Genomic DNA, 72089 nt, shown 5'->3' with positions numbered 1-72089 from the left:
AGCATGAGAGACTATTTGGCCCTAAAGGAACAATATCATATCCCTGGTTTCACTCTAATGTAGTTCTGGGGAGTCCAGCCTATGCAAGGTGATAAATCTGCAGATGCCACTTCAGCCTATAAAACAGCATTCATGGCTGCAGAAATAGCTTTCCTACAGCTACTGCTATCTGAGGGCAGTATTTTGGTGCATGCTATGATCATGTGGTAGGTGAGCAGATATCCAGCTGCTGCAGATGGTCATGGGAGAGTTTGCTCCTCAAACTAGAGCTGAAACAAAATAATACTGATAATCACTTAGAGTGCTTTGCATTTTCACAACTAATCAACTCACTAATCAAACCTCAACTTCTCTGTGTCGTATTATGATTATCCCTATTTTACAGGGAGTTTTTACAGAAGGAGACTAAGGCCAGATCCTCGAATGTAGCTTCCAGTGCCTTGAAATCAATGGGAGTTAGGTGCCTAAATACCTTTGAGGATCTGGACCTAATTGGCTTGCCCAAGGCCATACAGCCAGTGAATGATAGATCAAAGATCAGAACTTAACAGCTCCTGGGTTTCACCCATGTGCTCAGTCCATTAGATCACTCTGGCTCTCATATTGTAAGGTAGTCTGCTCTCTGTTGCCAGTGATTATGCACATCTTTGGGTAGTGGCTGCATCTGTATGAAGCCTCTATAATCTCCCTATCTGACAGTATTGCTGGGATCCTTTGTTTTTTTCAACAGAAGTGTTACATATTTGGTCCCAACTAAAAAGGATGTACTCGTGTTTCCCTTTACAATCCAATCCCCACACCACCTGAGTTTACTTTACGAGCTGTGCTGGCCCTTTGTGTTGGCAGCAATGTTAAATACTGGTTACTTGTTTCCCCTCTGAGTGGGAATTTCCCCACTTCAGTTGGCTATTTTCCATTCTACATTGATAACATCCACATGTTGATTTTTTTCTACTTTATTTAATATTTTTTTTTACCCTGGGATCTCTTCCAAACTTAGCTGTATGTAATATGGCCCTTCTTATTCAATTATGTGGCCCACACACAATCTAAAAGCTCGGCTAAGAAACATTTTCCATAGCAATATTTGAAAAGGTATAGTTTGGACCAGTGAATGAAGAAAAGAAATCTCAGGCTCTCATAGGAAATCTACCATGAAAAAACAACATCAAAGTGAACACATACAAAGACACAAGACAAATCACCAGAATAGAAAAATCATACAGTTCAGCAACAGCAGATATAGAATAATCACACTCACCAGTTAATTTCTTTTGGGACTCTAGTTAGGTTACATTAACCTTTATTCACCCAATATTCCAGAAGTGTCCACTGGCTCCACTTGAGACTGGGTCCATGTTTTGCTAAATACTCTACAAATCAAGAGACAGTCCCTGTCCTGAAAAGCTTATCATTTAAAGAGATAAGACAAGCAAGTGGGGAGAGATAGCTCAGTGGTTTGAGCATTGACCTGCTAAACCCAAGGTTGTGAATTTAATTCTTGAAGGGGCCACTTAGGGATCTGGGGCAAAAATCAGTACTTGGTCCTGCTAGTGAAGGCAGGGGGCTGGACTTGATGACCTTTCAGGGTCTCTTCCAGTTGTATGAGATAGGTATATCTCCATTTTTTTTAAGTGGTGGTTGAAAGATATTATCCCCATTTTACAAAATGGGAAACTGAGGCATGAGGAGATTGCGTGATCGATCCAAGTTCACACAGGGAGTCTGTTTATAGCTGGGAACTGATTCAGATCTTCTGAGTCTCAATGCAAATGCTTTAACTACAAGACAATCCTTCTTGTCTATGTCAGATGTACTTTTTTTCTGCTACTCCTAAACATGTCTGCTTTAGTGATACATAGTGTGCTCTATGTTACAGGCCTCAGTAAAGAGGGGAAGGAAGAAAAAAATTCTGACGGATTTTTGTTAAAGACGTCATTGGCTTTATACATTAATATCTAAACGAGAAGAAACTCTGTTGACTAAAGGAGGCAAGATTCCTGTTAAAAGTTACATGAAACCATGTTGAGTAACCAAGTAGAAGTCACTTTAGGTTGTGAGTGAACAATGACGGTTCTCTCCAGGTACTTACCTGATTTCTTTAACAGAAGTTACAGAGCAATGGATTATAGACTCAATGCAATGCCTAAACAACACTATATGAGATAGTATAACCTCATAATCTCCTACACAATCCAGACTTCACATCCTTAATGAGAGAATCTCTTCCAGGGGAAATCAGAGAAGTGACCCTTAACATAGCAGTCCAGGGAGCTTGATCACCTCCTGCCTTCTCCATGAACCTGATCTAAAGCCTACTGAACTCAACAGGATCTTCTTTACATTCACTTCAATGGGCTTTGGAATCAGGGCCTATGCTTGGCTCCAGCCATGCTATTTATCATTCACTTTTATGAACAATAATTTCATTCTTCAGTACTGGGTACAATAACTGCTTGTTGTGACAGCCTCTTTCATTGCAGGGAAATAGAAAACAGGCACTATAACAACTGCAGAGACCCAAAACCATTTAACAACACTGTGTCCATGTGGTGGTTCTCGGGGCACCCAGGACTGTGAGTCCTCTCATTACCCTCCAGTGTGAGAGAGACTTGCTTGTGCTTAAATGAGTGTCAACTCCCTGACACTACCAGCTTGTTAGCCACCCAAGCTCTATCAGCCCTTACATTGCTTTGCAGGTGAACAACATGTGCATCCCAGTCCTCAGCCTCTTTGAAGACTTCCCTATAGTGTCCAGCCCCTTATTCATTGAACTCTCCCAGAAATATCAGGTTTGCTGTCTCCAAGGAAAGAGTGCACACACGAGCTTGGATGCTTCAACTCAGGATCAGCACTTTGCTTAACATCATAGTACTGAGATATATTTATAGTAAAAATAAGGATAAGTTTGTTACCAAAGATTTAAAAGATAGTGAGTAAGGGTAATAGAAACACAAAGTTACATATACCAAAAATCAAAACATGTTTTCTAGAGATTAAATATAACAGACTAAAGAAATTTACTTGGCCCCCAAAATACTCTTCAGAGTTTCAACCAAAGTTGATCGTGATCCCATTTTCATGATTATAAATACACTGCCCATTTCCTAGGTGCAGGATAAAGGGACGTCTTCTTTGCCTTCTTCTTATATCCCCAAAGTTCATTGTCTGTACTCAGAACAGGATAACCACCTGGCTTATTTTCCTGTGTACTAGCTTCCCTGTTGATTTCACATTTCTCTGATAACTCCCTAAGTAAATGAGAATCCATTGTATTAGCTTACAATGCTTAATTTACATTCTGTCAGAGAGACTGGGGAACAAGCATTTCCTCACTGACAGAAAGCCTGTTTCTCCCCCTCTGCTGTGGTACAGAATCTAAGAACATATTTTCAGTATACATATATGACTCCTTACATAGTGTCTGTGCATACATTTCACAATGATATCAATGACCGGTTTGACCCTTGGCTTTCATTTAAGACCTCCCATGACATTCTTTGATGAACCAGAATGAACATACCAGAATCAGGATATTCTTGTAACTCTCTTTCCAGTAGGCTTTAAGGGGCTATTGGATCACAGTCCACTACTGGTAGCCAATCTAGTTAACCATCAGGCCTGAGATGTTCTGCATTATGTCTCTCCTTTCTAGTTGTTATACCTACATCCTCACTGTCCCTGACAGCCCAGGCATAGAAAATAAAAGTCTTATGCCTGGCCTACGGCCCAAAATCATCCATTCCCCTCAAGTTAAAGTCCACCTGGGCTCAGTGCAGGTATTTAGGGAGATGTAGTCCAACCAGGGAGACTGGCTCATGGAGGAGCCTGGGGCATGAAGCATCTGAACTTCAATTCACACAAGGCACCATGACAGCTCACACCAATGAAGATTAATTTTGAACTGATCCAAAATTAAATATTTTGATTTATGATGATGAACTGAAATGTTTTCTTTCAGGTCAGTGCTATGAGAAACAAACTACTTTGTTTTGGTTTTCCTGAAAACTCCCCCCCCCCAAAAAAGAAAAAATTATGGGGGAAAGGGCAGGAATCAAATATTTCCTATGGGAAATTTTTATTTTGCAGAAACAGTGTTTTCTGTCCAAAAACATTTTATTGGAAATTTCCTGACCAGCTACAAGAGATTCACCACCTCTAATAATAATTAGGGCCAAATTCTAGTGTCATTTACATAGGTGTAAATTGGTCTATGGAGTTATCGTTGGTTTATATCAGAGTACCAATAGCAAAATTTGTCCCAAAGGGTCTATATTCATAGAAAAACCAATCTGTAAATAATATCAAAATATTGATATTGTATCAGATACTGTTAATTTTTCAAAAATGCTGTAATTTACTGCTAGAATTTTTAGTAGCAAAATAATTAGAAGGAAAACATGTCCAATGAAAGTGGATGTAATATAAAATAAACCAACATGCTCTTCTAATATTATTCTCTGTTAGACTATAGCAGGGGTCGGCAACCTTTCAGAAGTGGTGTGCCGAATCTTCATTTATTCACTCTAATTTAAGGTTTTGCGTGCCGGTAATACATTTTAATGTTTTTAGAAGGTCTCTTTCTATAAGTCTATAATATATAACTAAACTATTGTATGTAAAGTAAACAAGGTTTTCAAAATGTTTAAGAAGCGTCATTTAAAATTAAATTAAAATGCTGATCTTACACCACCAGCCTGCTCAGCTCGCTGCCAGCCTGGGGTTCTGTTCACCTAGGCCAGCAGCGGGCTGAGCAGGGCCTGCGGCCGGGACCCCAGACCTGGTGGGGGAGTGTTTCAGGGGTCAGGGCAGAGGGCTGAGGGAGGGGGTTCAGGGCAGAAGGCTGGGGTGTGTGTGTGGGGATGTTCAGGGATCAGGGCAGAAGGCTGGGGTGTGTAGGGGGTCCAGGGCAAAAGGCTGGGTGTGTGATGGGGTGTGTGTGGGGGTTCAGGGATCAGGGCAGAGGGCTGGGGTGTGTAGGGGTGCAGGGCAGAAGGCCGGGTGTTTGATGAGGTGTGGGGGGGGTTCAGGGATCAGGGCAGAGGGCTGGGGTGTGTAGGGGGTCAGGGCAGAAGGCTGGGTGTGTGGGGGGTTCAGGGCAGAGGGATGGGTGTGTATGGGGGTGCAGGGCAGAAGGCTGGGTGTGTGTTGGGGTGGTTCAGGGCAGAGGGCTGGGAGGTGTGGGGGGTGCAGGGCAGAGGGCTGAGTGTGTGTGTGGGGGGTCAGGGCAGAGGGCTGGGGTGCTCGGCTTGTGGGGGTGCTCCCAGCCCCCTGCCCTGAGCGGCTCATGGCAGGGGGCTGGAAGGGATATGCCCTGTTCCACCCCCTTCCTCCAGGCTCTGTCCCTACCTCTCTCTGCCTCCTCTACGGAGCTGTGTGCACGCTGCCGCTCTTCCCCCTTCCCCTCGCTAGGGCCATCAGCTGATTGGCGCAGGGAAGGAGAGGAGGAGGGGCAGGAAAGCACCACGCTGGGGGAAGAAGTGGGGTGGGGGGAAGCTTGGCTGCCGCAGAACCAAGCTTCTGCCTCCTGCCCCCACAGGGGAGAGCGGTGGGCAGGGGGGCTGAGTGGGGCTGGGATCGTGGCAGGGAGCTGCGTGCCACTCAAAATCGGCTTGCGTGCCGTGTTTGGCACGTGTGCCGTAGGTTGCCAACCTCTGGACTATAGCACTGGGAGTTGTAGTCTGGTCTATAGATTATGAATAAAAATTCCCAGTTATCACTTTGAGGGTTGACAGATTCTTGTCCCAAGATCAGGCTCAGTATTATTAAAATTATTCTATAGTTGGGAACCCCAATGTGCACAGGTGCAACGCTCACACTATAGGAACTCTTTTATATTTACAAATAAATAATTTATTAATACATTTAGCAAAGTCACACACTAACTCAGTAAGGTAGATAGAGATAATACAGAAAGTACATCTGTGGGGGAATAGGCCTGGCTGGCCTCCCTTGCACCAATCAGAACATCGGCGAAGACTCGTCATATAGGCCCGCCCTGCAGGCCACAAGCCTGAACTAGGCTAAGTGACACAGCCTCCTGCCAAACTCGGTCAAGGGTCATGACCAGAGGAGGGGGATGGAGCAAGGAGGGAAAGAATAAAAAGCCACAGCAGCAGCACTAATGAAATATGTTCATGGCTGATAAAATATAATAACCGCTTGTGTGAAGCAATAGGTAACTTTAGCTGAATGTAAACTGACTAAATGCAGCTTCTCCTTTGGGTGATCTGTGACCCCCGCCCCCCGTGATTCCAGCTAAATGCAAGGTATCCAATCATGGTTCTCTTCTGGGTGCTTTGTGACCTCCCCGAATTTCTAGCTAAATGCAAACTGACTAATCACGCTCCTTCTTTGGGCGTCCTGTCAACCCCTCCCCGATACACTGACCATAACGCCCCGGAAGGAACCATGCACTCTTCCAAGAACATACCCTAGCTGGTGCCACGTTTTAACCGCATCAGGCTTCTCGAGAAGCCCCCCCACCCAATATGCACCCAATTCTAGGAAAAATAATGAGGAAGGTACCGAGAAAGGGGACAGACCCCAACTCTTTTATTTTTGTAAATGACATACTATGTTTGCGGTTTGTAAGAATAAAGGCAGCCTATGAGCTGTGATTGGGTGTGGTAGTTTTCGTACTGCTACCCCAACGCGTTGGTATGTATTGCAATAAACTGGCCTCAGGCTTGAGTCTGTGAACTAAAATCAATGTGTGGGTGACTTTTTCCACAACACATCTGAACATCCATACTCACACCATCCCTTGCAGAACAACCTGAAATGTTAGCCATTATCTTCTTCATCGCCATCCTCATCCATACCAGTGGCCATCATTCTGGCCCCTCCCAAGGGCTACATCTCTCTCTCCTACTGCCCCCAGTTGGGATGCCACTTTTATAATATGTTACGCTGACATTACCATGGCTAATGCATATTCAATAAGGGGTTCTCCCCTCTTCCTTATTTGTATTTCCTCCCCTTATCAATGTTAAGGTTTCCTTCTTCCATAGGTTAGTGTATGTATGATTTCACCCCATTACCATATACATCAATTCGTTGCCATGGCATTCTTGCAGGCGGATGTTCCGTCCAGAAGCTGGTGTCTGTTTATATTCTGTGGTTGGTTGATGTCATTATGGACAAAATTCCCCCCCCCCCCCCTAATTTCCAGTTCCTCAAAACCTATGAATTACCTAAGTTTATCTATGCCAAAGTTCATAGGCCTCAAGCCTTATGCTAACTGCTGAAGCCAATGTCTTACAGGATATAAGCCTACAGGTTCCTTGCATTACTGCTGAATATAGAAAACAGAATACAATGCAAAGCAGTGAATATAATAGAGGTAAACTAGGCCACTGGGCTATAGAGTTTATGATCACATACTTTAATGTTTATTGCTTCCTGTATTTGATTTAAAATCTGCTGTTGAATTTGTGGGTTTTTTTAATGAAAGTTAAAATAATTAGATTTACCATGAAACAGCATAAGCTAATTGAAGCAGCCACAAAAATTGTCAATGCAACTCGAACCATCTGGATGAACAGATAAAAACTATGGAGAAATTCAGAAGACAGGTGGCATTCCAATGCTTTGCCATCATCACCTTACAATATGGATGTAAAACTGGAATGGGGCACAGAAACAAAAATAAAACTCTCATGGACCCCAAGATAAAATCTAATGTCAAAAGGATATTTCTGAAAGTACTAGCTATGATTAGACATCAGTACTGGGAACAGTTTTATTTATTAGTACACCAAATTTAATTACTAATTAAAATTAGTACACCAATACTTAAACCAATGGAACAGTAACCATGTACCATATCAAGAGGTGGTCCACAACAAAGCCAACCAGTGCGGTAAAACCACTATCATTTCAAAGGAACAGTGGCCTTTTCATTAAGGTACCAGACTGGAACTCAGAAAATCAGACTTTAATTTCCAGCCCTGCCACATACTTTCTATGTGAACTTGGGCAAATCACTTAGAATCTGATTGCTGCGCACCCACTGCTCAAATAGATATCACTGAGATTTGTGGGTGCTCAAACTTCTAAAAAATCAGGCTTCATCCCTCTCTGAACCTCAGTTTCGCACCTGTAAAATGGGAGCAATATTTATTTCCTTCCCCCACTTTGTCTGTCTTGTCATTTTAGACTGTAAGCTTTTTGAAGCAGGTACATTCACTTACTATATCTTTGAACTATGTATAGCTCAATGGGGTCCTGCTCTCAGTTGCAGCCACCAGCTGACAGTCTGCTGGAAATAATTAAGGACGTTCAAATTCTTAAAACACTTTTCCCATCTAAAAAGAGTCTTTTTATTCAAAAATGAAAAATGTTGTCCCCACACTGACTTTTTCAAAATGTTTCTTTTTTTATTACATTTGTAACTTGCTTTGAATCTAAAATGGTTTTGAAACTTTTAATTTACCAAAATGATTTTTTTCAGTGAATGAAGGAGTTCAATCATTTTTATAAAATTTCCAATAAAAATATTGTATGGATTTATTAAAATCTTCTTCAATGCCTTTGAAATGGGGAAAAAATATAATTTTGAAGGCTTGTTAAATAATTTTTTAAATAGAAGTTTCAACCATGTCTAGGAATAATAAATGACTATAGGAATGCATAACTGCAAAATATAGGCTGGGCAAATCTCTAAAAACAGATGACCAAATCTGACAGACTGATGGATGATATTTGAGCTCACCTGTAAGAAGCCCCTATGAAGTAAAGGTTGGTGTTTTTACAGCTGCTTTTTTTATCCAGAGATAAATAGTTCTTTTATTGTCACTTAAGTGTATTTGAATGGCTTTTCATGTCAAACACACATCTGGATTGTTTCATATATGCTACCCCAAAGTGGGTTTTCCCATGCACTGGTTCTTAATGGAACTTCCTCCTAGTTTGCCATGGAATCCAGACACTACAGTAACGAACTATGTATAGCAGAACTCCTTAATCCGATCTCACTGGGACCGGGGCCAGATCAGATAATCAAAAATTCGGATAATTCGGAAAATGGGAACGTGCCAGGCTACATCGCCATCTAGTGGCCACAGGAGCGATTGTCCACTTTGGACCTATGTGCGCTGGTTGTTCAGTTAATACAGAGAGCCCGATAATAGAGAATAGGATAAATGGAGTATTACTAAACCTAGACAGATGTAGCAGTTGGATTGGCAGGGAGGCGGTGTTTAACTGCTGTAGAAATGGCAGGGAAGTCAGTTCCTAAATCCACAAAAATCCCATAGGGAAGGAGCATCTGCACAGGTTTCCTGGCTCCCTCTCCGAGGTGGTATGTCTTACAGGAACCCATGGACAGCATGTGAGCCATGCGATCCCGCCCTTTCCGCCCAAGGCCCTGCCCCTACCGCCAATCTGCTGGAGTCCTGAGCGCTCCCTCTCGCCCCCTGGGCAGAGGAGTGCAGCCAAACTGCCCCAGGCCCCCAGCCGGCACCACCACTGGGATGCCCCCAGAACTGGCCTCTGGCAGAGCTGAGCTCCCACCAGCTTGGGCACTGGCTTGGGGGAGAGGGCAGAGCATGGGCGGGGCCGGGCTTGGTTTAGGGAAGGCTTAGTCTCCCCTGGCCTATTATACCCACTGCCCAGGCAGCAACCATATTGCCTGACTGCTCTCCGCTGGGGCCGTAGCAGCCCCTAGACCTCACAAAGAAATGGCAGCCACGTAAAGGGATTTTTATTGCAGATCTGCGCAGCACTAATCTGCCTCTTGTAAAAGCCACCCACATCTAAAGCTCAATGGCATGGTTACAGGGCTAGCTGCCCTTTGTCCCCTTCCTAACTTAACTTCATCTGGGCACGAGCCTCCCAACCCAAGTGTACTGGCTTGTGTGAGCAAGCTAAAATAACTGCAGAGATGTTGCTTTGAGCCTGAGGCTTGGGCTGGAGCTTGGGCTCTCAAGCCTGGGGGTGGGCAAATGCGAGACCCCCAAGCTGCAACCTCAAAGTAACATCTACACAGCTATTTTTAGCATGCTAGCACGAGTTCATAAGCGGGATAGCTTGCTCCCAGATGCAGTGCGGACATACCCTCTGAATGCACCCCCTCAAGCATCAGGTCTCATGCCATTACCTCCTGGGGTGAAATCACACAATTCTCCCACTCTTAGACTGGGCCCATGGCTACAGCATCCTCTGTATCAACCGTGCTTACTGAGCAGATTCGAGTGGATTTGGCATCTGTGGTTCTTCCCTTTGCAAGTCTGAACAGTGGTGAATATAGTGATCAGACAGTCTTCGGAGTGTTGTTTAATCTTAACAATAGGAAGAAATGATAATACAAGAGAAAAAGAATGTCAAGACAACAATCTATACACATGTCTGTCTTATCTAATGGCTTCCCATTGCCCTGATGGAAGCCTAGGAAGGACTAACTTTAGACTATCTTTGTATTCCAGAATAGAAGTTATGGGACAATAGGCAAAGCTCAGGTACAGAAGGTTACTACGAGCATAAGAGTGTCATACAATTATTCTGCTCACTGGACAGATTTACAAATCTCAGCTTCCTTCCCCAGAGCAGAAGAAAAGATCTGTGTAGCTCAAAAGCTTGCACATTCTACCAACAGAACTTGGTGCAATAAAATATATTATCTCACCTACTTGTCTCTTTCATGTCCTGGGATCAAACATGCTACAACTAGACTGCAAATCTTTTGGAAGTGAGAACTAAAAGCCAATAAACACAGAGCATTCAATTAATCCAGAGGCTATTTGATGGTAGTTCTGTGTATTTAGATGAATACATTTAGGGCTAATAGTGTAATTTCATTTATTGCAATGGTGCTACCCTGATTTACACCAGCTGAAGATCTTGGCCCTTTGTTTTGCTTTTTTCTCTTTTGCTTTATTTTTCTATATACAATGGATATTTATGGGGTTATTTGGAGAAACCAGATATTTTTCCTGATATTTTTAACAATGATACAATTAAATGTATTTCCTAATTTTAGGGTTCTATATCCCTCAAAACACAATTATATATAAGTAACACAACCAGTGTAAAAGCTGCATGACAATATTGCTGAGCTCTCGAACTGCAAGTGGCACAGCACTGATTTCCTATTGGACAACCAAAATACATACCCCATGTCTGTATTGCCACCGAGGAGCAAGAGTTTCTAATGGTGCATTGCTCAGACAAGGCTTTAATACATCACACCCAAGAAGTTATACAAAGAACACAATTTCCTTAGAAATCTTTTCAGAGATCTTTTCATTTGGGGCCAGATTGTGATCCTTTTACTCAAACAATTGAATTTAATAAAAAAAAAAATCTTAAGATTCAAATGTTTCTCTTTCCTGAACTGCTGAGAGGTTGAGTAAAAAAGGAACAACTAGGAATAGAAAAACTGTTTTGGATAAAAGAATAACAGCTTGGAAACTGCACCTATCCATTCAAAATAGACCTGAATCTATTTGAGGTTGAGTAAACGTAAGAAAAAATCAGTATAATACTTTTCTGTGGTTCCTAGCTGGTTCTATCCTTCGCTAGAGACCGAAGGAGCAAAACACTGCAAAAGAACCTGTTCTCACAAGATTTGCAGCCTTATTTTGAATCCAAATGATTTGACCAGTTCAGATAAAGGTAACTCAGAAGTCAAGATGTTTATTGGAACGTCATACCATTTGGATTTTTGCTCTCACCTCTAGCAATAGAATGTAGTAGCTGAAATCTTTTGAACCAGGAAAAAATAATGAAAAGGAAAGAAAAATGTTTCTAACAGTAGGAACAATTGAATGTTTTTAGGAAAGTCTTTGATTCATGGATCATAAGGTAAGAAGGGACCATTACCTAGTCTGACCTCCTGTCTAACACAGGCTGTAGGATTTCCCTGAATTAATTCCTGTTTAAATGAGAGCATGTCTTTTAATAAAAACATCCAATCTCGATTTAAAAATGCCAGTGATTGAGAATCCACCACAATTCTTGGTAAGCTGTTCCGATAGTTAATTTCTACCACTCTTAAAACTCTGCATATTATTTCTAGTCTGAAGAGCCATCCATTATAAAATTTCCGTTCCCCATTAGGTACTTGTAGTTTGTGATCAACCTTTACATTTTTCTTTGTTATGCTAAACAGATTGATGCACCATTATTGGAACTATTTGAAATTTATGGTAATTAGACTTACATTGTCATTTATAAAACATTGCAAAGGCACTATATACCATATCAAGTCACACAATGTGCCTGTAAACTAGGTAAGTATTATCCCTGTTTTAAACAGAGACATGGAGGCACAAGAAGGTTACATGATTTGTCCCAGGAACAGATTACCATTCTCATGCCTTAACCACAAGACAATGCCTTTAGGTAGTTGTGACACAGAAGCTCCTTAGCAAAGGAACAAAGAAAGGGGCCCTGTTCTTTGCAAACAACTCTCATCTCAGACCTGACAAACTCACTGTGCCAAACATACGTCTTACAGGATGTTTATCCATAAAGAGTAACGTGAGATATCTACTGAAACCTTGTAATTTGTCAAGATTCATAATCTTCACACATTGTGAAATGTATGTACAGATAATATTTAAGGAATAATATATTTATATTGAAAGTCTGCTTTATAGACTTAGAGTAGAATTTAGTCACCAGGGGATAACCTGTCTTGGTGATGGCTGATTTGGGCCAGGGGGAGTTGTCACCCTGACTTTAGCCACTGATGCAATGCAAGGCTCAGTTGTTTAGCCTTGCACAATACTAAAACTTTCAACTGAAAATCATGACAGGCAACTGCAAACAATCAAAATAATTTAAAGGTAAAAAAGTAACATTACAACAAGATGGGTAAAAACAAAAGACTGTTTCAATATAACACAGAGGTGGGAGAGCTCCTGAGAATCCATTCACTTGTGGAGCAGGGATATTTTCATGAAAGTTTGGATCCTGGTTCTTACGAAACCAGCCAGCTTTGCAACTGCCTGAACTTTAGGGGTGGGGGAATCTACTTTTTTAGATGGAAAAGGTAACTTTCATAAGTACAGGCCATAGCTTGCATTTTATGATTTTTGTTTTGTGTTCTAACCAGTTGTTTCCATCACTTTCTCTCATTTCTAGTTCATCTTTACCCTTTCTTAAATAAACCTACGTGTGTTTTATTTTAAGTGCTCACAAGTGCTGTGTGGTTTACAAGAGCAGTGGTTTAAGGTAAAACTAGCAAACTGGGGTACATGGCACCTTTGGGTGCAGAGGATCTGGAATTCCTGAGTAGCCAATGTTGGTGGCTGGCTATCACAGTGGAATGATTCAAAGGGACTTGGGGACTGGGATGCACCTATTGTTAAGTTGCAAAGACAGGGCTGGCACAGTGCAGAGGAGAGCACAGGGGTGTAACAAGGTGACTCACAGTCCTGGGTGCCCTGAGACCCATCACAGCAGTCAGAAACATTGATGGCTGTAGGGTGGCTCTGCAAGGGACATTTCCTACTAACTCTACTTATTGATCAGTTTGTCCCTGGGGGAGTAATGGGATGCAATACATACAATTGTCATGTGCTGTGTAACTTCAAATGTCCTTCCTATTCATTTAGGACCTGATCTGAAACCCAATAAAGACAATGAGAAGATCCCCATTGACTTCAATGACCATTGAATCTGGTGAATAGATGTCTACTCCTTTTTTTAATAAGGTATGTACCTTAACATAGCACTGTAGTTTCAGCGGTTAATCATTCATTCTGTTTTACTTTAAAGGTAAGTTTACGCTTCATTACATGCATTGAGAATGAAATGCTTAGCAGGAAATAACAGCTTCATTAGTTCATGCAAAAGCTGAAGCACTGAACAAAGTTTACGTTTTATACATTTTTCTCCAATAACAAAAACTGTAAAAAATTGCTGATGCTAATCATTTTGCTGGACTTTTTTTCTCCCAGATCTGTGTGCGGAACAATATGAAAGTTAAGAAAAGCACCAACCCCCTCCCTCCCCCGAATCAACAATTAAAATGGAGAAATGCAAGTTTCCTATTGAACATTTTCTCTTCCATAGCGTCCAAGAAATGTTTTGTCCCCTCTACATTTGAGTCTAAGCACTAGGTGGCAGTCTTGCACCTCACAAGTTATAGGTTCTGTCATTGGTTAAACTATGAGTGCTATAAAACAGTGTAGTCAAATGTCTCCTTTGAATGTGCTCTAATAAAGAAGGTGCCTTTGCCTGCTTATCTGGGTGGAGGAGGATTCTTCAGATGCAGGTGCACTTAATCTTTTCAAGATGTAATAAAGCCCAATAAAGCTGCACTCTGTTGTGTAAAATATAATAAGTCCATAGGTCTTTCATGTTTATTTACCTTTTTTGTGTCATGAAAAGAGAGGTAGGGTAAAAAATTTGAAGCTTGTATGTTTAAGCAATAATGAGATTGCTCCATTGTCTAGTGTAAACCCTGTTAGTGTGCAATTTCCTTTTTCCTGTTCTCCAAATTAGTTAGCAGGAGCAACTTCCCCCGAGTGAGAATAAGTTCTCCAGACTTCTTGGAAGGGACTGACCAAAAGAAAAACTTCCTCACACAATTTGACTTCCCTCTTAAATCAGTTGGGAAGACTTGCTAAAGGAGCCCATATTCTATTTAGGGCCTGATCCACAGCCCATTTAAGTCAGTGGGAATCCTTACAAAGACTTAGTGGGCTTTCGGTTTCAGTGGTAGCCGTGTTAGTCTGTATCAGCAAAAAAAAAAAAAAAAAAAAAAGAGTCTTAGTGGTACCTTAGAGACAAACACATTTATTTGGGCATAAGCTTTCGTGGGCTAGAACCCACTTCGTCAGATATATGAAGTAAAATATACAGGAGCAGGTATAAATACATGAAAGGATGGGGGTTGCTTTGCCAAGGGTTAGGTCGGTCTAACGAGATAAATCAATTAACAGCAGACTACCAAGGGAGGAAAAATAACTTTTGAAGTGGTAAGAGAGTGGCCCATTACAGACAGTTGACAAGAAGCTGAGAGTAACAGTAGGGAGAAATTAGTATTGGGGAAATTAAGTTTAGGTTTTGTAATGACCCAACCACTCCCAGTCTTTATTCAGGCCTAATCTCATGGTATCTAGTTTGCAAATTAATTCCAGTTCTGCAGCTTCACAGACCTTGGGAGACAGGCCTGGCCTCGCTTACAGACAGCCCCCCAACCTGAAGCAAATACTCACCAGCAACTACACACCAAAAACACCAACCCAGGAACCAAACCCTGCTACAAACCCTGGTGCCAACTCTGTGCACATATCTATTCAAGGGACACCATCATAGGACCTAACCATATCAGCCACACCATCTGGAGCTTGTTCACCTGCACATCTACCAATGTAATATATGCCATCATGTGCCAGCAATGCCCCTCTGCCATGTACATTGGCCAAACCGGACAGTCTCTATGCAAAAGAATAAATGGACACAAATCTAACATCAGGAATCATAACATTCAAAAACCAGTAGGAGAACACTTCAATCTCTCTGGTCACTCAATAACAGACCTCAAAGTGGCAATTCTTCAACAAAAAAAACCTTCAAAAACAGACTCCAACATGAAGCTGCAGAACTGGAATTAATTTGCAAACTAGATACCATGAGATTAGGCCTGAATAAAGACTGGGAGTGGTTGGGTCATTACAAAACCCAATACTCCCTCCTGTTACTCACACCTTCTTGTCAACTGTCTGTAATGGGCCACTCTCTTACCACTTCAAAAGTTATTTTCCCTCCCTTGGTAGCCTGCTGTTAATTGATTTCTCTCATTAGGCTGACCTAACTCTTGGTAAAGCAACTTCCATCTTTTCATGTATTTATACCTGCTCCTGTATTTTTTACTTCATACATCTGATGAAGTGGGCTGTAGCCCACAAAAGCTTATGCCCAAATAAATTTGTTAGTCTCTAAGGTGCCACAAGGAGGACTCCTTTTTTTTAAGTGAGCTTTGAATCAGATCCTTTGCCCTCAGACCTACCTAGCAGACCACGTTCATAGTTTTCTTTCTCATAGGCTTTCTTGATTCAAATTTTAAAAGTAATAGTAATACGTTGATGTACATGCAGCACACAAAATGCTTTGCCAACATTAATTAGTTAAACTGGTCAGCAGTTCAATAAGGGAAGTATCTAAATGTTGTAAAGTGGGGCAGGAGGGTTAAATCAAAGATAGTTTTCTCAAGATCATATACAGCAACGCAATGCATTGTCAGAAACAGAACTCCACATCCATCCCACTGTCTGATTTATCCTCTTGGAGGCTAATATCTTCTTCACTAAAAATGCTAGGTATTCTCCTTGACAGCACTAGTCATGTATGGCATGGTAGAGATCAGAGTCATTAACATGCATGTGGAGTCATCAACATTAATGTGTGAGACACATGTAGCTCTTCTGTGAGGTCTCCAGTGTGCCATGGTACCAAACCTTGACCTGACAGTCCCTTGTTAGTGTGCTACTTTTAACACAGCTGAGACAAGTACTGTAGGCATTTCAGCTGCTAATACCTGTAACTTCTGGTTGATTCCAATATCATTTCCCAAGTGCCTTCAAATACTTTGTTCCTCCCAGGGCCCCAAACATCCTGCTTCTGTCACCTTCTCTTCCCAACTGCCCTGGAATCTTCCCTTCCTGACCCTACAGCCCCTTGAGCAGCTGAAGCATCACCATTAGCAGATGCATCACAGTACCCTATGCTAATCCATTGCACTAGCTAAGTAAGCTGTACTACTAGATAATAAACTTTAACACCACTCAGCAATGCTACAGCAAGTCAATAGCCAATAAGGACTCTCAGTTGTCACTATACTGGCCGTCATAGCCCTTTGGACCTACACAGCAGCAGTGGAATACAACTAAGAGCCTCCTGCTCCGAAATCATAGTCCTCTACCACTTAAGCTAAAGAAGAATCTTCAGTAGCTATTAGCATTGTACAGCTCCTGACACACAGTTAAACAGTTCCAGTTCATTACAATACCATTGTACCATACCTCCATTATATATCACTAAAATGCACATCAGCCAGACATTTCCCCCTGTAGCTATCTATAGTAAAGAACGTCAAGCTTTGCCACTGGTAAATGGGAGGTATGTTTTGTCCTACATTTTATTTAAGAAAGTGAGATTCTTCATTCTAAGACATATTTGAATATTTCTTGTTTTGCAACAACTAGCTCTCACTCAAACTGCGAGTGTCTTATCAAGGAATCAGCGTCTGAACATTTCTATGCCAAATCATAATGCATATTACATCTCCACTTCATCGCTGTTGGGTGTTCATTTTGCATGTGCAAAGTTAGTGGAGTTTTCTGCAGATCTGACACATTCAAAAATCTAGAATTACCTAGTGTCTCCCTCTTAAGAGCTTTAGACCTCATTGTAGAATACCCACATGCATTGAACTGTCACCACTGCTGCTCCAACTAGAGAATTGCTGGAAAACACATTCAGATACAGATAAAATCCAACAGAAAGAATTCCTAACATCCAATGTCACGGATGAGCATAAGTGTGAGGCTTTCCAGGAGTACCCAGGGCTGTGAGGCACCTCGCTACCATACGTGCCCTTAGTGTGAGAAAGCCTTGTCAGTGCCTGCTGGGGGTCAGCTCTCTGACTCCACCAGCCACAGGCAACAAGTTCTCCCCTCTAGGTCTACACAGGTCCTACTGTTACTCTACAGGTTGGCGACAGACAACTTCCAACCCCTCCCAGTGTCTTCCTGGAGTGTTCAGCCCCTGGTCCACTGGACACTCACAGTATTTACAGATTCACTGCTTTCAAAGAAACAGTACGTCCCAGTTTACCAGTTCCACCTGCGGTCACTGCTCTGCTTGACACACAGCACTTCGATATGTTTCTAGTGAAATCAAGCCTAAGTTTATTTAGCAAAGCATAGAGATTCAAGTAGTAGCAAGTAGAAGTATTGGAAAAAAATTGTTACATAGAAAACAAAACCATAACAACACATTCTAGAGCCCGTACTTAATTAACAAGACACTCTCAAGTCTTACAGAGTATTGCTCACCCCAAATCCTGGCAGCACTTTACAGCCAACCTTCGCGGTGACCCTCCTTTCAGGAAACAAACATGTTGTCCGCTTGCCTCTTTGGCGAAGGACCTCGTGTGTTTCCTTGTACCCCCAGATATACCAGCACAATCCTTTGTCTTTATTCATAGAAAGGACCCCCTGCCATTTGTTCATTTTGTAGATTTCCTTTCATGTAGTTTTTGCAATGTCTTCTTTTGTCTGTGGCTCAGCCTGCAAACAGGCATACATTGTGAGGCATACAATACACAGATGACCAGACAGGGAGATAAATGTCTGTTATCTACTGCCTGAAAGGAACATTACAGAGGTATGTCACCTCCAAGTGACGGGCCACAACTCCAAGACCTTAAGAATATATTTTTTTGTAGCCACACAAATCCCTAAAAAATATCTGTTCCCACATTTTACAATGATTATGATGACAAGTGTTACAGGCTCTCAGTGGTGATCTCACATGTCATCCTTGGGTGACCTACTATGCATTTATCTGACCCAAAGGATCCTTGTAAAACCCTATACACACCCCATAATATTGGCCAATTGGTGTCAGTAATTCTGCCCTGCAGAATTTCCAGAATTTAAACTACTTTGTCAATCGTAATTGCAATCCACCCTATAAATCAACTCAGCTCTATATGAGGTATTGGTAATATACTTCTTTAAAAAGGTAGAAAAACATCTGAGACATCTCCAGACAGCAGCAACCCTACACCAAGCCTTAGGCAAAATACATACCTGATCACTTCACAGAATTTGGCACATTCACAGAGCAAGATGTTCTAGATGAAGCAAAGGAAATGTAAGTCACCACCAGTATTTCAGGCCCCTGCCTATCATGGCCAGTGAAAGATGCCCATGTTTTTTATTGATAGAGATGGTCAATGTCGAATTTGAAGAGGAAAACCTACCATCCCATGTCACCGACTGACAATAGAGCAGTATGTGATTAGTGTAGTGGGGAGGGGAGGAATAACTTTATGTAGATTTGGGAATCTCTGAGATCTCACCACCATCAGTGACCTTTAAGACATTCCTATGTGACAATCCAGTTGAACACCTGCCTCTCCCACTCTGTGGTTTTCAGCTCTTTACCTACTATAATTAGCTTTGTGTATTATGTTCTCCATAGAAACACACAACTCCCTTATGTCAAAACCAAGCAATATGGATAAACCACATCTCCCCTATATTTCATCAAAGATATTTCATATGTACATAGAATACATGTAGTACACCTCTACCCTGATATAACGCTACCCTATATAACATGAATTCTGATATAATGCGATAAAGCAGTGCTCCGGGGGGGGGGGGGGGGGGCAGGGCTGTGCAGTCCGGCGAATCAAAGCAAGTTCGATATAACGCTGTTTCACCTATAACGCGGTAAGATTTTTTGGCTCCCAAGGACAGCATTATATCGAGGTAGAGGTGTATATACAGACTTGATCTTGAGCATACAACACAAGTAATCCCTGGTATGGAACTAGCTATATTTTAGAGTAAATATATTAACGATTATAGTGCTATTTTATTTATATATTTAAAATTCATTTAGTTTCATGTCAGATGGCCTGTGAGATGAAACTAGGTTAGGTATCATATTTTGTATACAGTTTGCGTAATATGTGCAGAGAAATATATGGGGAAAGATATAACAAGGTAGGAAGGATGGTCTGGTGGATATGGCAGTGGATGAGGCTTTGGGAAACCTGGGTTCAACTCGTGGCTCAGACAGAGATACTCTGTGTGGCATTGGCCAAAATCACTTAATTTACCCTTAGAAATGCTGTGCATTCACAACTGAGGTCAATGGGAACTCAGCTGTGGGCAGATAATGAGCTATACAATACTAAGTACTCTCAAAAATTGGGCTTAGCTATCTCGAATTGGACATCCAAAATTAATGGCAATGTCTGATCGTAATCTCTCTGTACTTCTGTAACCCACTGATGAGCATGTTTTGCAGGTGCCCTTCTGTGCCAATCTACAGAGTATACAAGTTGTTACGTGCCCCATCTACTGACCCTCTCTTGTTAGCTCAAGCTGTAGCAGTTCATGCTTCTGTTTCTGAAGATCCCTGGTGTGCTGACCAAGTTGGCAGCTGCCACACTTCAGTTCCCCAGCTGTAAAATAGAATTAATACTTCTGTGTCACATGAGAGAAGAGAGGAAGAAATCCATTAATAATAGCAAGGTACTCAGATTCCATGATATATAAATTACTAGATAGAGTCATATGGTCACTGAAAGCTTGCAAAAAGTAACAGAGGGTCCTGTGGCACCTTTAAAACTAACAGAAGTATTGGGAGCATAGAAGAAAACCCACGAAAGCTTATGCTCCCAATACTTCTGTTAGTCTTAAAGGTGCCACAGGACCCTCTGTTACTTTTTACAGATTCAGACTAACACGCCTACCCCTCTGATACTTGAAAGCTTGCAGTGAATGTTTATTTGCTTTCATTCATAATACTTCAAACTGTGATGTCTTCTGACCCCATACTAACCATGGTCAAGCTAGGTTATGTTCACATGAGAGATTTCTAAGGAAAACCAAAGTGGTGTTTCTGTGCATGCACCTTTTCCCTATGAATTATTACAGCCCTTCATGATGTTAAAGAGCACCACTCTGCAAATGGCCCTTTGAGGTGTGGGTTGGGATGTTCAAAAGAATCCTGCTGAATGAGAGTCCAGTTGTAGCCATGAAAAATGCTATAGTTAGAGCTGCTGGGGGGGGGGGGGGGGGGAAAGGGGAACACATTTTTTTTCAGAATTCAAAATTTGAACATTTTTCAACAGCTCTGTAATATGTAGGAAAACATTTTTTTTTTTGTTAAAAATACCCAAAAAATTCCCAGTGTTTTTAGAAATTAAAAGAAAAATTGACACACAGCACTTTTCTCAAGACCAGAGCTTTTAATCCCATTGTCATGTCAAATTTGGGTAATTATATATGGATAATCGCTGTAATTTCAAATGTATACAGTTTTGTCTTCCTGCATTAGACCTTCATGCATTTCACACCAGAGATTAACTTTATGGATAAAGTTATGTAATATATACACGGAGAGTTATTTGTACAATCAGTTAGTGAAGTTTCTAAAGCCCTTTGGGGTCCACATGGATGGGAAAAAAATAAAATATAATCAGTCTGGTTCATTCAGGATGTGAAATTTCAGTATTTTTATAAGTCAATTTGCCTCTTATCAATACATTTTTCATTTAATTATTTACAGAATTCAGAAATTTTCAAAGGGCCATCCAGACGTTGGGACAAATTAGAAAGGCTATAAACTATACTGTGTAAGTGAGGTGAGGTGTTTTTTTTTTTGTGAGGCGGGGGGGGGGGGTTCTTGAAATGGATAATTTGAAACAAGTGATAATCCGTACTATTTTTAATGATGGCTTATCAGTTCTGTCATCATGTTTCCCATGATGCTTATGAGAATAAAATGGATAAGGATACAAAACTGCCATCTTATCTTTAAATATTTCAACTGAATTGACTGTGCAATCAATTTTCTCACCTAGCTTTGAGCTAAAATGTCTCTGGCTTTTCTTCCTCAATTTAGCATCTATAACTTTAAAACATAAGATCATCACTAATAAAATTTGCAAATGACAAAAATTGGGGCAGTGGTAAATGAAGCAAACAGGACACTGATAGAGAGCAATCTGGATCGCTTGGTAAGATGGGTGCAAGCAGATGATATGCGTTTTAATAAAGCTAAAAGTGAATGTATACATCTAGGAACAAAGACCGTAGGCTGTACTTACAGGATGAGGGGCTCTATCCTGGGAAGTTGTGATTGAAAAATATTTGGGGGGGAGGGGGTTTGGGAGTGGATAATCAGCTGAATATGAGCTCCTAGTGCTATGCTGTGGCCAAAAGGACTACTGCAATTCTCAGATGCATAAACAGGGGAATCTGGAGTAGGAGGAAAGAGGTTATTTCACCTCTGTCTTTAGCACTGGGGCAATTGCTCCTTGAATACTGGTGCCCATAATTCAAGAAGGATGTTGATAAATTGTAACTAGTGAGGGTGGGAGGGGGGTAAGAAGGAACTTATCTTGTGAACGGGTTCTCCCATCATTACTTAATGCAAGATTACTTGCACCTTCCTGTGAGGCAACTGGTACTGTCTATTAGCAGAGGCAGGATACCAGATTAGACCTGGTCAGATCTACATTCATCTGTTCCTATAAAATAAAATTTGAGGAAAGAAGTTAAAAAAAGAAAGGGTTGGCTTAAAATTCAGACTGAGCCCTTTTTATGATGTGAAAATATCCTTCTCGGTAACTCTAGAAGCTCATACTCCTGGAGGTGTTAATATGAAAAACTGATAGTTCCATTTAGGTTTCCACTGCAAGCCTATTTCAAACTGCAAGTTCTGCTGCAGAATTTCAGAATGATATACCCTTTTGAGTGACAACGGATTGTCACATAATTCCAGGGACAGGGAAGAAACAGCAATATGCATGCATTTCAGCTGGTAAATCAGCATCAGAATTTATTATTGGAGCGCTAAAAAGGCAACTGCTAAATCTGGGCCAAAATATTCAATGAATGTAATTAGCCTCATGATAGTGCCTTATGATTTCCCTTTTCTGAGTCCCCTACTCTTCACCCACACACAAACACCCATATTGAGCCCTCCTGCCCCACATCTCGATACAGTAATCAGGCCCAGTTGTAGTCCCTTTCAGCGTGGCCTTGTACCATTAAACCCGATAGTAGTTTTTTCCATGGACTTTAATGGGAGCAGGATTAAGCCCTTTTCGAGCACAGCTTCCTGGCGTACCCAGTCCCCTAAAACCGTAGTATCCAAATGAACTGAGTATGTTGCATGTATATGTAATAAGTTTGCAGAAGGCAATATGCTAATATTGGATATAATATTTCTTTCTACTTTGTGTATCTCAGCTTACTTTTCTGCTGGGGACCAGACCAGAGTTTAGTCTTTTCAGGACTTTATCTATCTATCTAAATATAGAGTTAAGCTTCTCACAGAAAAAAAGAGACAAAATCTCTAAAGGAAAATGTATACTAAATCTATCTGTATGAATACACAACAGTTTACTTATAACCTTGAAACAATTGTGAATATTGTCAATAGCAGCTATTTTAAAGACAACACTTTCGGGGAAGGGTGTGTGTGTCACCCAAGTTTTAGTACTTGTCACCAGAGCCGTCCTTTGGATAGGCCATATCGAGGAGACCATTCCAGGCCCTGTGCTTTGGGGGCCCCTGCGCTTCAATAAAATTGGGACCGTCCCGATATTTAGCCCTTTGTCCTGCATCCCGACCAATGTACGATTGGGATGCTATTTGCCCCGATATTCAGGTGAAGAGGTGGTCAGGGAGTGAGGTGGGAGGGCGGGGTAGAGGTGAGTGGGGTGAGGAAGTGAACGGGGAGGTGAGCGGCAGGTTGGCAGGTGGGAGGGGAATCAGGAGGCGGGCAGGCGGACAGCGAGGAGGAAGGTGGACGGGGAGCACGCTGGATGGATGGCAAGGAGACTAGCGGGGAGGTGAGCGGCGGGCAGGCGGGTGATGAGGCGAGTGGCAAGCGGGCAAGCAGACGGTGAGGAGGAGAACGGTGGATGGGTGGGTGGGGTAGAGGTGAGGAAGCGAGTGGCAGCCAGGCATGCAAGTGTGCCTTGCGGATGGTGAGGAGACTAGGGGGAGGTTGATTTGTCCTGGGCCCTGCACCCTCCTAGGGACGGCCCTGCTTGTTACTATCAAAAATTCAAATGAAAAACATAATGATGCACATACATCCACATCCACCCCCTAGAGCTCTTCTCTGGGAGGTTTACCTTTCTCAGATGCTGTGAAATGGTGTCCAAACCCTTGTAGGCACACCAGCTTCTTAAAGTCTGGGAAACAAGCAACAGGCCCACAGTCTCCTTCTAACTTCCTTTGAGTCTCTGCAAAAGACAGTGTACAATTTGCACAGCCTGCAGCAGTTCTAGTCCTTCTCTTCTCCACAGGAGGTGGGAGCCTGCAGTCTAAATGCAACAAAAGATTGCAGTCCCTGGGACACAACCCTTATAGATGACCCTTCTGGTCCTTATGTTGCTGCACCACTAAGTCTCACAGTCTGGCTCCCACTTCTAAAATCCTTACCCTAGAGTTCTATTGGTTTTGCTGTCAGAAAGAGTGACTCTGGGTGTATACTGTCAAGCTGCTTGCCCACAATGGAAATCACCCAAGTACCTTCAAATAGCTAATGAGAACTTGATGCTTACCACACGCAATATCTGGATGATTCTAGCCCAATGGTTCTCAACCCAGAGCCTTTGGGCCAATTGCAGCCCAATTAGCACACAGCTGCAACTTTGCTCCCTGGCTGCCCCATGCCTAGGAGCTGAAGGGGGAACATGCCACTGCTTCCGGGAGCCGCATGGAGCCAGGGCAGGCAGGGAGCCTGCCTTAGCCCTGCTGCATTGCCAACCAAACTTTTAACGGCCCAGTCAGCAGTGGTGACCGGAGCCACCAGGGTCCCTTTTTGACCAGGCATTCCAGTCGAAAACCAGACACCTGGCAACTCTAACCAGGTAAGAGGTGCCCAGGGCACAGAGCTACTGTGTGCACTACAGCACAGTAGCCCGGAAGAGGACACACTGCTGACAATGCAGCTGTTTTGTGGGCCCAGATCAGGCAAGGCTTAAAGTGGGCAGAGTTGCAAGGGGTCTCAGTCCTGGCAAAAAACACTTAAAAATGGAGTTGGGTCACCGAGGGGTGCACTTTAAGACCTGCCCTACCAAGTGCATAAATATTTATTTCAGATGAGATTATCATTGATTCAGAAACCCTCTCCCTCAATCTTTCTTCAGTCCACTTTAAGCACTGAGCTCAGGGATTCACAATTATCCAGCAGTGATCAACAACCCAGAACAATCCTGACTATTGTACAGAACCCGGTTGATTCACTTCCTCCCCCTCCCCCCGGATTATTTATCATGGTCACTGGTATTATATATTGTGTGGGTGTGGCCCACATAACAAAGAGCTGAATACGTGGCCCCCAATGGTAAATAGTTTGAGCGCCACTCTAACCATGAGTCACCCCACCTGGCTCCAGCAGGTCTGCAGGCACAAAGACTCTCTGTCACCAGCTTGCCTGAACTAGTAGGCAAAGTGAGCATACTTAATTTTCAGGAGTTCAATTAATGTCTAATTCAGGATGGGCCACTTGGACCTTACACTCCCCAAAATAAATCAAAAGTTTCTCATTGATGTAAATACAAAGGGCAGTCAGAAATAGGTCTGGCCAAGCCTGGCTTCTTGGGTTAAGGCAGAGAAAGATTTTTTCTTCCTTCTCCTAGCTTCACCCAGAACTGCCATTTGATAGAAGCAGTGAGCACTTTTTATCTGGCCAGCTGGGCCCTGATTGGCCTCTGCCTGCTCCCAGCCTTTCTAGCTGCTGGAGGTCCAAGTCTTGCTGGTTCCACCACAGCTGACCCGCGGAGGCCTTTGTAGGCAATGCCTAAAGGTCCAAACTCACTGCAATCTTCTTCTTAAAGGACCACTCTAGTATGGGGAGAATTATTAGGGACCAGTCAATGACAAAGGAATTGGCTGCCTCTGTGTGATGTATGTCATTGCTATAATGTAAACCCATTGTCCCCAACCAGTCTGGTAACTGGGATATTTAAACGTCAGAGAATAGAATTTATGGCCCTGATTCACCTCTCACTTTTCAGAGGTGTTCAGTATCTGTAGTTGTCATGGACTTCAGTAGCACTAGTAAGTGCTCTGGAAGTCTGAAAATCAGCTCACTTTCATTTAGGTGCTTACACACAGATTCAGGAGCCTAACTTTAGGAATCCAGGTTTGAAAATAAAATGCTGTAAGTCTGTATGCCTTAAATGAAGAATAAGCAACTAGCATACATTTTACGATGTAGACTCTTTTGAATGGTCTGACTGCCATTCCGAGATCTTATTTTATATGCTCTTTAAAATGATTTTATGCTTGTTTTCTCAATAAAAACCAGCCAAATGCCATGTCCCAGTACTCCTCATTTCTGTCCTTTCCCCTCCCCTAACCTTTTAGTGGTCTGCATTGCATATTAGTGTATCAGTAGGAAGGTTTAAAATGATTTACACAGAGATTATGTGCAAACTGCAATTCAAAAACACCAGACCTGTGAATATCCCTAGAGTCTTACGTCAAGTTCCAGCTTCTTACAAATGCAATTGATACAAAAAGGCTGCAGCGTTAATTGTAGTTCTAAATATTTTCAAAAAGTGCTTTTCTATAGGTAACAATGCTTGCCATTGCCAATATATTGTAGTAAAACAACGAATGCTGAGCAGGAGAATTTCTAAGAGAGACAAAGAGCCTTTATTTGCTGAGCATGTATGTGTTTCACTCAGTGTTCAAACAAGATTTTCTCAGCTGCTTTGAGACACCTAGTATCTGCTATTTTGACATGTGACAGTGAACTTAACAATTAATAGCTTAATTCTTTTACATCCAGCCATTCTGACGCTTCTGGCCAATAAAAAATACAGGCCTGTACAAGACAATGTGAAAATATTTATTATAGTACCAAGCCATGTAATAGATGGTTGCTTTTCACTGGCATTGAACTTTTGATCTTTCATAAATATTGTTTTGCATTTTAGTGAACCACCTGGGGTCCGCATTACGATATTTTTCAATAACCCTGAATTTTTGAATTAGTAGGTTATAGTCAACAAAAGTGGCAGTGGACCACACAGCAAGATTTATTTGGCCAAGGATATTGTTAACTTTACTTTCTTTAAAAACCAACCTGTTATTTTCAGCAAGGAATTGACAAGTTTATAAGAGCTGGCTGCACACATTGGTGAATTAATAAAGAGGTGTGAGAACAAATTATGCAATGAGGTCCAGCTGAATTAAGTCAAATAGCATCCTTGAAATTTCAATTAATTTCAACAGAAAGGTCAATTTTGCTTAAACTACACAACATGAAAAACAACACTTACAATCCTAATTATTTTTCTTCCTTTTCTCAGCCTGCCCTGTTCTAAAAACCAGAAAATTATTAACTTAGGGCTAGAGTCATAAAAGGACTTAGGTGCCTAACTGTCACTTTAGGCACCTAAATCCCAGAATCAGGCCCCTCTAGGATTCACAAAGCCCCCTCTCAGCTGTTCCTGAACACTGTAGGTGCCTAAAATCACTCAGCATCTACATTTTTTGCAATAAAAGTTGCTTAAGCACCTATATTTCTACCTCTGAGCATGTGCACTGCAGCCCCATGCCAGGTGTCTGAACACCTAAACCTCAGAGCAATGCATGAACTGAAGGAAGATAAGCAATTCTCTTCCTAACTCATCTGCAGGGCCTGATCTGGTAAATGTGCTCAGAGAACTTGCCCACTGGATTGGGCTCCTATAGCAAAGCTTACACAAAACACTGGGAGGGATGGGCAAAGGCCCTTCCTCATAATTTATAGTTTAGTGGTTAAGGTGTTCACCTGGGAAGTAGGAATCACCCCCCATTCAAGTCTCCCCTCTTCCTGAGAAAGAACAGGCTTTTGAACTAAGCTCTTCTACCTCTAAGCAGGCACTGGGCTAGGGGATATTCTGACAGTAGGCTTTCTCAAGCTCTCCTGTTAAAGCTGTTCCACTGTGGCTAAATAATGAAAAAAAGGTACTGGAGCAGGGGGACTGGAGCCTGTTTCTTCTACCTCCCAGACGACAGCTCCAACCACCAGGCTACAGAGTCATTCCCAGGCCTGTACCACTTTCTTAGCCCTTAGTGACCGATCCTATGTTCACAGGGTTATACACTCTAATTGTACACACATACATTTTAAGCATGTGCCTACTTCATTGAATGCAATGGGCATGGGCGGTGGGTCACATAGGCTGGGGGAGGCTGTGCCTCTCCAAACAGCCAGGCGTAGCCCCGCCCCCTGCTTACCACTGCTCTCTGGCCTGCGTAAGGCTCCAGTCCCCAGTGCAGCCCCACTCCGGGGCTGGGTGGGCTACATCCGCCCGCCCTCCTCGCGCTCGGGTTGTAGGGGCTGTGGCCGCATGCCGCCCGCCTTCCTGGCACTCCGGGCCTGGGGTGGCTGGGGCCACATGCCACCTGCCCTCTAGGTGCTCCTTTGGGGCTGGGGGGATAGTCTGGGGAGGGACAGGGCTGGTGGCCATGGTGGTGGGGGCTCGGGGCTCCGGCGGCACGGGGCTTGGGCAGGGGCGGCGAGTTATATGGGCCCATGGTGCCCATGCTCCAGCAATATTCAGGGCCCGGGGGCCCGGCACCACCAATGTTCGGGGCTGGGTCTCTCCCGTGGCCCCATCTGCCACCCTGCGCGCCTCTCCCGGAGCATCCCCCGGCCCCACCTGCCACCCCCGCGTGTCTCCCCCGGAGCGTCCCTGCCTGCGACCTGGGTATTGGGCGGCTGCCCTGCTGCCCCGTGCTGCGCTCCCTCTCCAGCCACTGTTGCTGCTGGTTACCAAAGGGAGCGGCACCAGCAGCATGCTGAGGTGGCAGCACTGCAGAGGGAGGAGGCACACACATGATGGCAGCCCCCTCTCCCCTCAGCACCCACCAGAGGGGAGGCGAGGGGGCTTCCTGGACCGGAGAGGGGCCCTAGGAGCACATGCAGTGACAGTGGTGCAGACTGAGTGTGCTGCTGGGGGCAGGGCCTGCCCGTGCGGCAGGGGAGGGCGCGGGGGGAGGGCGGCCAGAGCGCCGGGGGGAGGGCGGCGAGCCCGGCAGTGGCCCTGCTCTCCCTGGAGCTGGAGCGCCGCGCCGCCCCGCTCCAGGTGCCGCCCCAAGCACAAGCTTGGTGGGCTGGTGCCTGGAGCCGGCCCTGGCTGGGGGGAAAGGGGGAAGGCCCTCTCCCGGAGCTCACTGCTGCCGGTGGGGAGAGGGATGGGGGAGTCCTCCTCTCTGGCTCCAGCCCCAGGGCAGCCTGCCAACACCCCAAACTCCTCATCTCTGGCCCCACCCCAGAGCCCGCGCCCCCAGCCAGAGCCCTCACCCCCCCCCCCCCCACCCCAACCCTCTTCCCTAGCCCTGAGCCCCCTCCCACACCCCAAAGCCCTCACCCTCCCACACCCCAACCCTCTTCCCTAGCCCTTAGCTCCTTCCACACCCAGAACCCCTCATTCCCAGCCCCAGTCAGAGCCCTCATTCCCCCACACCCCAACCCTCTTCCCTAGCCCTGAACCCCTCTCACACTCCAAAGCCCTCATCCCCAGCCCCACTCCAGAGCAATATAGGGAAACTGTTAAACGCTTACTGTTTCCAGTCTATTTTTACATTATTTTAAATATATACAAGGCATGTGTGTGTGTGTGTGGTGGGGGAAGGGGACATGTGGCACTAGGACCCATTCTGGTCACCACCAAAAATTATACAAACTTGCCACCCCTGGGCTCGGGTGGAAGTGGCAGGGCTGGGGGCTAGCCTCCCTCAGCTGGTGGTTCACACTCCCCCCCATGGCAATGGGATTTAAGCACCTACTTTTCTGAATGTGACCCTATGGCCTACATGGAAATTATTTTAATATATGTTCTAAATCTGACTGAAGATTCATTATCTTCAATGATATTTGGATCAGGTCCTAACTGGTTTATAGTACAGTAGCAAAACAGAATAATCTGAACAGAAAAGCTGAAGGTTTTTTCTTTTTTTAATTGTAGAACCATTTGATTTTCGGTTAAAGGCTCAAAAACTTAAAGTTTAAGCCGGTAATGAATTACTTTAGTCAAAACTATAAATCCCTAAAAATGAGGCGTTATAATAGAAGTGTTGACAAAACCTTAACTAAAAGAGCACCAGTGGCCCTGCTAGGATAATAAAATAACAAACAGAGGAGGGAAGTTAAGCCTGTTGTGGAGGAACCTGCACAGTCTAGCTGTTTGTTCTGGTTTATTGAACTATTCACTGTGGTGTTTTTCAGTGAATGCACAGTTTATAGGAATGCATTATTCTGTGTAGGTTTGTGAACCAAAAAAAAAAAGTGATATGTGAGACTGGAGGGTATAAGGGACTGCTTTGTTGTAAAGAGTAGCTGAAATGTCTGTATTTTGTTTCTTTATTCCCATTTCTATTGCTGCTATGGAAAGAGAATAGAAGTTAAAACCCGTACATGTTTGATAATTACATACTGTACTGTAATACCTATAGGAATCACTTAAGCAACCATATCCTGTCTCCATGCAGGTTTGCGTCTGCTGAAGTAATCAACCTAACGCAGTATTCATAGTAACTCACTCCGTCAGAGAAAAGGAGGAGAATTAATGCATGGTGAAATTTACCAGAGACGGATGGCATGGGAAGGTCTGGGTGAAGTGGCCGTGCAGAATGGCCACTGCACCCCTGCGTGCCAACATGCTGGCTCAGAAGGTTGGCATCAAGGGGAGTGTTGGGTATGGCTAGGGGCAGAACAAAAAGATTCACACTTACTTGGATCTAGTAGGTGGAAAATGCTTCAGGAGAGGCATGGAGTATCTGCACTTGGAGAGGGATTTCTCCTCCCCTCAACCCTGCTTAGTTCCCCCACGCAAAGCCCAGGTTTCATTTGTGTGTATGTGCGCATGTGGGAGTGTGGGAGTTGGGAACAGATTTAGACAGGGAGTGAAGTTTATCCATAATACCAGCTACACTGTGGTTTCTTTCATGGGTGCAGCTCTGCTCAAAGCTTCATGAAGCATGCACACTTTGAGCCTGTGTTCCTTTTTTATACTCAGCGTTCTTCTTTGCCTGGATGCACCCACTTCATGCTTTACAAGGCACCTAAACTGGCCCCCATCTTCTCTCACCATCTGTGACTGTCCACTTTGGGTTATGGTAGGATGTTGCAGGTTTTGCTAAGGCAGAGTTCAGGTTCTTCCTTGCCTATGTTAGGCAAATAATCCAGGATATATGACAACAAATCAATGTGACATTCTGCAAAAAAACACTGAATTTCAACCCCCGAACCATGAATCCCATCTTTACAACTCCCTGCCACAGAAACATTGAGAAGTGTGGCAAAGAGGTTATGGTGGAACCCTCCTGCTTCCCTGAAAACTGTCTAGGTTTCCCACATACATGCTGCCATTGCCTTAGTGGTGGCCTGGTATCTCCTCATCCCTCACAGAGGTATCTGTCTGTACACTCCTCCATTCCTTGGCTCTTCAGAGCATGTCTCCACTATTTCTGGGAGTGAGCCTCCTAGCCCCGCTCCACAGACGTGTACTAGCTGGGCTCATGCTTGCACCCTAAAAATAGCTCTGAAGACATTGTGGCTCTGGCTCTTAAGCCCCCACCCCTGGCTTCAGAGCTCAAGATTCAGCCTACACAGCAATTTTTAGAATACTAGCATGAGCCCCACTAACACAACTCTGTAATCCCAGGTTGGAAGGCTTGTTCCTTAGCAAGACAGCTGGGTGACCAACTGTGGCTGGAGCAGGGGCAGGGGCAGTGGTAGGCTGGAGCAGGGACAGTCTGGAGCAGGGGCAGTCTGTCAGAACTATCAGGCAGCTGGGGGTATCCCCAACAAGGCAGTGATCAGGGCCGGATTTACACCTTACGTGCCCCTAGGCACAGCATCTTCAGCGTCCTCCCCCTCCTCATGTGGCCCTGCCTATAGCCCCGTGCTGCCCCATGTGGTCCTGCCTGGAGCCCCCCACCAGCATCCTCATGTGGCCTTGCCTGGAATTCACTTCCGTGTCCCCATGTGGCCCTGCCTGGATCCCCCTCCCACGTCCCCATGTGGCCCTGCCTGGAGCTCCCCTTCTGTGTCCCCATGTGGCCCTGCCTGGCGTCCCCTCCCACGTCCCCATGTGGCTCTGCCTGGAGGCTGCTCCCACGTCCCCATGTGGCCCTGCCTGGAGCCCCCTCCCACGTCCCCTTGTGGCCCCGCCTGGCGCCTCCCTCCCATGTCCCCATGTGGCTCTGCCTGGAAACCCCCTCCCCACGGCCCCCTGCCTGGGGTCCGCTCCCATGTCCCCTGTGGCCCTGCCTGGAGCCCTGTGGCCCTGTGACCCCCCCATCAGCCCTGTGTGGCCCACTCTGCCTCCTAACTTGGCTCCAAGAAGGCTGCTGTGACTTTTCACTTGAGGAAAAAATTGACCCACCGCCCGCCTGCTAGCTGTTTGCCACCACCCACCAGACCAGTCAGTCTCAGCCAGCTCAGGCTCTTCTGGTGCCACAGCTGCCTCTCGTGGGAGAAACGTGGAACTGCAGCATATTTTCTGCAGAAAAAAGAAATTATGCCTGGCTAGAAAGTCTCATATTTGGCAATACCCCTAGAACGCCGGGGCCCCCAGGCACGTGCCCACTGTACCTAATTGGAAATCCAGCCTTGATAGTGACCTTGAGCATACTGGAGTTTCTGCTTTAATTAGGAGCCTACATATCTGACTTGGGTCACCTGGTTAGACCCTTGCGTGTGGATTGTCTGGACCCTTAGGACTCTGACAGGTAATGACAGGTCAAACTCAGGACAAGGTTGACTCATCCGGCTCAGAACACTTATTACACTCCCAAACGCAGAGTAGACGTGCCCTCAGAGGGCAGTCAGGGTAGCCTGTAAAGCAGGCCTATTCACTTTCCACCAGGGGCGGCTCTATGGTTTTTGCCGACCCACGCACAGCAGTCAGGCGGTTTTCGGCAGCACGCCTGTGGGCGGTCCACTGGTCACCCGGATTCGGTGGCATGCCTGCGGGAGGTCTGCCGGTGCCACGCCCTCAGCGTCCCTGCCTCAAATTACTGCCGAAGCCGCGGGACCGGCGGACCTCCAGCAGGCATGCCCCTGAAGGCAGCCTGACTGCTGCCCTCACAGCAACTGGCAGGCCACTCCCCGCGGCTTGCTGCCCCAGGCACGAGCTTGCTGCGCTGGTGCCTGGAGCCACCCCCGCCTTCCACCTTGCTGAAGCATCTTCACTAGCTTGCTGGCTCCCATCAGCATGACCGAGAGTGAGATGGACTAGGATTTTAGCATGAGGAAGAACTTTAGTGTGGCTTGCTCTCACAGCACAGTTGGCTGTCCAGGAACAAGCACTGCCCCAATCATGGAGAACCTTCATTGCTTTGCCTCTGAATGAAGTCTTTCTGACAGCAATTAAAGGAGGAAAATAATCATGCACTTTCAAATACTGTGAAACCCCTACAATTCAAGTATAAAAGATACATCTGAAGCATACACACAACACACACACACACACAATCATTCACATTCCACATGCTGAAAAGTTATGAAAAAATTAAACATAGATTCAGAAAAGGTAGATTTGTTGCCTAACACAGAGGATATTGTTTGGCATGTTCTACAATCTGCATTCAGTTTTGTGCTATCCTCTATTGCAGTAGGTTTTCATACAGAATGAACTTATATTAGATCAATAGCTAACCTCCTGTCGGGTTAGCTATTGATAGATAGCACTGACATCTAATTCTTCAATGCAATTCTTTAAATATTTAGAGGTGGCTAGGTACCATGTAGTCACTAGGTGGTGCTCCATAATTGGAATGGAGAGAAAATTATTAGCTACAGCACCTGTTAGTGAAAAAGTGAGCTCTTCTGTTTTCAGAAGTACATGGTTTTATTTCATTTTATATTTAAATCTATCCTGTGGAAATTCAGGCTGAAAGATAATATTTCAAAGATTATATAATGAGTGCATAAAAATACACCAAATAACTTGGGAGGTTTTGGTCACCAGAAGATCAGAAGCTTAAAATATGTTTGAATGTGTTCAACCAATGCTGCTGGAGAATTTAGAAAGGCTGCCTGTTATGTATAGATATTCCAGCTGCAGCCCTTTGTATCTATGCAACCCTAGATAAGGGTGTTGACATTACTAACACAGAAGGCAGGTAGTGACATTTTGTAACTTCCACTTGAAGTCGTCAGCTGTAGTCTCCTACTTTGCTTTAAAATGTATTTTTCTCGTTTTAATACTACTTGTTTTATATGTTGATTTAAAACTATACACAATATTTAGTACTGAATGGGCTTGATTCAGTCCTGTCTTGCATCTTCCAGACATCCAGGCCATGTCCCTTCACCAGCCTATGTGTTTTGGGGGCAGGGTTGGCTAGCTCCCTTGCAATGGTGGGACTCCACCAACTGGAATGTACAGCACTGGGGAGTCCGAGTAGATGATCGAGCCTGATATCTTTAATAGGGATTTGCAAATATCTATGAATTTTATCTTCCCTTTGAGGTAGGGAGGTGTTTTAATTCCTGATGAGTTTGGGAAACTGAGGCACAGAGATTCTGAAAGCCACCCAGGGAGTCAATGACAGAGGTGGGGTTAGAACTCCAGCATGCCTAACGCTCAGTCCAATACTCCGTTCACTAGACTTCCAACCTGTCTCCCTATGTGCACTGTATTCTGTCAGGAAAACGTGCAACCCACGCACAGGGCTTTATGCAGCTCATGAGTCCCCTGTTAGGGCTGAGCGGGATGTGAGTGTTGCAAAGGGCCTTGTTCAGGCACACCTCTCAACTGGGCTTCATTTTCAGGGGCGTCACTCATTGCAATCCCAAATACATAAATGCCACACAGCTTTGGTGTCCCTTCACTTGTTATGGTTGGAATTGATTTACAGCAGAAATGCAGAATCTTGGAGCTGAGGTGATCCAAAGAGTTATTTAAACTAAAATAAAGGATCCCACTGCAATTTAAATTTCTTGCGTGAGTAACATTTCTGTATCCCTGACTTTGGGTCAGTGTCACACGACATGTCCCACATTTGGGCCTCAGCAGGTGCTTAATGCTTTGGGATCTTAAACAACTGTTTAGAGTAATTTTAAAAGCACTTCAATTCCATTTTAAGTCTGATCACACCACACTGCGTAGGTAGTCACTAAGACCCCCTATTCAGCAAAGGACCTTTATGGTCCCTAAAGCTGTTTAAATAGATAAGTTCTTACTGAAAAAGAAGGATGATCCAGTAGCTAAGCACTAGAGTGGGACTCAGTAGACCTTAGACCAACTCTTTGCTTCCCCCACACATTTCTGTTGTGAGATTGGGTAAGTCTTGCTGTGCTTCAGTTCCCCATCTGTAAAACGGGGATAATAGCACTGTCTCACAGAGTATTCTGAGGTTAAGAAAAAATAAGATGTTTAAGATCCATTAAAAATTGTGAGTTGCACAGACACTATAGTGATAGAGGCCATACAAGTACCTAGGATGGATAGATGTATTTAGAAAGCAAATTCCTGGATACATTAAGCATGATCTCTGATGTCTAGTTTCTTTCTTTTTTTATCTTCTTTCTAACTGAAGTTTAGAGCATCACTTAGAAAAAGAATGGGTAGGGGAGTTAATACAAAGTCAGTTAGAAACAGAACTGTACTTAAATACTGAAACACAAACACTGCTTTGTATACTACATACCTTTGTTTCAGACACAGGAACGGTCTGAAAGTTGTGGCATTACAAAGGGGAAGTGGACTGTGGAAGAGCTCCAGATTTTCAAGGTAAGCATTAACAGCCATTGGGTGTTTGAACAGCATCAGAGAATAGTTTAGGGGAGTTTTAAACCTTGTGGAGTTCAACCTCTGAAGCAATTCATTTCTCAGAACTAATGCAAGTTCCCAAACTTATTTTATTTTTAACATTGAGATCCTTTGGTTTTCCAAAGGTGATTGAATCAAAAAGAACATGAATTTTCAAGCTCCTAGGAAACTGCTGCCAACTCTTGCAGTTTTATCATGTCTCACCAACACTGTTTGATTTGTAGTGTTTTTCCTAAAGCCTCAGCTTCTGGAGTCCTGCGAACCCTGTTATCATTTGAAAAATGTTTTCAAGCCTCATGGTTGTGGAGAAAACCTTGAAAACACAAACAATCAAATTTAAAACAAAGAAACAATAACCATGAGGCAAATAAAATGAACCTAATATCTATTATTTTAAACACTAATTATTTTTAAATCAATCTCTTGATTTGCTTTGTTTGGGGTGGGTTTTTTTGGAGCTTGATTCAAGGTTTAGTGTGCTTGGGGTTGGCCGGTAGAATGTCAGAGAGAGAAGAAATCCACTAAGTCATGCCAACACCAGTGAGTTGCCCATAAATGGTATCTATTTTGGGCCAAATTCTTCTCTCTATTACACTGACATAAATCCTGATTAACTCTGTTGATGAAATGGAGTTGATTTTGTAATGGAGAATAGAATGTGTCTGCTGATTTATTTTTTCATTCAAGTGTTTCTCTCCTCCTTTTCGGCAGTCTCTTGCTGTTCCCCTTTCATTGTGTCCAGCTCTACTTCATTTTTCACGTTAATGTTTTGTTCATGTTTTCCTTTCTCCCTACCATCTGCCCTTTTTTCATGGACTCTCTCCTAAGGGCAGTGCAAGCCCAAGAACAGTGGGGTTGTAGTCAAACTTTCCAACCCAAAATCAGAGTTTGAAATCAGACACAATGAGTTCACCCAGAATTAGTACGGACTCTGTAAAACTGATATTACTGAGTTAATTTCTCTATGTGCCTTTTGATTCATCATCTATAGGATGAGAATCCTAAAGGCTCTCGATGTCCTCTTTCCAGTGCAATGAACACCAATTATAAATATTACTTTGAAAATGCCAAGATTGCTCGACAGTCTGCCAAGTAATCAGGAGTTTCAGTATGTACACCAATTTGCTGCATTCTTATACCATAACGTCAAGGGCAAACATGGCATATCATATTTAACACTAAAAGGGTTGGGGTTTGCTCAGCAGACAGTCATCTACTTTATAAATGTTACCTCTACATATTTTTAATACAGAAAATTGAAGAGGAGAGAGCAGCTGCAAACCATTTATTATTCTTAAAGTCACATCAACACTAAACAATAGGCTTAGATGTTGCATTATGTGATAGAGCATAAATAATATACCAGGACCATCCTGTTCTTACTACAGTTATTGGCACAACATCCACTCACTTCACTAGAGGTAATATTCACCTTTGGTGCAGAGGAGTAAAGTGCATCCCTTCCGTCCCATTTAAGCCTTCAGAATAGTTCTTAATTGGAGTTTTTAGACTTGGTGCTGGCACTCTGTGCAGGGTGAATTACAATCTTCCTGGATAAAAGTTATCTACTGGCAAGTAGCAGAGAATATTTGCTGGCAGTCATAATTTCTGATCTTTTTTTCACATCTGCATAAACCAATTAAATTGATCTGTAGTTTTATTTATTTTGTTGTTAGGTAGGTGTTAAGATATGTCATATTTTCTATTAAAGACAGAAGCAAATGTCAATAAACAGGTACACTGACATTCACTCATTAATTTTTCAGCATCCATCATTTATCTCAACTATGGCGATGTCACTGAAGCAGGTAATGCACACACTTGTTTAATTCATATGAATAGTTTGGTATTTTGAGCATTTAGCTTGTTGCTTTGCTGGTGACATCTGTTGCTTATTGGCCAAACTTTCAAAGGCTGCCATTTAAGCTGCATCTGGAAAGTATAGTGTGAACTAGTTTGCCTGGAAAATTGACATTTGCTTGCAAATAGTAGTTTGTATGCACAAACTGGTAATTACTCATGGATGCAAATCCTTAGTCATATGGATGTGGGATTTGTGAATTAAGTTAATACACACATATTTTCCAGACACAACAAAAATTGGCCATCTACCAAACCATCTAGTCTGACCTCCTGTATGTTACAGGCCACCAACACCACCCAGGACCCGCACACTAAATCCAACAACTGAAATTAGAACAAAGTATTAGAGCCCACAAGAAACTGAATGTTATATGCTACATGCAGAGAGTAGGCGAGAGCCCGAGGTGCACAGTACCTGAGATCCCTGCAATGGCAGGGAAATGATTAGGTGAGATATACCCAGGTAATCCTAGCAAGTGACCTGCACCTACATGCTGCAGAGAAAGACAAAAAGCCCCAAGGTCACTGCTAATCTGACCTGGGGAAAAATTCCTTTGCAACCTCACATGTGACAGTCAGTTAGACCCTGTGAGCAAGAATCAGCCAGCCAAGCACCTCAGAGAGAGAATGCTCAATGTCACCTCAGAGCCCTGGATCACCTTATCCAATATCCCATCTCCAGCCACAGCCATTCCTGATGCTTCAGAGGAAGGTGATAAATATATTGGAGGGGAAAAAATCCCTTCTTGACCTGTGCAGGTGACCGTCTGAAACTCTGAAGCATGAGCTTTTAGGAACATAAGACATAAACCAGAAATGAGCCCCACGGCTGTTGAACTTAACATCAAGATCTATCTTCCTCTATCAAATTATTAGTAAAGTTACTTTTGTTGTGGATTGCTGCTCATTTTTGATACTGTATATTCATGCCAACATCCTACCAGTGTTTTAGATCCTTGTCCTTCCAGTTCCATAGCCCCTTTCCAACATCATGTCATCTACAATGGATGGAGACTGGCCAGTGCACACAGTGCACTGAGCAACATTTTACAATGAATGTGAAATTCTCTCCCGTTCAATACAATCTGGGCCAACATTGCGAGGGTGGTAGCGAGAAAGAGAACATTTAAAATAATTGCTTGAAGAAAGCTTCTAATTCATTTGCCTTGCCTGATTTGCAGCAACAATTGTACATTGGTTCCAAAGATGGATTGGTTCAGCTCTCCCTGCACAGATGTCACACGTATGGGAAGGCTTGTGCAGACTGCTGCCTTGCCAGAGACCCATACTGCGCTTGGGATGGAAACTCATGTTCCAGATATGCACCAACTTCTAAAAGGTAAGAATATGTATAGAGTTCCTATGGAAAATCCACCCACTCATGTTCTCTACATTAAGGGCTTCAGAGGTTCCCACTGAGTTTCTATGCCAGCGAAAACAAGTTGCACTTTTTCAGCATGCTGTTTAGGGAATTTGTAGACATAACCTTGTCCATGTTTTGGTGGGAGTGCTGTGAAAACAGTGCAGCACTTTAATATGAATAGCGATAACTGCTCTAGGGCGTCTAACATAACAAGATCACGATACTTATTGTTATGCTACATGTTTTAAGATACCAAGTTATGAGGCTAAGGGCTAGATTGTGTCTGACTCTGCATGAGTGTGCAAAGGAGGGAAGTGATTCAAGGAGCCTCCCATTTTTGTGCCTCTGCATGGGAGCCAGGCACAATCACAATGCGGAGTGTGACTCTCACATGATACCCCTGGGTGGGTCATCGGCAGCAGGAACTGAAAGGATGAGCTAAAAGACACAGGTCTCATGGCTTAAGTGCTTTAGAGTTTACAAACCTCTATCCATAGACTAGCGAAGAACAGAGAACCATAGTGTGTTGGTATAGGTTACACAAGTGCTTTGCTGGGCTAATACCAGCTGCAGCACCAGCCTCCCAAAAGAGAAAGGACCACGGGAGCCATATCTGAACTCTCCCTGAGCCAGATGGAGGGATTTCATGCTGTACTCTAGAAGGCTAATAGAGTTACTGAGTTGGCATTAGCTCCCCCTCCTAGCATTCTGACTGGGTCAGCCAGAATTTCTCAGTTCATGCCACTATTCCAAGGTTTTTCCTCAGCCGCCTCTTCCACCCCTTCGACGAAACTGTCCTGTGGGCAGTCCTCATAATTCGTGCTCATGGGATTTAACTGATTGTCACATGTGAGGTTGCAAAGGCATTTTTTCCCAGGTCAGATTGCTGGCAGTTCCAAAAAATTGAAACAAAATTTAGTTTGAATCAGAATATTACAAAATATTCTTCCCCACTCTCCCACACAAAAGATTTTTTGGCTGCAACTGCATGTTTTGGCATATAAACAATTCACCTGAAAAAGAAGTCACTTGGCCTCTCTGTGCCTCAGTTTCCCCATCTGAAGAATGAAAATAATCAGATTTATCCTCTTGAGATCTACGGATGAAAGTTTGTAAGAGTTAAGCATTATCAATATTATTTTAATGAAACCTAAAAACAGTCACAGAGAGGTTAAGTAATTCTCCCAAAGATCAATACGCAAGTTAAATAGCGGAACTGGGAAAAGAATCCAGGAATCTTGACTCCCAATCTCCTGTTCTGTTCATCTCTACATAAAGTTCCCCAAACCGTACGCTGCAGCTGCTGTTCTCAAAACTGTTCCATCTGAAGCAGCACCTACGCTTTTCCAGCATTGCTTGTTTTAGAAAATTCAGTAGTTGACATTACACTGTGTTGGCCTTGAATTGAGTCAGGAATGTGGTCTGTTGAAGCTCGTAGGTTTACATGACGTAGGGTGTTGAGAGTTCTGATGGTTTCCAAGATGATCTGGCCCACCAGATCACAACATCTGTTCTGCCTTTGGATCTGGCAGAGCTCCTATAGCTGATTTGGAAGCTGTCTCTGCCACTTGATTGCCCTCCTCACCCTCTTCTAGGCAGATCTCTCTCCCCAGAGTGATTTTCTTAAATCACCGGCCTGTCTCTTTGTGCCATTTGTACAAATCTCTCTGTGCCACATGCCACTTGAGAGGGAGGCTGGATTTACTTAGGGCTGTAATTGCCAACGATAGGGCAGAAGTGCTGCGGTCCCACATCTGCCGAGCTCCTCTGCATTTTGTTACTGAATTCCAGCAATTATGCCTCAAGTGTTACACATTTTAATGCTCTTGTTATAGGCGAGCCAGGAGGCAAGATGTCAAATACGGAGACCCAGTTGCCCAGTGCTGGGATGTGGAAGAAAGTAACTATTTGCTCCAACAAAATGTGTACGGTCAGTGTGTCTGTCTGTTTACTATGCTCTTTGGAACTAGGCCTCTGGAGATATCTGGGCAGCTAATGCCGAGGCAGTTAGAATCCCCAAATACTCTCCATTCAGCCCTCATCCAGCAGTTAGTCTCACTGAGCCATGGGAACTTAAAAGAAGTAAATGGTGAAAACAACTCCCCCACACACATACTCCATGGGAGGGAGATACCACCAGAAACCCACATGAGTGGGGAAATAAGGCAATAGATATGAATACCCCATACCGCACCATGAGTGAGATGCCAGGACCTCCACTCCTTTGCAGAGTATCTGGAGAGAGATCCAAGTAAGAAAACCTCTGAGGAAGCAGGAAATGCTCCTTCTTCCTCCCCTAATACATACACACACTTGACAAAAGTCCCAACCCCTGTTCCAGCTGCCAAACCCTCCAGTTCCCCCTCCCTGCAGCTACTTAAACACTCCCCCATTAACAAGAGCCTTCCCCTTCCCTCAACAAGAAATCCCCCTCTCCCAGCTGCCAAACAGTCTGGCTCTCTCCCTTGGCAACTGCTGCAGTTCACTTACAAAGTGTACTGTCAATGCTAAATCCTGCGGTTACGCTGCAATTTCTGTGGCAGCGTAAAATAAATGAAAAGCTTTCAAAACTGAAGTTTGAGTTAGTCTGGGGTTTTTACATTCAATTATTAAAATGAACAGCCCAGTCACAACTAGAGATGTAAAAGGTTAAACGGTTAACCAGTTAGCATTAGGCTTACTGTTAACTGACCTTAACCGTTTAACCGTTAACCACGACGGCCCTGTGACAGCAGGAGGGACCCCAGCCCCGGCTACATGGGGCCGGCAGGCACAACCCTGGTCAAGTCGGGGCGGCCGGCCAGAGGGACCACAGCCTTGGCTGCGCCGCACTGGCTGGGCTGGCGGAACCCCAGGTGGGCCGAAGCAGCCCCAGCCCCGGCCACGCTGGACTGTGCTGCCAGCTGGAGTGACCCCAGCCCCCGCTATGCCAGGCTAGCCAGAGTGACCTCAGTTAACGGTTAACCAGTTAAATGATATAATTGTAATTGTTTAACCGGTTAACCTTATTAGCCAATATTCACATCCCTAATCACAACAGTATTGATAGTATTGCCGTGTTTAATTTTTGACCTAGTAGAAGCTGTTCCCTTTGATCAATCTCTGATAATTTTCACGTCACTGTGGTGCTGGAAGCCTGCTGCAGAACTCAACATATTTTGCGGCCAAAATTAGGGCTGTTTGCCATGAAATCAAAGACCAGTCTGTTGCATGGTATACTGGGCTCTCACTGTGCATATATACTGCAGGGCTCATTAAAAAGTCAGGATGAAATCTTGGTTCTATTGAAGTTAACGGCCAAACTCCCATTGATTTCAACGGGGCTGGGATTGCACTCTCACAATCCACCCCACAATTACTACATAGTGGTATCTGAGATATGCCACAGAGCATAGGGTTACTGTAGGGATGCCAGCCCGACTGCTGCTGTCAGGTATCTCTTTGTAGAGAAATGGTTATTGAAGTTATTGTCTTTGATGAACAAATACAAAATTACTTAGATGTTGCACTAATATAAACTCAATCCTGAGCCCAAATATGGTGGCAAAAATGGAATGTATGGCTATGTATTATACAAAAATGGAATGTATTAGCAGCTAGGTGGGTATTTCCCCTGGTGCTGTAAAACAGGTTCAGATGGCCTTGTGTCATCCCACTTCCAGCCCCTGGCAGATTAATAATAATAAGTATTAATAATATATAATAATTATATTATGATAGCACCTCCCAGCTCCAGTTGTGACTGGGGCCCTATTGTGCTAGACACCGTACCAACAGAGTGCAAGAGGCAATCCCTGCTCTGAAGATCTTGCAATCTAAATAAACAAGACAGACAAAGGCTGGGAGGGGAAACAACAGCACAGAGAGGTGGAGTGACTTTTTCAAGGTCATTGGCAGAGCCAAGAGAAGAAGCCAAGTCTCCTTACTTCTAGTTCAGTGCCCTATCTGGAACACACTGAGCTCCAGCAGTAACTGCCTAGTAGATGACCACTAAAAGGGAGTGATTTCAGTTAGCCTTGAGGCTGCTCTAAAGTATGCAGGGTGCTAAAGCGGTCCCTGGTGGCTCTCCGAATTGATGGAACTACAACCAGCACTTATGACTACCCCACCTCTACTCTGCTTAGTCTCCACTGGATGCACAGAGGATGGAGCAGAGGAAAAATGCAGGTAAAATATTGAATTCACCAGCAGTGGCTGTATCTCTTTAAAGTTAAGTAAGTCAGTGGTACAGATCGTATTAACTGCTCTAAAAAACAGTTGCATTGGAGGAAAGTTAGCAGCTGCCTCTAAGTCCTAGCTGTTAGATTTTAAGCTAAAAGTTAAGTTTCCTTTTGCTTATTTTATAATTCACTTGCTCCTATAGCATCTGTTCTGAATCAGTCTATTTTATCATTGCTTTAAAAATCAGGTCAGGGTTAATCTTCAGTACCATGTTTGCTTTCCAGGCATTAGTCATGAAACTGCTGATGAAAAGGTGATTTTTGGCATTGAATTTAATGCAACTTTTCTGGAATGCATTCCTAAGTCCCAGCAAGCCTCTATTAGGTGGTATATTCAACGCTTTGGAGAAGAACATCGAGAAGAGGTAAGTTATAGGTATCAAGGCGAGCTTCCTCGGTGGAAAATTCAGCTGAGTATTCGAAGGCAGGAGTTATTGGGATTAGTAGATGTTTTTCTTTTCCTTGCTTCACCTTAGGGATCACGTAGTGTTCTGGTATCACTATTTAGGGCATAAAGAGGGTGGGAGAGAGGCCATTTGCACTGTACTATGGGCAGATTTATTTTATTTATTCTGATTTATAAACTCATTCAAAAAAAAAAAAAAAAGGGAGAGAGAGAGAGAGAGAACCTAACCTTTGCTCTAAGCACTCCTGGGTGCATTTTAAAAAGACAGACTACTCCAATAACACCTTTTCCCCCAATAATTAACACATGGAATAACTCAGCAGCCAAAAACATATTCAGAATTTTCTGTTCTCTATAAGTTTACATATCACCCTCATCACGCTAGTATCTGAGAACCTTAGGACCAGCACCCGAGATGTTTCCTGCCTTACAATCTTTATAATTTCCCATGGAGTCCTCTCACACTAGTGAAAAACAAATGGGCATTAGAGCATGTCCTGAAGGTCAACACATTGGGACTGGTTTGGACTGACTTTCAAACCTAAGGACCCCTCACAGAGAATGCCTTTTGCCCTCATAGAAGCTATTTTTCATCTCAGGCCACTCCCTACCACCTGCGTAGTCATCACAACTGTGGTGGTAGTGAAAAGGGGGAGGTAAGATGGTCGAAGGTTTTAGATGAGCTTTATTGTTCAATGTTCATCCCAGATGCCTTTGGATCTGAACCAGATTGAATTGTTTTTTGGTTTTTTTTTCAAGCTCAAGCAGAGTTTAAATATCAGAGTCCTACAGGAACTATTAAATATACACCATGGTTTATGGCTCAGCCTTCCACTGATTGTGGGCACTAGCAACTCTCCCATTGACTGTGATGGCAAGATTGATCTCTTTCTTTCTAAGGGATGAGAAATTCCAGCTGTGGCTGATTTTGACATCCATCAATACTTGAAAAATTATATTGTATTTTGATCAGCAGGCCTGCTGGTATGTCTTGAGAATGGCCAAAGAACACCAACAGACACAGGTGGCTAAACTGAGAACTGTGCTATGCATGGCTTGGAAGACCTATATTTATCACTCCAGAAATATTGTAATTCTTGCCCTAATTGTTTTATTTTTGACTCTCTTGTGCAGGAAGTTGTATTCCTTACCTCACTAGTGGCCCTCTTCAGAAAAGTGCTTAAGTATATGATTACATCCAACCCAATTTATGAAAACAACTGAGCAATTATTTAAGTCCCATTCTTTTCAAAGGGATTGATGCACATGCTTAACTGTGTTCCAGGTAACTGGAACTGGGGTTTAGATGAGCCACAGTCATTATAAAAACTACCTTTCACCTCTGTGATACCTAACCAAGGTTCTCAAAAGAATTTACAAACATTAATTAACCAAATATTACATCTGAAGAGGGTTTATTTCATATTGATAACGTTTAACACCTCTTAGATCTGAACGTGCTTTGCAAAGTTGGTTAAGCATGATCATCTTCATTTTTCAGGTTGGGAAACTTAGATACAACAGGGTTGGTGGGTTACTAATGTCCATTCCTGTAGCTAAATCAGGAATTGAAACTCCTGGCTCTCTGTCTGATGCTTTAACAAGACTAGTTTTCCTCCCTGGATTTTGTTCAACCCAGTTTGGAAAAACACAGATTTTGTTAGAAATCGAAGACTCAATCAGTGCAACTGATGGTGGGCAAAACAAAGATGTCTTTAAAGAACCTTTCCATCTCACTTGTTCTTTGAGCTGGCTTAAGGCCAAACTGGCCTTTGGTTACATGAGAACAGGCTAAGGGCTGAGCAAACTTTCACCAACTTGTAATAGCTCCAAATAGCCAATATGCCAGAATGCTATGGCCCCACTCCCTAAGCCGGGCTATGAGAACAGGTAGTGTAGAGTGAGCCATATAGGTTTTATGCCACCCAGGGACTCCCCTACACCACAAGATTCCACAGCTGGTTCAAAAAATAGAACCAAGGATCTGGCATGAAAGGCATAAGGAGGGGTGTGCATAAGTTTTATGGCACTTGCATCTCTAATATGCATCCCAGCACACATTTGCAGCCTTTCAAGGCAATGTTTACTAGGCTCGCACTATGTAAACAATCTGACGTGTTTATATGAGAAAAGTCAAGTTTTGATAAAATGCTACATTAACCATTGGGCACATTTGAGAAGAAAACTCTCCAAATTGTTTTTCTGTGTTATGGATGTTAACTACAAGCAAAGAGTTTCTTATCACATGCTGCCAGTATATCCATGGGAGTATACACATGATGTTTTATCTTGATAAAATAGATGCTGGAGCTCATGTTCTGGATTTTTTTTTCTTATACTTTTTCCCCCCACCAAATTCCCCAGCCAGAGTCCTTTTTTACTTACAAGATCATAGCAATTAGAGATGGGATAGATCTATTAGCTCATCTCCATCCTTGCCGGTGAATGCTTGTTCCTATGTTCCATCTGCTAGTATGTTGACCCAGTCTAGTTTTTCTTATCGTAAGCAATGGGGCAACCATTTTTTCCCTTTTCAAAATCATCCTGATGGTGCATTTCAAAACAAAACAAAACAAAACAAAACAAAACAAAACAAAAAAAATTCTTTCTTTTAGAGAGTCAAGGTGGGTGAGGAAATAGCTTTTATTGAACCAACTGCTGTTGGCAAGAGCTCTGTATAAGCTTGAAAGCTTGTCTTGAACAATCAAAGTTGGTCCAGAAAAAGATAATACCTCATCCACCTTGTCTCGCTAATATCCTGGGACCAATACAACTACAATGCTCTTCTTTCTTTTGTTATTTTTAAAGATAAAGAAAAAAATAATAAAGCTGCATTTTCAAATAGGGTACCTAAAGTAAGGTCTGTAAATTCATGTGTAACCACCTAAATAAATCAGCTCGCTGTTAGGAGATGCTGAGCACTCACTACTCCTGTTGGTCAGGGCCGGCTCCAGGGTTTTGGCCGCCCCAAGCAGCCAAAAAAAAAAAAAAAAAGCCATTATCGCGATCTGTGGCGGCAATTCGGCTGGAGGTCCTTTGCTCCCAGCGGGAGTGAGGGACTGTCCGCCGAATTCCTGCCGAATACCTGGACGTGCCACCCCTCTCCGGAGCGGCTGCCCCAAGCACCTGCTTGCCAGGCTGGTGCCTGGAGCCGGCCCTGCTGTTGGTGTTTGGCATCTCTGAACCACAGGCTCTTTTTATTGAGATGGTCTAGCTTTGGGCACCCATGTTTGAAATTTTTCCCTCAGTGTTGGATACCACACAGATGGCCTCTATAGAAAATCCAAAGATAGAGAGATATTAAGTTGAGGGGTTTTTAATGCACTTTACTTTGACTAAAACACCATATGTAACAGAAATAAGGTAACTGTATTTAATATGTAGCCTGATCTTTGCTCAGTCAATACCTTACCATAACTTTTCCCATTACAATTCTATATTCTGCTCTCTCTTCCTGCGTTATATTTCTCTAATAACACTGTATGTTATTGTAGTGCATGTCTTAAAGGTATAACTTATTGTGATGACGATACCATGCTTTGTGAATGACTCAGTGCACCTGGAACTTAAGTTACAGACTTTTAGTTACAGTGGTGTAGCTGGAATGTTTCAGCAGATCTTTAAACCTCACTTTACAAATAGATGGTTACGCTTTGTCCATGACATGCAATACAGCTTCCTGAGGGGAGAGAAAGGGCAAAATCCAGACTAGATTGGGAGCCTTTGGCCCAGCAGGATGTCTCCTGCATTTCACCTTTAAGGTCATGGTTCAGAATCCTACTTCCAGTCAGAATGGCCTATGGGAGGGGACAGGATCTCCTGTGGTACAGGAGCTGTCACCAGGTCATTCTGCTGCCAGGGGGAGTGCGTTTCCCTGCGGTTTGGTGGGTCATGAGTCAATTATCTGGTGCTTTTGTATTTAGTGTTGCTCACGCAATTGATCATGTTTACTCCCATATTTGGAAGGTTAGTCACTGACTTGTCGGAGAACATTTTTGTGACTTGGATTAATAAAAAAACCTGTACATCATTTATTCGTAAGGCTTTAATGTGCTGAATTTCCTGCAGCTTAAGCTTTGCTGTTTGTTTATTCCTTTTTAAATTCCTATGTGTTGTGTTATGTACATAATAGGTGTCTGGGAGAGAAAAAGCAAACCCAGTGTTCCCTGCAAAGCTATTAACATTGGCCTCCTATGGTTTTTAAAAATATTCGTCTGTCTCTGACCCAGAGTCTCCTGTGGCCACAGGTTTGCCAGGCTGTCATGTCCCTTTCCATGGGACATAGCAAGCCATATGTTTTGAAACGACAGCCTATTAATTGATATGGTTTAACTCCTTGCATGATGTGGGTGATGGAAGATAACACATTGGGGAGCCTCAGCATATTTCAGCTTCTTCACCACCAGCTCACTCTTTCCCACTGTCCCACCCCATGTTCGCTGGTTGATGTTAGCCATGGATTGGGCTATCCAGCCTGGTTGGTAATCCTCTTTGAAAGGTATGTGTTTGGTAGGACACTGAACTCTATTGCTGTGGTCATCATATTGGAGATAGGGATGCATTTTTTCCCTAAGTGCATTTTGCCCTGGTTGGAGGGATTGGGCTTCAGTTGCATCTGGCAGTTATCTCTGTTTTGTAGATATTTGTTTGTTATCTGTTTTGTTGATATTTTTGGTGGTGAATTGGTGAGTGAGGCATTGGTCTTTGTTGGTTTAGTCAGTGGCTGATGATTTTTGTGTGATTACAGCCTATTTTCTTTGGCCACAACGTCATGGGCATGAGTTTCTGGTGGTGATTGTAGATAGATTCTGTGACTATTCAACCCCAAACCCAAGAGTCAGAGGAAAGCAGAATGGAGAAGAGGGCTAAGTTTGGCAGAGAAGAGCACTTATGGGCATAGACCTTATTATCGAGTGAAGATTTAAGAATACACCATCCTGTATCAGGCCCAATTATTTGAGAAGCGAATTTTGTCTTGGGACCCAGTGAATGGTGATTAGTGGGGACTCTGGGCCAGATTGAAATACACACTGCCCAGCAGGGATGGAATGTCATAGAAGGTAGTTATTGACTAATTTGCTGTTGAATTTAATTAAAGGTGCAGCCAATTTGCTTTTTACCATTAGTTAGTGGTGTGATGTGCTTTCTTGGGGAAATCTCCTGGTATTGACAGCAGGGTCAACTTACTCTTTAAAGGTTTGAACTGTTTCATTTTGTTGACCAATGATTCTTTCACACTTCTATTTTACTTTAACCAATTAGGTGGCGGTGGTGGGTTGTTGTTGTTGTTTGTCTGTTTGTTTTTTAATTCCTTGAAGTCCATAAATCAGACCATTATTTTTTCCACAATTTCCAAGAAAAAATTATATCCTGAGCTGAGATATACCATGTGGAAATTCAGGGAGATTGATTTGATTTGGGTAAACGTAGGGTGGGAGTTTAAAAATTACCCTTCCAATGGGAAGTTAGCTTCAACCTTGCCTATAGTGGAACTGATGTCTCTCCATACATAATGACATTATGTCCCAAAAACCGAAGAAGAGCTCTGTATAAGCTCAAAAGCTTGTTTCTCTCACTAACAGAAGTTGGTCCAATAAAAGTTATTATCTCACCCACCTTGTCTCTCTATTATGTTCCCACACATTCTTCATTTTTCCTTTAGATTTTTAAGTTCAAATAGATGTTGTAAAAAAGAGTTTGAATTCAATTATTATTTTTCTCAATATAACAGTATCAACATGGCACATAATAAAAAGATCCACGTCCTCAATGGAATGATGATATAGGCCACTGATAATGAAGACCAAGGAGAATTCTCAGTGAACGCTCCCTATTTTTGTTTCTTCCACCCTTTCTTTGTTCAGTGGTAACATTTAACCCATGGTTAGCTCAGCTTTACCTCTAGTGCTTTTTCACATGTTGATTAATGAGGGAAGGCAGGCTTTGAAGCGCTATTTTCTCACAGACAGGTGCAATGTTTTAACTGTGAAAGAGTTCACATGTGAATTATTTGTAATAAGGGAGCCATCTAAACACACCATTTATAAAGGACAAAAGATGGTGACCTAACGTGATGCCATGCCACTTTTGAATCCTTAGTTGTTTTCCATCTGACTGTTTCAAGATTTGCCATCCTTATGGCAATGCGTGTTCCCCCCATTGCTAAATTCATGCTGTAAAATTCAAGCAATTAATATAAATGAACCTCTTATTCATTTGCCAGGCATTTTCTGCATATTTTATTTAATATTTTATATCAAGGATCAAAAACTATTTAAAAGTTGCTGAAAGAATATACAGAATGCTGTCCAACTCTGCTACCTTGTCATTGAGAAGATATAGCATGCACACTGCAACCTATTTCCAGGCTGAATCAAAGCAACTACATGACACCAGAAAAGTTACGTCGATAAATGTTGATAACTGCTTAATTTCTGTGGCTCACAATATTGGCTCTGATTCAACAAAACACTTAATCATATGTTCAGCTTAAAAATACCTGCTTAAAGTTAATCATATTATTGAATTGGAATCTCTGGTCTTCTGAATTGCTAAACAAAACTCGTTATAGCTCCAGCAGAATGATTGGTTATGATATGCTGAAAAATAATGAAACCACATATGACAGAAATAAAATGATATCTCCTACGTAACCAGGCTTTTCACTATACTCAAAATTTAATAAAACATGTTTTACGTCTGCAGGTCAGGAACTAAAGAACAAATTAAGTATTCAAGTGAAAGGTTAAAGATCTACTACCAAGTAATGAAATGCCAGGTGTTTATGAAACTCCAGAGTCCTGTGGGGGAAAATGTAGAGAGGAAAGTCAGGAAGAGTTCTGAACCTATGGGTAAAACAACATAAACAGGATACCAAAAAAGAGAAGTGGGAGGGAAAACAATAATGAAGTATGGCTCAATATGTGTGAAATCAGAGCCATAATTTCATCCTGTCAGAGAATAAGAAAGGAATGAACAAAGAAGACACAGAAAAGGAGGGGGTGACAGGCACCATAAATCAATAATCAACATGTAAATGGGACATTGAATAAGAACCTTATTAATTAAAAGTAGAAGTAGAGATTGATTAGGATTAAGAGACACAAACACTTTAGTGATGTTAGCCTGTGGTGTGGGCTCCCAAGGAAAGTGATGGGAACCTCAATGTTTAGCACATTTATAACTATACTGTGTCAAACTGCATATGAAGGCTACTGTATTACAAATAACACATGGTAATAATTAGTACAGAGATGGACTAAGTGACCAAACAGCTGTTTTCCAATTCTAGATTCTTCAAGATCCTCCATAGCTCTGACCTTCCTTTTACCTGACAACAGGCTGAGCCCCACTGTGGTTTCTTTGAATCAGTGTACAGCCAGCTTAGCCAGCCAGCTGGAGATTCCCTTACTGTAGGAGGTCTGACGTATAGCCAATATACGGCGACCAGATAGCAAGTGTGAAAAATTGGCACACTTTTTTGCGGGGAGCTATAGTTGCATATATAAGACAAAGCCCCTAATATTGGGATGGTCCCTATAATATCAGGATGTCTGGTTACCCAAAGCCAATGTAACTGGCGCTCTGCCACCCAAATCAGAGATGTGGCCAGCGCAAGCTGTACTCCGGTGATCCCCAGCTGACAAACAGCTCTTCAGAGGACATTACAGCTGGGACATAGTGTAGAACAGCCCTCAATCTGCTCAAAACTACGCTGCCATGGAGCCACAGGATGCCTCTTTGAAACTCCCTTACCTGGGCTCAGCAGCGGTTTGAGCCTCTTGTCTCTTATTGTGTCATCTCTTCTGCTCCACCAGCGACACCAGACTTTTCGCCCTGGTCATCAACTTTACCCACAGCCCTCTTTGCACTTTCTTGCACACTAGTCCCTACTCCCGGCATGAGCTGCTTGAGCTTCTATGAAAAGACACCACCTTCAACTCATTCAAGCCCCTTTTTAAGATCCACCTTTGCCATTATGCCTACATGAAATTAACCAGGTTAAGGCATGTTTTCCCAGAATTATTTAAAAACCTTTCCTCATACTGCCATGCCCATGCTGATTAAATGCATAATCTTGGCCTTCTAAGCACCTAGGAGAAGGCATTCTGTTTTCTTTCTGTTTTGGAAGGCACTTAATAATACATCTTTGGGTGACCTTAGAAATAATCATAGGAAAAAATGAGGGAACCCTTATCCTTAAAATAGGCCTTTTCAAAAACTTAAAAGATCTCCTTCACATTCTATCTTTACAGGATACCAAATGTTGTGGTATCACTTGACACAATACAATGCCATGTCTAGATGAAATTTTCAAGAAAGCTCACTCGGTCATACTCTACTCCTGTTGAAATCCATATGGGTTCTAATGGCAACGGAGTAAAGGCCAATGCTGAGCAGTTTTGAAAATCCCACCCTATATTTCTCTGTCTTCCTCAGCTACCCAGCAGATATCCATGTCAATGTTTCTTAATTGGTGAGTCACAATCGTTATGGGGGAAGAAAGGGGGGATCATGAAAGGCAATTGGGGAGATGGGGGAGGTTTGTGAGGTATTGAAAATTTTATTATAATCTAAACCAAAGAAAATCTCTCTCCACCATTGCCCACACAGCCTTACTTTTCAGGGTCAAGTATTGTCTCTTAGCAGCGTGAAACACACACACAAATAAATTATATAGGCTTATCTTTATCATTGATACATTTTTATTACCTTACAGTAAGCGCAAGGGGTTTGCAAATTTTTTTTTACTTCAAATAAGGGGATGCCATCCTGAAAAGATTGGTAAAACTGCCCCACGTGATAGAATCTAGCGAAGGAAAAGACTTATTGAATTACTTAGTCCATCTCCCCGCTATTGCAGGACTGTTAGCTGCTGTAAATGTACTTGTATTTTGACCATGACCAAGCTATTTTAACTCAGACAAACGTTGGGGTTATATAGTGCCTGGTATCAAAAGATCACAAAGCACTTGCCAGACACTTATTAAATAAGCCTGACTTCCCCCTTGTGATGTAGTCAGTATTCTTGTCGCCAATTTATGAATGAGGAAACTGAAGCCCGGAGCTGCCTTGCCTCAGGCCATATTGTGTGTCCGTGACAGAACTAAACAGAACCCACCACTAAGCCCCAGCTGAGCCGAGTTCCGTTCAGTAGACCACCCTGCCTTTCTAGTAGCTGACTTGTGCTCTCTGAATGGGTCATCAATGGCACACAGGCAGCTGCACATATCTGGCTGAAGAGCACTTCAGCTAGTATGGTAGCAAGCCAGGCAAGCAGGACTTATATATATTATTTAGGGATGAAGAATTGCTTACAGATTTTTCACATAAAAACAGTGTGTAGTCTACCCACTGTGAATACAGTTAATTTACTCATCTTTATGCTTCCCTGATCATCTTCCTCTGAAATATGCTGGAAGGGCAGATGTATAGTCTGGGACATTTTCCAGATTTCTTTCTTTTTTCCCAGTGAGGCACTCAGCACAATAGTGAATTAAACAGGATCCTTGTGTATTATAACAATGCCACCAGTGGTGCTGAAGATGTGCTTAATGTGCATGCTGCATTGTGAGCTAATCGAACTGAACCACAATCCCTTCGCTGTTGTTCTCCCCTGCAGCCTCTGTGCGGCAGCAGAACACTGCACACTCTGTGAACTGCCAGCTTCCTTTTCAAACATCAGCACTTCAGAGGGAATGTACCCTGGGGTATGGAATTAGAGCAAGGGATTGGGAGACAGAGCTTTACTCACAGCTCTGCCACTGAGTCTTTGTCTGACCTTGGGCAAATCACTTAGCATCCATGTTTCTCCATCTGCAAGGATCCTAACATATCCGTGCCTCAGAGAGGGATTGTGAGGCTTAATTAATTTTGTAAATCACTTGTAGGTTACCAGATTTGCAAAGTAGCAGGTACCAATTGCATTGAGCCACCAGCACCCCAGTGGCTAACATGTCATATTGTGCTAGATATAGCAAGTATTTCCACAGCCTTCACAATCTCAAGTACAATTCCACAAATGCTGCAGTGAATAGGGTACATAATGCACAGAAATTCAGCCTTAGCTTTAAATTTCTGTTTTTTTGTAGGTTTTCTCATTCACAGATCCTGAACCCTACATGATAAAAGAATTGCACTGGATTTTAGCTCCCTGAATCTTATTCACGTTTTTCTGCTCTCACTTACAATGGTGTAAATGAAGCATAACTACATTGAAGTTAAGAGAGTTTACACTGTTGTAAACCCAGTGTCAGATCAGAATGAGACTTATTGACTTAATTGTTATTACTATTGATTTATTATTTGTATTGCGATAGTGGCTAGGCACCCCAGCCGTGGACCAGGACCCCATTGTGCTATGTGTTGTAGAAACAGAATAAAATGATAGCCCCTGCCCCAAACAGCTTGCAATCTAATGGGATTTGTCCAGCTAACTATCCAGCTCTTGCTTCGAGAAAGTAGGCTACCTTACCCTTGTTTTGGTCTGTTTAATTGTATTATTTCTTGGTGACTCTATCCTCTCAGACTGTATGTACCTTTAACTAAGGCATGCTGATGAGACTATAATTATCAATTGAATAGTAGAACTCTGAAATTCAAATGGTTCCATATGCATCTGTCTATCTAAGGTACTTATATGCCAGTGACCTAGAGGTAAAAGGCTGCATAGTCAGTCCCTGAGCCAACTGTCCCCTCTGTCTCCTCTACTCCCCACCTAACATGTACTCAAATTTTATTTTTCCTGTGCTTTTAATGCATTGTTTTCTGCTTTGTCTAATCTCACAGCTGAAGGCTGACGAGAGAATCATCAAAACGGAATACGGGCTGCTGATCCGTAGCCTGCAGAGAAAGGACACAGGGGCGTATTACTGCAAAGCACAGGAGCACATGTTCATTCACACCATTGTGAAGTCAAATTTGAATGTCATAGAGAACGGGCACATGGAAAGCACTCAGAAAACGGAGGACAAAGACAGATGGATGAGAGATTTGCTTACTGAGTCGCGGCTGAGGTACAAGGCTTACATCCAACTCGTCAGCAGCCCCAGCCTCAGCCTGGATGAATATTGTGAACAGATGTGGCACTGGGAGAAGCGGCGGCAGCGGAACAAAGGTGGGGCAAAATGGAAGCACATGCAGAAGATGAAGAAAAAGCGAAATCGAAGGCACCATGAACCTGTCAGCAGCCCACATGCCAGGCCTACATCTACGTAGTTTTATAGTCTATTTAAAGAAAGGACGTTTAACATGCAAAAATACTGTGTTCTGTTTTGTGCATCCTTCCTATTAATTAATATTGCTTCATACTGAGTCTAGATAACACACAGTCATTATTAGTCTGTATATGACTGCACTGGAATACTGGAATACTTTAGCAAATGGCAAGTTCCTTATTTGAGCATCGCACTCAAGGCAATAATTCCAAATCTGGGTTTTTTCCCCAGAAATTCAGATTTTTTAGCTAACACTTAGATCACAAGAAGCTGATTCATGAACATGTGGGTGTTTCACAGCTTCCCTAGCATAATTTTTATATGAGATTTAAAGTCTGTGTTATAGTGCATTATTAATCATTCCACCCCAGAGATGGCTGCAGTTCAGGGGTATGTGGATGTATTTGTAAAAGTGCTTTGATCTTGTAAGGATGGGAGGTGCCATATAGATACAGGCCATATTGTGACAGATCTGCAAAACTATACTAAATTACCCATTGGGCATATATTTCGGTACATGGGTGGCATTTGCTGGCACATAGAAGCAAAGCAAAAAAGTCAAATTAAATATCAGCTTAAGAGTAACGCTCATTTTCCCCATAAAAAATGTAATCACATTTTAAGAGGAGGAAATATAAAGCTTTATTCATTAGGGCATAAGCAGCCTCTAGTTTGCAGTCCATCTGCTGAAATGAAATGTTGACTCAAATTGAAACTGCCAGCAAGATACTCGAGAGTAAATGTCCTAAGCAGCGCGTGGAAGATATGTGCACAAACCCTATTAACAAATAATGGGATTTCTGCCTTCACCTCTATTGTCTCGCTGAAGATTTTACCCTTAATGTCTCCACTCACCCCTACAACTCTAACCCCCAGCTGGCTTCATTTTCTGGAGTATGGTTAGTTTGTTGTGGAAAAAAAGAGGAGCGGAGAACACACACGCACAAAAACCCTCCCAAACTTGATGACAAAAGACAATGAGGGAAACATATTTGGTGACAGAAAGAAACTGACAGTGCTCTTACGCCAGGTATAACAATGGGGAGAGAGCAGACATTCCTCAGACTTGTGTATTTGTTTCATAAAAGCTCTTGTGTATTTCAAACAAGGCATTCTGTTGTTGGAATTAATACTATTTTATTAGAATTAAATAAAAACAGAAAGTGCCCACATGTAAATAAACAGAAGTAGAAGTTAGAGATGAGCAGCTTTGGGATTTACAATAACATCATTTGTAAAGTGTTCCTAGTTTTACTTTCTGCGCTTTAATAAGATAAATCTTCTTGTATGAGCAAGAGACACTGTGCTTCCTTCAGATCTGATTTACACCAGTGTAACTCCATTGGCTTCATTGGACTTTCTCCCAATTTACATTAGTGTAAGCAAGATCAAAATCAGGGCTATTGCCTCTTCTCATGCTTCGCAGCCCCTCTCCCCCACTCTACCAAACCTCCCCCTTTCTGCCTTTCACGCCTCTTTGAGTGTGAAATGACAAATTAGCCACTTCCTCACATGGAAGAAAGCTTTGATGGATACTAAACCGACAGACTTTACTTGTTTCTCATGCATTCTACATGTCTTGAGAGCAAAGTCTGTGGGAACGCCATGTAATTGGTGTGCAATTCATTAAGGAACCAAGAACTTTGGCTCTGCATGCTGGAGATTATCCCTATCCGCTACCCAATATGTGTGTGCATTCAGTTCCTGATCAATAATTGTGTCCATACAATCTGTGCCATCGTACATTTCCTTTCTGATAAATGATACAAATATGGTGATGTGTTTTTCAGATTGTAGAAAGGAACCTCAGCTGACTCAAGTTCTTGTAAAAAAAACCCAAAAAACTAAAACAGAATGTGCATGTATTGTATAAAGCCAGGGATATTGTGTCATTAATTTTAGATTTTTTGTTTTTTCTTTAAGAGATACATTAGTTAATTAGAAGGTATTAGGTAGGTTGTGTACAGTACTTTGATAGTGTACTCTGCAAGTGTTAAATATTATAAAAGATGAGAGGGGAGTTTCATTATGCAGGACTTTTAATCAAAGAGACTGATGTCCTAGGCTTTTATTAGTAAGCTTAGTCCTTACTACTCTGAGTAGCCTATTAATGTCTATAGAACTTTTCACAGTAGTAACCATTATGCTCAGAAGTCAGCTTGTACAGCAATAGCACCTTAGGCCAAGATTTTCAAAAGTGACTAGTGATTTTGACTGCCCTGATATTTGGTGCCCAATTTGAGACTCCAGAAGGGGTGTTATCCTGTAAATATGAGGCCCCTTTAAGAAATCTCAAGTTAGACACCCAAAAAATGAGACACTTAAAATCTTGAATCACTTTCAAAAATTTTTGCCTAAGGATGACTGCAGTCACCATACAGAACCCACCGATGTATTCCTTGTTGTATTTTATCAGTCCAGAGAGTACCATCTCTCCGACTTGGTCCTCCTGGAAATGAATGGTGCCACGCCATGACTAAGCTAAGGTGCTAGCTTCAACTAATCCATTGTAGGCCGATGCTCACATGTACTGACAAGGGGCCTGCTCCTGTTACCACTGAAGTCAATGGGAGCAAGACTGGACTCAATATTGTAATTATTGATTACAGCACAAACCCTACTTACTTTCTTCATGAAAGTAGAACCATTGGACTTTTTTAGGGTTGCCAACCCTCCCTGATTGTCCTGGAGTCTCCAGAAATTAAAGATTAATATTTAATTAAAGATTATATCATGTGATGAAACCCCCAGGAATTCGTCCAACCAAAGTTGGCAACCCTTGACTTCAGTGCCCCTACTCAATGAGATAAGGTGCGCAGGATTTGGCCCTAAATAAGCTGTTTGTGTTTGTTCAGTACTTTTTTCCATATTCCTTGAGAGCTGAACAGAACTGGTTTCCTTTCGGTTTAAATAGCTTTGCAGAGTCTAGTGCTACAATCCTCGCACGAAACTCCCAGTCACCTTCAACAGGAGTCTTGAGGGCCTAAGGACTGCACCATTGGGACTGTGAGCATTAAAAGATTGAATTAAAATGTTACTGCTCTTAAATTCAAGAGCTATTGTTTTATTTTAAGTGTTCTTGCAATAGGATTCCTCTCAGAGGACTGACCTCATCACTCCTGGGTGGAGTAGCAGAGTGAAGTCCCAAGCAAGGAATGAGGCCACTTCTATCCTGGGGAAATAAATTCAATATCCTCTAAGTCGTTATGTATATTGGATACATACCACCCCGGGGAGGGGTATTTAATAATATTGTGCAGATAAAAATCTGTGGTTCAATACATTTTATAAGCAAGGTATGTTGAACTAGCACACTGCTTCTCATACACAGCAGTAGATGATACAAGGGGCACTGGAGACCAGTAAATTAGCTAGATAGTCCATGGAACACTGAGGGAGGGTAAGAAGGGATTTCTTTAGACAGTTGTTTGTTATTCAGTCAATAACCAAGGTCAGGAGTAAGAGTAGTGGATCCTTCTGTAATGTATAAGCCCAAAGACAAGCTCAAAGGAGAACAGAACGAGCTAACTCAGGGAATTGTAGCGACAAGAGCCAGACAAGAAAGGATTCCCTTCCATATATAACTTAAAGGCACAAACCTGGGTCTACTTAACTTTCAAAATGAGGACTTGACGGTCCATTGTGCTGCTGAACTGTACAATGAGCCACAACACGCTCGTAGTTAAAATGAAACTGAACCCAGCCTCCTTAAAGGACTCAATAAACAGTAATGCTACCCAAAGATTGGGTTAAGCATGGAAAAAGTTACCTCCACATTAATAACTGAAGGTTTTAAACAGATCCCCTAGTGCAGACTTTAAAAAAATACTTTGTTCCAATGAGTAATAAGTACTCTTCTCCCACCCCAACACCCCTCCTAAAAGTCACCCCCCCTGAAAAAAAAACTCCAAAAAACCCCCAAACTTCCCTCTCACCCCACTTCAGAACATAACTGGTGTTTGCCTGAGTTTCATGAGTTTGAAACCTTCTGTCAGAACAGCCAGTGCAGCTTGGATAGTAATTAGAATGCTGAAAACTGATACAAGCTTTAAGATTCAACAAGTTGCTAAATATAGTAGTAGTCCAGAAGTCAGTTAAAATAAATCTGACAGTGGGATTAGCAGACAAAGGAATAAAGCTTTTTAACACTTACTCTGATAAACTGGTTCCTTTGCTGGAAAACATTCTAGGGACATGTGCGAATACGTATTCATACCATAGGCAAACAGTTTTCTGAACAAACAATTAAATTTACACACATACTGAGGAGCCAAGATCCTTGATTTTGCCAGTCCTCAACTAGACATTGGACCCTGATCCTTATCACAATTATACTGATGTATGCAAGTAAACTTAATGGAATTACTCTTGGTTTACATTCATGTGAGATCAGAATTGGGCCCATAGTCTAAAACGCTCTGAAATTTTAAGGAAATCTATGTAAGTCTTGATATGCATCTACCATTTACAAACTCCTTATAAAAAATTAATAAACGATTAGTGGACATTCATTTTCCTACTAAACTGCTGTGATGTGTATGACGGTTTTGTAGGGACCTAAATAAATAATTGGATGCATTTTATTTTGTGTGTAACACAAGGTTATTGCAACTGATTAATATGAGTTAAAAATACTTGCAGAGACAGTTCAGCCATTGATGTCAGTGACCAAAGCCCCATTGTTTTCAGTAGAATAGAGATCTGAACCTAATCAAAGTAATTATAGCAAGTTATTCCAAGACGCAGCCTAGAATGTAGATAACTATGTAGAGATTCATTATACAGAGGAGAATCAGGAGTTAACTGTATGGAAGACAATGGAATTACACCTGCGTGATAGAAAAATCAAATCCACATGTCTCTCCTATATATCCTGTTACAATTTATGAAAATGTAAGTGGTCCCTTATTATATTTTACCTTAGTGTCACAAACATTACTCAGAATTAGGCTTCTGTGATTAGCTAATCTGTGAAATCCTTTGTAATTGTAATCCAAATTTTGAAGTTTATAAAACAAGTTTTTTACAGAAAGAAAAAAGGAAGGATAAAAGAACAGCTAGTGAGAGAATTTTAAGGCTGTGAAAAATGATCTTGTTATTTACTTCCATATAGCCTAGCCAGGCACACATTTTCACAGTGCTGAATATTTAAATAAATTATAATCCTGGGACAACAGATCATCGCCAATGTTCAGCTAAAGGGCCTGAACCTGCCCCCATTGAAATTAATGGGAGTTCTGCCACAGACTTAACAGATGCAGGATTGGGCTCTTAATTGTTCAGGTTTGTTTTTATAACCTACAATCCAAGTCTGTTGTCTCAAGCTATTGGGACAAATCCTTCCTTGGTTTTCACTCAGTCCTCACTCAGGCAAACTCTTGCTGACATTAAGAAACAGACTAGGAAAAACAGTGAAGATTTCAGGATTTGACTCATTGCTTGGTGTATAAAGTTAAACACACTAGAAGGCCCCTTAACATATTCTCATCTCAGACAATGTTTTTTCTTAGGCACTTGTGTTTGTATAGATTAGTGTCTACCACAAACTTTCCTAATGTTTTGACACAAAACAATTCAGTGACTGACAGATGTAAACCAGATCTGGCAAGACAAATCACAGATCGGAAGGTGAAATTTGCCTCAATAATGAGATTTTGAAACTCTTGTTTAAAGTTGGTCTTTTTCCTCTTTATTGTATTGTTATTGTGTAATATTCCCCAGTTTAAAATCAATGTCTGTTGTGCTTTAAAACAAAAAAACTTTCTGGGTGATGTAAGAACCAGAAAAATGTTTCCAGGTGACTTTTAGTATTGCTATGGACCACTAGTTAATGGTTTCAAATAGTCCGTGCCAAGAAAGTCATCTGTCCACTCATAGGCAGTCATGATATTTTTAATGGACCCAGACATGTCTCGATTTTGGTGGTGTTTCATATTCTGCCCTATTACTCTTATTATATATAAGTGCCTTTGGCTGCTTTTTGTGTTCTATCATTTTGTTCTTGCTACTCCTGCTGTTAAATGGAATCATGTCCAAAACCAGCCATTTTCTGAATATTCAACATATGTGGTAACGGTGACTGGAACAGAAGGCTTAGGCAGATAACTTGTCTGCAAAGAGAAGAACAGGAGTACTTGTGGCACCTTAGAGACTAACAGATTTATTAGAGCATAAGCTTTCGTGGACTACAGCCCACTTCTTCGGATGCATAATAAATTTGTTAGTCTCTAAGGTGCCACAAGTACTCCTGTTCTTCTTTTTGCGGATACAGACTAACACGGCTGTTACTCTGAAACTTGTCTGCAAAGATATATCATGGCTGCCCTGGGCAAAGCCTTCTGGGCTTCACAACTTTAATGAGTTTTGAAAGCACTTAGCACTTCATAGGACAGAACCATATATATGCCTTTAGGCTGAAAGCCAGGATCAGTTTACAAAACTCGCATTTACTATACTTCAAAGCATCACCTAAAGTTATATAATTTGTTATCAAAAGTTCTAAAAATCTGATAGCTACAAATGGTCAAATTTTAAAAGGAAAAAAATACTTTATTAAAGTGTGGCCATTTTTCAAAAATGAAATTTTTTTGGAAAAACGTTTTCATATTTTTGAAGGTTTTTTTCATTTTTTTCCAAAAAACTTCAATGGAAATGTGTGAAGAAAAGATTTGCCTGCTTGCTGCTTTTCAAAATGTATATTTTGGGGGGGGGAAAGGGGGGACTTGCATGGCCAATTTTTAGGACTTGTTTTCATGGGGAAAAAGCCCAGAGTAGCTGGTGTGGAGTAGCTAGTGCACCTAGATACATCACATTAACTCTCTGTGTGGACATACTTATTCTGCAATAAGAGCACCTTCGTGTGCTTTAAAGCATAACAGTATCCACATGGGTAGTTAGTGCATTTTAAATTCACAGCCTAGCTTATTACTCCATACTAACTTCCAGATGCAGACAAGCCCTTAGTCACAAAGGATTTTTTAGACATTTTTTGAAAATTTCAGTTTGAAAATGAAAGTTGTACAAGAAAATTCAGGAAAAATGGAAATATCACAAATGATGACAGATTGAAAATTGCTCTCAAATTTTCCAAAACTCATCTAACTTAAAAAAAAAAATTCAACCAGCTCCTTAAGTTCTGTTTTTTTATGATGTCTTCATGACTTAAATGGAAGAGATTTCTTTGTAAACTAAACATAAAATGCATCCGAAGAAGTGAGGTTTTTACTCACGAAAGCTTATGCCCAAATAAATATGTTAGTCTTTAAGGTGCCACCAGACTCCTTGTTGTTTTTGTAGATGCAGACTAACACGGCTACCCCCTGATACTAAACATAAAAAAGCCACTTTAAGGTTGCATGTCAACATGTTGACGTAAAAACTGGAATACATTACTATTGGATCAGAAACAGAGAAATCTATGGAACATACAAATCAAGAGAGATTGATCTATAATCTTTTCAATCACTTGTACGAAGATGCATGTTTTTTCCCCCCAGCACAAGAACTATGCACTATTTAAGGCCATGTTATAGGGCTTAAGTGGTTCATAGACTGACTCTCTGCGTGGGAGTCAATTTTACCTTTATAGTATCATATAGTATTGAACAAAACAAGCAATAGCAGTAAAAGGACAACTTTGCCAGCTGCATCTACACTAGGAACTTCTGCCAGCACAGCTATGTCAGTCAGTGGTCACATCTCTTGTCACTGCGGACAAAGAGTTCTGTAGTGTGCACCTGGCCTAAGGAACTAATACAAGGTCAACAGGGCAAATCTTACTCAAATACATATCTTGTTGACTTCAACTGAAGTTTCACTTGAATAAGGACTGTCAGTGAGATTCATCCCTGTGCAGACAGCCTGCTCACTTAGTCTCGAGATAGGGCTCAAGTGGGACATAAGTGATACATAGACCTTGTGCATGTTTCATATACCACATGCTGGGTAATAACAAGAGAGGACTCCATGTTTCAAAAAACTAAATTGACTCTTAGGATGCTATTCACAGAGGAGGTACAACTGCTAAGATTCTAGCCATGTGCACATAGACTGGTTCCTTGGTGTCTTCCCTCCTGCAACCTGTGCTCCTCCTTTCAAGGTCCATGTAGATTGTGACAGTGCACACCCTCTGCAGTGAGGTAAATTTCACTCCCTCATGAAGAAGGGGCTTCACAAGCCTATAAGGAACTTAAGTCCTACAGAAGGCTTGACAGCGCTGCAGTTGGATGTAAGTCATGTATGCACCTAATAAGATTTGGCCCAATAGGTGCTGAATTGTCACCCTAAAAGCCATGCCCAAAATTGGCTCTGTATGTGGAACATGATTCAATTGCACGCACTGTAACTTATCCCTGTGGTTCATTGAAATACAAATTGCAATTGCTTTTGGAATGGACCAGTCTGCACTAAATGGCAAAGGGTCCTTAACATCAGAGTTTGGGGAATTTTGTTGCTAGGTTGTGTTGCCTCCCTCTTTGATTATGGTTATGAGGGTGATATATTTTCATTTGAATGGGAAACAAATCCCTTCCCCAGTCCCTTTCTGTCTGCCAGTACAGGCACCCATGGCTCACAGGGCTTATGAAAGACTAAGGGGGAATATTTTGTAAACATACTGCCAACACATCATTACCAGATCCATACACCAAGTCAGTGGCACTGTCAGGAGGCCTGGTTCCCAGCCCCATGCTGTATCCAATAGACCACGCTGCTTCTGACCTCTGGACACGAGAGCTCCCATGGTATTTTATGCTTGAGACTCAAAGCCTCATTCCAACTGTGGTAATAATATTCTGCCTACCTAAATTGCACCTGTAGTTGCAATTGGATATGGTGTTCTTCATTCCGAGCCTAAAGGATTGCTCTGTATTACTGTGCACTGTTAAACAGCTGCTGTGCCCCCCTCCCCAGCCCACCCCACAGGTGGCCGCACTTCAGTAGTGGATGATGTGAACCCTGTGTGAGATCAATCTTGGTTCCACTGCAGTCACTTGCCATTGACTTCAGTATGACCAGGCTTTGGCCCTGTGTGCGGCTGGTAAAGCAATCTGAACACCGGCAGGGTGAGATGTTTTGTTATTTATCCACTGCAATGTACAGGCTGCTCAACAGAGTAGAGAGAAAGAGGAAAAAAAATAAGTCCTCAGTTTGCTTTCTGCAGCCACATGTTTAGTTGGTCGGGTCTAAAGCACAGCACTATTTCATGGATACCCGCAGACAGGAAAGCTAATTAAGTTGAAATATTTCATTTTATCTGAAAAGGTTTAATGGGGTCAAACTTGAAGACAATTAGTGAAGTTCCCGGTTTGCCATGTCCTTTTAATTATGAGCCCCTTGCACAAGCAAGGAGCTCTTTGAAGCTCACACAACAGCATTTATGAAACTGATTAGCTTTCTAAACTTTCTGCATGCCATTGCTCACAGCGAGTAGTACATTACTCCACGTCTAGTCTCTGTGAAATCACTGGGGCTGCTGACAAAATAAGGCACTACTCAAAGAGAGAAAAGGAGGGAAAAAGTGAAATCTGGCCGTTTGGAAGAACTTGGGGGCCTATTCACACACAATGAGATTTATAATGTTAATGACAAGAGATTCAAAGTTTACTTGACACTGGTAGTAATTTAGGTTTCTATCAGGTAATATAGTTGATCCAATTTTGGAGTGAGGGAAAGAACAGCTAGTTGCCCGTAGGGGCTCCCCGTCACCACATTTTCTCTGTATTGGTATTGCTTGCAGCTAATGCACAGTTTTTAAAAAGTGGCAGAAAGTGGAGTTCCTAACCCAGTACAAACAATGAGGAGTCTGAAACCTGTAACCCAGTACAGTTGTTGCCCACTGGTGAGTGTGTGTTTCAGGACCTTCTCTGTGTTGATCCACAGAGGGTAAGATGTTACATCATTTTGGTTATCACATAAAGGATTGAATGGGGGACCATCAGAGCTAAAAGTATGGGCTGCTACAGCTTGAGCTAAAACACCCAGTGTCTACAACTGCAAGCTGTAACAATTCCTGTCCTCTGTGGATGGGCACAGAGGGGAAATCTGTAAACACTTTCACCAGTGAGTGATACAGTGACACCATAGCAATGTCTTTCAAAACCGGCTGAGGGTGTTCAACAAGTTTCCTTATATTTAGCGTTATTCAAGTTTAAGCTCTCTCCTTTGCTCTCTACACTGATGTATCAAATCCACATTTCTGACCCAGAGTTAATTCTTAAAACTGTGGGGGAGGAAATTACAACTAAGCATGTTTTGGAACAGATTGACATGCATCTTTAAAAGAGTGTTACAGTCGAATGGAGCTAAACACTTTAAAGTCAGGCAGTGCCAACATTAAGATTCCCTCTACAACCTTAATGCTCCTTACAATAAAAACTTTAATTACATGGTTACATACTATTAGATCTGCAGAGCCATGCCTAATTCAGCACGCAGGAGGGACAGTGCATAGTCAATGAGCCAGCTGTTCCCTATTTGTTTCCCCCCCCCTTATTATTCAATGTGTGGTCCCCTCCATTATTGTCTGCACACCAGCCAGCCTCTGCATTGGGGGGCCCAACTTTACCACCATCTTCCTGGGTTTTGTAAGAAAAACAACCACAAACACCTCATTTGTCAGGGAATATAGTTGCCATCTCAGTTTCGAAGGTTTTCTTTCCACACACCCCACTTACTGTAACCCCTTTCTTCTTCTCTCATGCATTCCCAGATTAATTGTGTGCTGAGATTTTACTAGAGGTAACAATTGTTGGCCCCGATCTTGCAAACACTTATGTGTTCAACTTTACTGCCATGAATAAGCCATTTACTTCAGTTAAACGTGTAGGGATAAGATTTTGTCACAGTGGCTACCATTGTCATGGAACCTGTGAATTTTGGCATTTCTTGCCACTCAACCATGAAACCAGTGACCTGTCTTGTGGAAGCAGGAAGTGATCTCAACTTTTTGGCAGTATCAGCAGCAGTAAAATGCTACAGAGGCAGCAACAAAAAAATGAGTAAAGTAGCTAAAATAAGTGCAAAGCAATGAGCACAGCAATACCCTACAAACAGTGGAGGAAAGTCGTGTACTAGGTGGAACATGCATGCTGATTTTACTGGACAGGCTAGCTGTGACAAGCATCTGGAAAGTGCAGCACATACACTCAAATAAGAGGCAGTACAAATGGAGAAAAACAGAAATGTGAAACTTCAGAAAATGGTTACACAGATGTTTAATACTAATACAGAGAGCAGCTTCACAGAAGATGTGAAATTTTCGAATTAGCAGATGCCTTCTAGACCTTGACAATCTAAAACTCAGAGGGTTTGTAGAATGCAATCTGGAACATCGTTTTTGCATGGGACATCAACAACCGGGGCATGGAGAAGGAGCTTGAAGAATCCATCAGTCTCATGGGAATCATCATGAATAACATTTAGTACAAGAGGATAGACAGGACTATGGTCTGGAACCAAATAAGCACCCACTTGCTTGGAGTCAATGCACAAAGAGGAGCATCATCAACAAGAAAAACTTACCTTTAACAGTAAACCCCATGAACTCAGCATCAGAGTGAAAACCTTGCTGTATGCCTCAAAGCACAACAAGAGAACGGAGCTTTGGGTGGTTGGGGGTTGAAGGTGGGTGATTGGAGCTGGGGGGAACACTTAGGGAACACACTGATTTTAAGGAAGGAAAAATGTCCATATGTTTAAGGCCTTATTTCTTTAAAGTACTTAAATACACCTCTACCCCAATATAATGCTGTCCTCGGGAGCCAAAAAATCTTACCGCGTTATAGGTGAAACCGCATTATATCGAACATGCTTTGATCCGCCGGAGCACACAGCCTCGCCCCCCTGGAGCGCTGCTTTACTGCGTTATATCCGAATTCATGTTATATCGGGTCGTGTTATATTGGGGTAGAGGTGTAGCTCCCATTATCAAAGTATTGGAGCAACTCAGAATTTGTAATATGTTTATCCTCACAAAAACCCCTGTGAGGGAATAAACTACATTAGTCCCATTTTACTGATGGTACAAAGAGAGAAAAAGGCTATGTCTACAGTGCAGAGTTTTGTTGCCAAAAGTTCTGCTACTTTAATTAAAGCGTTTTAATTAACGTGCTGTTGCATGTCCATACTATGCTCCTTGTGTTGGCAGAGTGCATCCATACTAGCACTCTTGCATCAACACAGAGAGCAGTGCACTGTGGATAGTTATCTCACTGTGCAACTGGCTGCAGAGTGCTTTGAGATGGGTTTGTAATGCCTCATGGGGCAGGTAAAGCGTCACATGATGCAGGTTTCCCAATCCCATCATTCCATCGGCATCCTACTAGATTGTCAGTCACTTTTCAACTTAAGTGGGAGGGGAGGGAGGAGAGTGTCCGAGAGGGAGGGTGTGTGTGTGTGTGTGTGGGGGGGAGAAACAGAGTGTGTGTTGGGGGAGTGTGTGAGAGAGTGGGGAGATGTATGTAAGAGATAGAGTGTGGGTTGGGGGAGTGCGTATGTTGGGGGAGAGTGTGTGTCTTGGCATGCTGTCTCTATGTTCAGACAGCCACTGGCAGCAACCAGTTCTAAGACAGGTGGAGGGGGAACACCCGGGAACAGCCCCGCCTCCCTTCCTGGCTCTGCACAGCACAGCGGGTTCTCTCTCTCTCTCTCTCTCTCTTTCACACACACACACACACACACACACACACACACACACACACACACACACACACACACACACACACACACATGCCCCTGCTTGCCTGTCTACCTCTGTGTTCATAGTGCGGGAGACAGCAGCATTTCATGTTAATGTTTTGTTCTTTGTTCCCAGAGCAGAGCAGCAAGCTCAGCTGTGTCAGGAAGCTTTGAAAGGGGAGGGGCGCATGCCTGTAGGGCAGCTGAGTTCAAAACCATGAGCAGAGCGGTCATAGCGGGCATTGTGGGATACTGGGGGAGGCCAGTTCTGGCGATATAACGAATGGCAGCATCTACACTGATGCTTTGTCGCTTTAACTTTGCTGCAAAAAAGCTCCGTGTTTCTCGTTGAGGTGGTTTTATTTTGTTGCCAAAACTGAAAAGTCACCAAAAGTGGCATTGTAGTGTGTACACCTCCACTGTTTTGCTGCCAAAATCTGCCTTTTACTGACAAAATTCTGCCATGTAGATGAGGCCTAAGCAACTTCCCCTTGTTCACAAAGGAAGTTTGTAGCAGAGGAAGGAAATGAAGCCAGGTCTCCTGTGTCTAAGGCTAACATCCCAGTCACAAGACCATCCTTTCTCTCCCTTCAGCTTTCCTCCTTTATGAGGATAAATTCATCAATAACTGTCTGATGCCTTCAATTCCATGTGGACATCTAGATAAATAGAAGGGACCTGACTTTCGCTCAGATCAGGATATTAGCAGTTTATATCCACTTTGCACTAACTTTGCATGGGATTAAATGACTCCACAAACTTAAGGGAAATGGAGAATTAGACCCATAGACGTCAAACATGGAAGATGTTAGGCTTATTGTTAAGTTTCACAATATTCAAATTTTCTGTCTCAGGGAACTTATGGAGCAGGGCCACAATATAATGCCATAGATTTATTACAATAATATGAGAGTCTGTTCATTCTGCATAAAGACAGTTTCTTGAGAACCACAGGACCTGAATCGCCACTGCCAGGCATCTTGGCTAATCATTTTCACTCTCTTCGCAGTGCTGTAAATGACTAGACAAGATGCAAGATGGGGAGAAAGTGCGTGTAAAACACTATCAGGTCAAAATGTTACTCCTGCTTTGCACTCTAAAGTAGTGCAATTTAAGCACAGTGCACAAAACACAAAACCAACAAACCCTTCCCTCCAAAATACCTTCCTTTGTGACTACATAGTCTCTATTTTAGAATCACCGCCTTCTAGGAACTTTTCCCCAGCATACCTGTCTGGAAACTGGCCCTTTAAATGTGGCAGAAACAAACAGCTGCAGGTCTAAAGTAGCCATTCTGCAACTGCCTGCTGTTTGTTGTGCCTTCCTTCCTTCCTTCCAGCAGTAAGTACTTTTATTTCCTGTTAGATTGTCCCTTCCTTATTTCTCAGGGAGACGGCACGTTCTCACAGGTAGCATGTTGCAGTTTATATTCCTTGGCTATGGAAATAGAAACCATATTATTTCACTTACTACAACCCAGGTCTCCCTTTTTAAGATACCTTTCTTAGGGTAAAGTTTAATGGTAGACATAATTTCCCCAATATAATTTAAATTTACCCCCCTCCTCATTGCCTTTTTGCGGGCCACAAACGGTGGCAGTGTATCTTAGTCCTCTGCAATAAATGAGAAGTAGAAAAGCCACATCATTATCTCCACTGATGCAACTACCATTCTGTTCCTGTTAAGATACCTTTTGTTCTTCTTAAATGCCTCTGTCTCCACACATGAACCCTTTTAAAAAGATGCCAGATCTTCTGGGTCTTGTCTTAAAGCTTTACAATATGCAGCTTTTATGCTGTTACTGTGTTAATTTAAACTGCACAGAGAGCTTTTTTGTTCATCTCAGGTTTTAGGATTAATTTTAGTAGATAACAGTTATTGGGGGGGAAATACTACAAAGGCCTGTCAGGGTTTCAGAGAAGCGATGGGAAACTTGTTTTTTCAAAATGTAGAACCCACTTGGCTTGTATCATCATCATCATGTTTCCATTACGCCTCTGGCATTTAGGGTAGTGATGAAGCTCCTCCACTCCTGTCTATTTCTGGCAAGTCTTTCAATGGTTCCCCATCTGTGCCCCAGGTTTTTCAGCTCAGCTTCCACAGCTCTTTGCCATTCTGTTTTCGGGCAGCCTCATTTTCGCTTACCTTCAGGTGTCTGTCTTATTGCTATTCTGGTGATGGGACCTGTTTCATCTTGTAGGTTTAGAAAAAAACTCCAAATAGGGCAGGTTTGAGTTCTGTTTGTCTGTAGCAAGATGTGCCTTCAGGATCATTGTGTGGTTTATATTTACTTTCTAATAGTCCTAGGCTCAGGGAAATAACTGTTTTCAAAGAAAAATCTTTGTTGTTGTCATATTATATGCTTCTGTTTAATTAGAAATCCATATTTTGATTTTAATGAAGCTTCTCCTGTAAGAGGATTGTTTAAATTAGAGTCAAGCAGGGACTTCCTTTCTACTCTGTGTTTGCACAGTGCGTAGCACAATGATCCTGATTGGGAAATACAGATAATAATGTGGCTTATAGTAAGAGTGAAGACTATATTATAATTTAATTAAGGGAGAGAAATGCTTTAACAAACCTGAAAAGATTTCAGGAAAGTTGAAAGTTAAAAAATAAGACTCCAGTCCTTCAGCTCATTCCACACGATCCCTGGGGCTTGTTACGATCAGAGCCGGCTCCAGGCACCATTGCAGCAAGCTGGTGCTTGGGGCGGCCCATGGAAGGGGGCGGTACATTCGACTCTTTGGCAGCAATTCAGTGGCAGGTCCCTCAGTCCCTCTGGGATGGAAGGACTTGCCGCCGAATTGCTGCCGAAGAATGAAGCGGTGGCGATAGAGCTGCCGCCGAAGCGCTGCCGATCGCGGCTTATTTTTTTTTCCCGCTGCTTGGGGCGGCAAAAATGCTGGAGCCGGCCCTGGTTGCAATGGTGCTCTACAAAAGGGATGTGGGTATCTATGTAGATATATAGTTAACAAATAATGTACTATATATAGGGAAATATGCAGTATTGTTCATAGGTTTTCTAGGACTAATAAAAACTGTTTAGCAAATGGCTTCTTTTATGCAACCATTATATTAACTCTTAACAGGGCTCAGCACAGAAGTCAATGAGCACCAGTCTGGAATCAGCTGTGAGATCAGGGCCAATACTACTACTATTTCTATAGCATTTTCTTCTGTAGATCTCAGTCTTTAACATATTTATCCCTACAACACCCCTGTGAGGTAGGGAAGAGCTAGTATCTCTATTTTACAGATGAGGAACAGAGAGGCTGAGTGGCTTGACCACAATCACACAGGAAGCTTGTGGCAGACCGGGTCTCCTAAGTCCCAGGCTGAAGCCCTAGCCACTAGCCCATCCTGCTTATGTTACAAAGCTTTCCCAGTACACCGCTGGGGTTTCCCATTCCTGTTTCAGACCTGGTAGAATGGATATCATGGTGGACAGAAAACAAGATGAGGGCTCCCCCATTCTGAGATCAAGAGCTTTATGGAAGTGTTCATATTTTTTCCAGTTTGTATTATTGTGGGAAAGATCTGTCTGTGGATAGGCCACAGGTCCTGAAGAAGAGGTATGGGTAAGCTTGAAAGCTTATCTCTCACCAACAGAAGTTGGTCCAATAAAAGATATTACCTCACCCACCTTGTCTCTCTTAAAACCATGGCAGTTAATCAAGTTTAGCACGGGCTGAATTTTATTGATAGTAATTAAAGATTCCATGGGACTTTAACTCCACGATGAAATTCCAACTCTGGTAATTACATTCCAACTACCTAAATATTCCTGCAGCTTCAGATGGATGCGGTTGTGGTGTTTTTCTTTATTTACCTTCCTAAATGGCCATTCAGTGTTTTGTTAAATTTTCAGTTGCATGGTGTAGAGTTGAAAGAGCTGTGGTGACTATACTTTTAAATGCTGAAGCACATTGGGTGTTGAATTCAAACCACTCGTCAACCACAGCAGGAGTTGGCTGGAAACTGAACCTCAGGATGAATCCTCTTACTGTGCTAGCTTGGAACCTAATTTCCTCTCCCTTGCCTGTGCTGAGTAGGACTTTACTGCCCCAGTAGTACTGTTGAACTCAATGGGACTATTGGCAATAAAGTATTATGCAGTGTAACTAAGAATCCGGCCACAAGGGATGATGAAACAGGCCATATGTTATCAGTGTGACTCTCTTAAGTTTGGGTTCAAATTCTGAGCAGGAACTATATAATTGTAAAAGATCATATCTTATATTTGTACAGCAACTATCCGAATGGGCCATCAGTCCCGATTAAAATGATATTAAATAAAAATATTATTAGCTGCATAGTTCTCATAGATTTTATTGCTAAATATTATGAGCGCTTGTGCTTAGTCAGTCACATCTAATTTTGTAAGCTCTTCTGCGGCAGACAGTGCAATTATGGGGCATCCCCATTATTTCAGCTTCCATAATATCACTGGTCAAAACATTGAGTGACTGTTGGGCTTTATAGAATGAACTGATAAAAAGCAAATTTTACTCTGAAATATTTAAAGGCAGTGGTTTAGAATGATCAAGGTACATTTTTATTTTGATTTTCATCTGTTTAAACATTGTAGTCTAGCAATTAGAAACTGATGGAAGTTATTTCTTTGATTTAGACTGAGTTATGGCCATAGAATTCATCAGTGTTTCTAAGGATTTCAAACACTACAGAGAGGGTTTTCCAATCATTGGTATTAATATATTGCTTGTTCAATCAGCAGGAATTGATTGAAAAATTTGTTGTTCTTGTTTTTTTCTAATTTCAAAGTAGGGAAACACTGGTAAATACAATTCAGATATTTTGTAGATACAAGTGTTTTTTTTAGCAG

At 42.5% G+C, this 72089-nt stretch overlaps 1 protein-coding gene across 1 annotated transcript; it reads left to right on the top strand.

Annotated features, from left to right (window-relative positions):
- The first annotated feature begins 23582 nt into the window (after window positions 1-23582).
- Window positions 23583-54569, top strand: LOC128830354 (semaphorin-3D-like). Its single transcript, XM_054016175.1, has 7 exons — window positions 23583-23636; window positions 35390-35461; window positions 37267-37308; window positions 38545-38702; window positions 40562-40626; window positions 43172-43311; window positions 54141-54569. Exons 1-7 carry the CDS (start codon window positions 23583-23585, stop codon window positions 54567-54569), a joined length of 960 nt encoding a protein of 319 aa, XP_053872150.1.
- The last annotated feature ends 17520 nt before the right edge of the window (window positions 54570-72089 follow it).

The sequence above is a fragment of the Malaclemys terrapin genome, chromosome 1 (genome assembly GCF_027887155.1).
Source record: "Malaclemys terrapin pileata isolate rMalTer1 chromosome 1, rMalTer1.hap1, whole genome shotgun sequence".
Lineage (NCBI taxonomy): Eukaryota > Metazoa > Chordata > Testudines > Emydidae > Malaclemys > Malaclemys terrapin.
Note: the sequence above shows the minus strand (reverse complement) of the source record. Positions and strands in the feature narration are given on the sequence as shown.

Bases quoted from the DNA above. Each gene is read 5' to 3' on its own strand.
- LOC128830354 (XM_054016175.1), top strand. From the start codon at position 23,583: ATGAGGCGAGTGGCAAGCGGGCAAGCAGACGGTGAGGAGGAGAACGGT. The intron at 23,637-35,389 runs GTGGGTGGGGTA...CCTTTGTTTCAG, and splicing joins AGGAGGAGAACGGTGGATGG to ACACAGGAACGGTCTGAAAG. The intron at 35,462-37,266 runs GTAAGCATTAAC...TTAATTTTTCAG, and splicing joins AAGAGCTCCAGATTTTCAAG to CATCCATCATTTATCTCAAC.